Genomic DNA, 64,487 nt, shown 5'->3' with positions numbered 1-64,487 from the left:
AACGAGTTCTCAAGGTGTCCCGCCATCGTTTGTTTGAAAAATTTGATGCAGACAGGTGTATTTCACCCTACCTCCGACGCATGGCTTGTGCCTACGTCATTGTACACGCCCAGCATTTTATGTGTTTCGTGTGACGCTCTGCCACTAGGCAACTCCCCCTGAACTCGGCTTCAGGCGACACGGGTCACCCTGACACGCCAAGCGTTCACATTGCTCGACGCGGGTCGAAGGTGCAATTTGGACCCGCTAAGGTAGCGGGTCGCAGTGTGAAAGGGGCTAAAAATAATAGAGATAAACTTTACTTTTATCGCACTTAAAACTCATGTTTCCTTCCTTCCTGTTGTACAAAAATAGATTACCTTTTACTGCAACATCCCTTATAGGTTTTTAGAGGATAAGAAATAACAGGATACAAGAGTTTTTCATTTCCAACCAACCATTTTATTTTCCACATCTGCATGATTCATTCCCTCCGACAGAAGCAAGTCATCCGCCTCTGTTACGTTGTTTTGTTCTGTTCGTGATTCCAGAACAGAAATGGAAATAAAACAGATTTAACTGTTAACTATTAAAGAAACACGTAATAGTTCAAATATTAATGCCACACCTTCATAATCACAGGCACATTAACTTGCACACAATGCTAGCGTAGCCCAAGGCGATGGCCACCGGGGCTTCATGGCTCGTCAGTACACAGAATGTACTTGTAAAGTTCTTTGATCTCCTGAAAACCCTCAGATGAGTCAGATACATTCTAATATAAATCTTGCTGGCTTGTCAGTGGTGACATTTTTACAAGTCTCTGGCATGAGAATTTCCTGCAGTGTTGTGTGCGGTGCCTCGGGTGGGTGACGAACTAGCAAATGAGTCTGTAGATCTGTTGTCGCTGTAAAAGTAAAACAAGTTCAGTATCAAATCAAAAGTCTTTGTTACTAAATTATTTGTGGTTGAAATATTTCCAAAGACTGCTTATCAGAGGGTTTCTGACTTCAGTCTTCGTAAAAATAAACTTTCACTCCGATTTCTACCCAGGAATAAATGCAGACACTCCCCAAATTTCATTTACAAATATCATTTGCACCTCAACTAAATTAAGTTGAAGAAGCGTAAGAGCTGTCAGTTTCTAAACTGTCCATAACTTCGAACAAAAGTACCATTCGAATGAAGAATTGTTTTGCTTTGCCACGAATTATTTAGCCTGTTAGTAGTAGCGAGTCGTTGCCTTCTGAACCACTAGAGGGCGCTTTAGTATGAGCTTGACACAATGCTTATGTTCCTAGTGTTATGTTTGCGACATTGCTACGAAAATCCAACACAGGGTTTCTGCTGCAGTTCCAGAACAACGTGATCGAACCGCTAGTTTTTCGCAATAGCTACTTTGGAGGAGTACGAATTAGCAAGAGTAAAAAGAATTCACTCTTATGTACGGTGTGAGAACGCCACCCCACCCTGTGCTTTTACCCTTACCCAGGGCTTAATGTGGTTTTGGCTTGCCCGTGTTCCGGGACTTATTTGGGCTGATCCGGTACCTCTCATATAGAAAAAAATATTAATATTAAAAAAAAGTTTAAAAAATGGATAAAATAAAACAATAATGTTCCAAACAAATCCCGTGAATTTAATGTTGTTTATTAAGATAAAACAACGTAATTTGAAAGACTCGGAGATCTGTTGTTGATGCACTGAAAACTACTGGTCATCAAAGCCCGCTTCGCAGACAAAAACTTCCGAAATTTGCGGCATCTGGGGAGCAAGCAGCAGAGAGGAACAAAGAGTTACCTTTTCAATGCAAACGTGTCAAACAGAAGGAAAAATTGCATGACGCTTCAAAACGAGTCAGAAAAGCGAACAAAGGGCAGTTGCAGCGGTCATGCTGATGAGCAAAACCGGCTGCAGCAGCCGCTAGCCAACTTCACCGACAGCTAGCCAAGCCGGGGAAGGAGCCCGGTACCGCGGCAACAGCAGGGCAGGTTGCCCGCCAGCCTGTGCTGTGCAGTGTAGCCTAAAATAATTGTAAATTATTGTCATAACATTTATACCATGGATATTATTTTAAATTAAGGCTTGTAAGTCCCACAGCATTGTCAGTGGGCATCTGTATGTTGTTTTCAGCACCGTTTTCTGTATGCGTTCCGGGACCTGTGCCCGTCTCGTCATCCCCGTGCTGTCATATGTAATTTGTGTTCCGGCACCTTGTGATTTACAAATTAAGCACTGTCCTTACCGTTTCCTTAACCTAAAGGTTCAGTTGGGTCAGACGTCATGCTTTTTAAATGGATTGCCAGGAGATCATGTTGAAAATGAGGGTCCTGAAACTGCGCAAACTCATATTGGACTTTCTTAGTAATGTAGCAAACATTAGCTTTATATATTCCGAGGTAACAAGGGTGGAACTGGGCCAAGCTCACACTGGTGATGGGATACTCGATTCCTTTTACTGACTCGAGTCTGTATGAGTCACTCACAAAAGGGAATTGGATTTTCAAGTCACTTGAGTCACTTGAATCAGTCACCCAGAGTGTGCGCCACGGAATGTACGAACAAGTTCCAAACCACGTCCCAAATCATTGTGAAAAAGGCTAAAAATCAAGAAGTCTCCAGGCGAAACATTAATTTTTCTTTCTTTCTCTCTAAATAAATTCAAATAACCCAAACAGCCGAGTCCTGAATCGGGAGTCCTGAATCGCGAGTCCTGAATCGCGAGTCCTGAATCGCGAGTCCTGAATCGCGAGTCCTGAATCGTGCGGACCACCGAGGGAGCTGTGAGCTGGAGCAGAGCCGTTGCTTCATCCACAGAGCTAATACAGTAATTAGCTTCATACATTTACACAATTGCAGTTAGAATAAGAGTTGTAACAATTTGGCGAGATCTATCACACGATCCGTATTTCCTTTCAAAATAGCTGAAGAGGGGTTTAAATATCTGGGGGTGTTTATTACTATTCCTTCAGGGAACTCTTTCAGAAGAACTTTCAGCCGCTATTAAATAAATGCAAGTCAGACTTGTCCAGATGGGCTGCCCTCCCCCTGTCCCTTGCAGGCCGAGTTAATCTCATTAAGATGGTCATTCTTCCGAAATTTCTGTATCTTTTTCAACACATTCCAATTTGTCTTAATAAATCCTTTTTTGTTAATCCCGACCAGCCACTTAACACTTTTATTTGGCAAAATAAACCAGCCCGTATTAAAAAAAAACATTCTTCAACTTTCTAAACCCGAAGGGGGACTAGCAATGCCAAATTTTCGCCACTACTTTTGGGCCTGTAACATTAATAAACTTATATACTGGCTTCATGGCGAAGGTGCAGACACCTGTCCACCCTGGGCTCACAATGAGACATCATCCTCTTCTTTCTCCCTACATTCTACGATCTGTTCACAGCTCCCCATAAGTGCCCGTGGTGTTTCACCTAATCCGGTCGTCACCAACACAATCAAACTCTGGCTCCAGTTCAGGAAGCAGCACGGCTTACATAGGGCCTCGACTTTTGCCCCAGTTTTGAACAATCACGCATTTCTCCCATCCCGCTCTGACCCTACATTTCGTGTATGGTCAGATAAGGGCCTCAGAACACTTAACGACCTGTATGAAAACGGTGTTTTCACGTCCTTTGCATCTTTGTCAGATAAATACAACCTACCTAATAGCCACTTTTTTCGGTACCTTCAAACGAGACACTTTATTCAAAAGCAGTTCCCATATTTCCCAAACCGCCCTCCTGAAGCCGAAATAGACCAATTACTGTCTCTCGATCTGCGACAAAAGCGACTGATATCTGTCATTTATAAAAAGATTGCACTTCTGATCCCAGCCTTCACTGTGTCGCTTAAAAATGTGTGGGAAGAGGATTTGGGGGTAGACATTACTGATGTTCAGTGGAGAGACATTTTAAAATTGACTCATTCTTCGTCGATTTGTGCCAGGCACGGTTTATTACAGTGGAAGGTGTTTCACAGAGCCTATTTCACGAATGCTAAATTAGCAAAAATATATATCCAAGTCACAGTGATGCCTGTAACCGCTGTAAACAATCCCCAGCCGACCATATACAAGACCATATATAAGACGTTCACCTCATGTGTTCCTTATATGTGATCCTGCAAGGCGAAACCAGTCGCTTTGGTAAAATTTACAAAACTAAGTTATTGTGCTCACATGAACGGCCATAAACTAAGTTTCCAACGATATGTATATTGAGGCTATTGCTATCGCTAAGATAACTGCATCCAAAGTTGGCATGGTTCTCCTGTCAGGATAATGCTAGAAGAGAAGAAAATCACCTTTTTAAGCGGCGTTGACAACTGGAATGACTGCTAATGTGTTAAATCTTCACCGGGCTTAAAGGGATAGTTCGGGATATTTGACATGGATCTGTATGGCATCACCATAACCAGTGTCGTGCATTCAAACTGACTTACCCCCGACAGTGTCCTGTGAGCCGAGTTTTTGTCCAGTGTTGGTCAAGGCGAAAGTAGTGCGGCTTGTTTGCTGGGGTCAAGAAATTAGCGCGTTTTTCTTCCCAAAACAGTACGTGTGCTAAAGAGTGATTTATTTCATCACAAAAACCGAAGCCGGCAAAAGTCACTCCTCGTTATCACTTGGGCCCTATACTGTCTCTCATTGTGTATCAGTGCGCACGTCATTCTGACCGCGAGCTGTGCGCACGAGTTCACTTTGTTTACTGCTCGGGAAGATGTCTGACAACGAGAGCGACGAGGAACATATTGACTTCCGTTCAGAGCCAAGGGGGTATCTTCATGAACCCGTTTATACTGAGGAGGAAGTTTGCCAAATGGACTTAGATCGGGCAGAAAGAGAGAGGGTGGACAGAGAAGTGATGGAAACAGAAGCTGGAGCCACTGCTGGAGCTGCGATACCCAGGGTGGCCGACAAATCCTGGTGCACTTGTTTGAAGTGCGAAGTAATGCAGACAGAGGTGGAATGTTACTGCTGCCACGAGTGGGATTTAGTTATGCCCCAGATACAAAACCTTTCAATAGATGAGGATGTCGGCGGCAGCGGGACAGCTGCTGCCTGCATCACAAATAACGGTGACTTCCCTGCACTCCTGAATGCAGGCGTCTTGAGAACTTTTTTCCATGTTCCCAAGATCAACTGGAAGAGGCGTCCCAGACCAGCTGGACCCGATGGCCAGTTGTCTGCAGAGTAAGACAGTGTTGAGCACTGCCAAAGAACAGAAAGACTCGTGCGCACAGCTCGCGGTCAGAATGACGTGCGCACTGATACACAATGAGACAGTATAGGGCCCAAGTGATAACGAGGAATGACTTTTGCCGGCTTCGGTTTTTGTGATGAAATAAATCACTCTTTAGCACACGTACTATTTTGGGAAGAAAAACGCGCTAATTTCTTGACCCCAGCAAACAAGCCGGACTACTTTCGCCTTGACCAACACTGGACAAAAACTCGGCTCACAGGACACTGTCGGGGGTAAGTCAGTTTGAATGCACGACACTGGTTATGGTGATGCCATACAGATCCATGTCAAATATCCCGAACTATCCCTTTAACAGTCAAAACATGTTTTTTTTCGTGAAATTTGTTCAACCCGCCCAGTTTTCCAGTCGTTTCAGTAATATATTGTGGTCAACTGTATCAAATGCAGCACTGAGATGTAGTAAAACTAAGACTGACATTTTTCCACCGTCTGTATTCAGACATATGTTGTTAAACTCTTTGTCAGAGCAGTCTCAGTGCTGTGGTTCTGTCTAAAACCTGACTGGAAGGTGTCATAGCAGTTGTTTTGTTTTAAAAAGTAATTAAGTGGTTGAAAAACCGCTTTTTCAATGATCTTACTTCAAAATGGGAGATTTGAGATAGGCTTGTAGTTGTTCATTTGTGTCTTGTCAAGATTGTCCTTTTTCAGCAGAGGTTTGATTACAGCTTTTTTTTAGTGGCTCTGGAAACACACCCGACATTAAAGACAAGTTCACCATCAGTAACAGGTCTGACTCCTTTAATAATATTATTATTAATTTATAGCAATCTTAATGTAATAGTAAGTGGGCAATATGTGAAATCAGTTTCGAATAAAGGTGCAAGCTGCACTCCAGTGTGCCACCCTGTATTGTGTGATGTATCGAGAGTTGCATTGTGCATAATACATTTGCTGCATGTAGGTGCCAATACAGTGATGAAATTGATTAATCTTTAAGTTCTTGTCATCTGCCACTGTTGGCTAGTGCTTAAACACTGAATTTAACTACTGTGTCGTTATGGCATAAATAGTCAAGTGAACAGCTGCATTTAGTAGCCTAAATCAGTAAAAGTATCACAATGTATTTCTAACACAGGAATGGCAAATTAGCGAGCAAGAAAATGATTAAATAAATAAATAAATATGCTGCGAGTTTAACCCCCCCAAAGGTAGACCCAAAGTTACGCCCTTGCCAGGCGTAGCATTCTCCTCAAATGGAAACAGGTTTCTCCACCGACTCACAACAATTGGATACGGGAAATTTTACAATGTCTAAAGCTAGAGAAGTTAAGGTTCTCACAGAAGGGATCTTTGACAGCATTTCACAAAACTTGGGACCCACTGCTGGATTATATTAGTAATAGTCTTGATGTTACTCCTGACGATGCCGACGACGCTTCTTAACAGTTGGAAAGAGAGAATCCCCCCCCCGCCCCTTTATGTATTTATTTTCTTCTCCTGTCATTTATCCTTTTAATTATTATTATTTTTTACTTATTATTATTACTTTCTTTCTTTTCATTTTTAATTTTTCACTTATGTTGCTAAGTTAACTAACTAAGTTGTTTTCTGTGACTACATCTGACTTGGGTTGTTGGGAGGGATAGCTATGTTGGGGTTCTCTTTTTGTGCTGTTCCCTTTCTTTTTTCTTCTTTTACTTTGTACTTCATTTTAAAGCAGACGCTTCGACGCAATGGGAAAATGATGTCTTTTTTCTTTCTATACTGTCTGCAAAAACTCTATAAAGAGATTTGGAAAAAAAAAAAAAGAATAAGAGTTGTGTGGCATGTCTGCTCTTTGCAGTTAGCTGGCAGTAGCAGCGGTGAGTCGGTGAACGAGTTAATGGAGACAATGACTCATAACTCCCGAGTCAGTTAAAAGAATCTCGAGTTTTGAACGATTGACTCACAGATCGCGCATCACTAACACTGGAGCACTTTCTACTGGATCACAAGACAAAAAAACAATTCCTTTTTCATTTGAATTGGGTACTTTTGTACGAAGTTAGAAACCGTTTTTAAACCCTTGCGTTTCTTCTTAACTATTCCTTTAATTATCCTTTTTTTCCCTTTAACTTGTGGTGCAAATCTTATTTATATATGCAAATTGGGGAAGTGTCTGCAGTGGAAATTGGGTTCATGCACGTGTGTTTATTTTATTGAACAATTCTTTAACACAGCTTTATAAATCTGATTTTAAAAATGCATATTTGCTGTGTTGAGTTTTATGTATTTCGAGTTTTTTCTTTTTTTTTTTAGCGTAACTGTAGGTTTCAAAGTGTTCCTTTGGAGCAGTCCTTCATGTTCCCTTAATTATGACGTAAGAAGCCAGTAACAACTTGCTGTGAAATTCCATAGCAGGAGTTAATGTGTCAAGTGATGCTTTCTTTTCTTTAGATCCCGCCTTTATTAGATAACAGCTGCCACGACAAACTTGAAATGGAGCCAAGAAAAAGAGCAGGGCAATAACATCAAGTACAGGCCTGGATAATCAAATCCTATAGCAAAACACCATGAGAACTGCAGGTTCTTAACAGGATCTACTCGTTTATGAATCATCTCTACCAATAGTTCCTTAACAATAACAATAGATGCCAGTCTGAGCATAGAAATCCAACGCTTGGAGAGAGGACAAAGGAAACAAGAAGGCAAGGTCAGAGTTTAGCTTGCAATACAAGAGTAGTGAGACAATCTGACGAAAAGACTCCTAAAATAGTGTCCTGATGAGAAACAGATGTGAAAGCAGGAGCAGACGCCGCCTCGGACTCCCTGGAAACCTCCTCAGCCCGACCGAAGACTCAGAAACCACCGAAAAACCAACACTGTGCTTGTGACAATAAATAGAAACGCTGGTATTCTGGCATTCTGCACCCAGATCTAGTCTGAACGAGTTTGAACAAAGATGTGACAGCCACAGCGCAATGCATCGCATTTGCCCTTTAAGAGTTACGTGACCGCTTTTTATAAGGTTTCTTTAGAAGATGGCTGCAAAATGGAGCGAAATCTTGTTTTATGAGCTGTTGACATATGTTATAAGTTGGGCCCTCCTATATGAGAGGAAACATTCAAAGTTTAGTGAGAATACACAAACTATTGATGTCTTTGAGGTTGTTCTTCTTTTTACTGGCGATGTGCAGGTGAGAATATCTACAAAAACACGTATGCATGCCAGTCTTATTTGGATGTTTCCCTCCATTTAAACCATGGCTAATCCGTGTCTAAAATCATTCACTGCTCATTACAGAGTCAGTTTGCCATTTTGTAGTGTTGTTTGTATGCATAGCAAGATTTTATATATCTCATGTTATATGTTTGGTGTGGAGGAGGAAAGCAAGTAAGTAAACAAAGAAAAAAGCTGCTGCTAAGAAAATTAGCTAAAAACAAACAAGAAACCAAACTTACTCAACTGCACTGAACAAGGAAATCCAGGCAGTTTTCATCCAGAGGAATATAAACAAGCAAGAGCTCGGTGTAACTTTCTAAACTTTCTAAATCTTAAAAGATAGATTTATCTTTCAGCTGGGGTGAAAATGGATGAGGCAACAGTGTTTTCTTTCCATTTAGTTGGAACTTCTCTGTCCCTATTTAGAAATCTTACTAACGTCCCTCCAGCTAAGATCGCTGAGCCACAAATTTGGAAGAACTTCACCAACTCTGATGTTAAGAGTTAATCATGGTTTCCTCTTTCTTGTGAAAGCTCACAAAATGCCTTGTATTGAACAGCTATAGCTAAGCCGCTCTGGTTTTCAGATCCAGTGTCTGAGCTCAGAGGTAAACAAAAAGGCAAGGCCAGTTTATTTGTAGAGCACAACTCGCACACAAGGTAATTCAAAGTGCTTCACAGATACATAAAATCACAAGAAGGCAAATAAAACCCTTCCATAAAACAGTCATACATAAGAGTGCAGATAAAACACTTTCAGGTGTCATATAAACAGCCAAAAAGGCTGGCTCTAACATTTCAGAGATGTACTTTGGTGCTGGACCATGAAGACTTTTACCCGAGCAGAGCTGTTTTAAACTCTATTCTCTGAGCGACAGGAAGCCAGTGGAGAGACCTGAGCGCTGGACTAATATGGTCGTATTTCCTGGTTCTAGTCAGGACTCGAGCAGCAGCGTTCTGGGTGTACTGCAGCTGTCTTACAGCCCGTTTAGAGCCCAGTGAGCAGGCCGTTACAGCAGTCTAACCTGCTGGAGACAAACGCATGGATCAGTCTCTCTAAGTCTGGTTTAGACACTATTCCTTTGATTCTGGCAATGTTTTTTAGATGGTAAAAAGCTGCTGCTGTTACTAATTTAATGTTAAAGTTCAAGGCAAGGCAAGTTTATATGTATAGCACAATTCAACAACAAGGTGATTCAAACTTTACAGATACATTAAAACAGTAGAAATAAAAAGCATGATTTAAATTTGAAACAAAAAAGAAAGAAATTAGAACAATAGATAAAATCAGGAGTTAAAATGTGATTAAGTTTTGAAACTCAAGCTTCAGATTTGGAGCTTTATTCAAATGCAGCTGAAAATAGGTGTGTCTTCAGCCTGGACTTAAACACACTGGCCCTCATTTATCAAGCCGTCGTAGAAAGCATCGTAGATATGAGCGGAGAACTCGTCGTACGCAGAGGCTCAAGTGAGATTTACAGAACATGCGTACCACACCAATCCCATCGTAAGACCGAGCGGCTGTTGATAAATCCGGCGGCTGAAATCCATCGTAATGATCCTAACCACGCCTTCTAAAAAAGGCTGCACCTCTAGAGTTTGCGACATGGATAGACGAAAGGCGGCAAAGAAACGCTGTCAACGCTGTAAATCGCACACCGGACGAGTTATGTATTTTCCCCTACTGTGATGGTCAATAAAATGTGATAAACTCCAGATTAAATGAAATCTAAAATTGAACGATGTTTTACTTTTTCTCCAACAATAAGATCAGGAAGAAGTGGTCCGATATGAAATTTGCCACCAAAGAAGGTCGCAGAGCTCTCCAACGCAGCATGTCACAAACAGGGGGGGGGGGGGGGGGGAGCTCCGATCCAGGTTTGGATTTGAGTGCCTTGGAGGAGAGGGTGGCTGGCCTGATTGGAGCTACGTCTTTTTTCCTTGAATAACAGAATGCTTACCAAAAGTCAGAATCGCTGAATAAGTTCCTCTCTCCTCCTGAGCGCTCTTGGCTGTGCAGGCTGGTGGTAGGGATCTCTGGGTACGGGGTCCTCTGGATGTACATCTGGAAATGGCACTCCCTTTTTTTGGGCAATGTATGGAGAACCCCGCATGCAATAATAATATTGCATACCTTTTCGGGCTATATAGAAGGGTTCCCCCCGCAGCCGAGAGACAGATCCACCTGCCCTTTAGGAGCCCTAACCTCTCCACAGTGGCACGCGTGCGCGTATGCGTTCGGTGTGAGGGTGCGCGGTTGAATAATGAGCCATCACTCTTCCAATTACGGAGTTGTACTTGTTTAATTTATTTAATTTGCGTTTATGTTTATATTTATGTTGAAGTCAAATAAAACATGGGCCTTCTTTGAAGTGATAAGTCTGTAATTTTAACCTAGGGATTTGTTGCGACTCATGAGGCACGCAATAGTGACGCTGCTGTTTATGTATGCTATTGCAGTCACCGCAAGTCCAAATGGAAAAGTGAGTACACGGCTTCAGACCTGTCGTGGCGATTTCATCTTTCCTGCGCTCACGATGGATTTGATAAATGCCAACCTTTGCGCAGAAAAGAACGTACACACGACCTACGCATGTTTTTCGTCTTACGCAAGTTTGATAAATGAGGGCCACTGAGTGTTTCAGCTGATCTGAGGCTTTCTGGGAGTTTGTTCCAGACATGTGGAGCATAGAAGCTGAATGCAGCTTCTCCATGTCTGGTTCTGACTCTGGGAACTGATAGAAGACCGGATCCAGATGACCTGAGGGGTCTGGAAGTTTCATGCTGGGTCAGGAGGTCACTGATGTATTAATTCAGAGCTTTATAGACCTATAGGTCTGAGTCCAATATTACCCCGAGATTTCTAACCTGATTATTAGGTTTTAGAGAGCGAGTCTCAAGGTGACTGATGACACTTTTCTGATAAGCACCATAAAACTTACAATTAGCTTTCTGGTGTTGTTTTAAAAGACTCTTAATGATTAGCATGAGGGTAAAAGTACAGTGCAAGATGTCATTCCTCAACAGCAGAGTACATACAAATGCACAGGATGTGACTTTGCATATGATGTGATCTGTTATGATATTACTTCCACGCCTCAGGTGCAACGGAAAAACAACAAGAAGATAAGGTGTTTGTGCAAGATTCACTGGAACTATCATCGAACGTTATTTAGACTGTGGTCGGTTGGCATCAAAAAGCTAAAGAGCAGAAGATGCTGTTGAAGGATGGCGAAGCATTTTATGTTATCTATGCTCCAGCAGGTAGTGAAATGGTGTTCAGGGGACAATCCTGGTACAGACTGGCCAAACTGGTCACAGGTTGTATATTATGGACTAAAACTCTTTCCCTTTCTCTTCCACTTGTGTGGAAACTGATTATTTTCCTTTGATGTCAGCACAATTAGGCTTAAATACTGGTCTAACTTCCTAAAATGCATCTCAGACTGGAACTCAGTGAAGATTTATTTTCCCTTTGAAGGTCAGCATGACCTTTCTGCTGGAAAGTGTGGCAAAGAAATGCCATTATTATCATCACACAGGTGGTGATTCAGCAGGCTGCCTCCACCTCCTGCCAAAGTAGGAGTGGATGAAAATCTCAGGATGTTTTTAGTAATCTTTTTTCTCCGGAAAAAAGTAAACCCCCAACAGGACACTCCTTATATTATACAAATACAGCACCTTGGATACGCCTCCCACAACCAGGGATTAGCCTTTTGCAACACAATTTCCAGGCAGAGGGAGTCTCTAAGATCATTGGAAGCATTTATGTTGCAGTCACAGGCACAAAGAGAGCTGTGCACACCCAACCATCCGGTTCTCATTCTGCTGTGGAGTGACGGCACCAACGTGCTGCCCAAAAACATGTTAATCTAACCGTTTTCAAACAAACTGCGTCATCAGTGCAGAAAAATCTCTCACGAAGTGAAGTGAAAGTTCCTGCGATGAGTATGTTGTGCATCAGTATGATCTGAAACCAGGCTGTTATTTAAGCCTAGTCACTTGTTGAGAACCGGTTCCCAGTGTTTCAATTCATTGGAATTCCCTTATTGATTCCAGTGGGAGCGGATGGCGTCACCACGCACGTTGCATAGCTAACTCAAGTGTAACCGTTGTCTGGGTTGTGTTGCGTTTTTGTAAGGACCGACACCCTTTCAGCTTCAGGACTGGACTTTTATTGCCTGAATAACGAAATGGAAACTGACTGGTCAGCTCACGGTGAAGCACAGCACTCGTTCGGCACAGCATGGGCTCAATCCTCGTGTGCTGGCACTGCGCCTACATCACAGCCCATATTTAGGTGCTGAGGAGAGCCCTGCCAACCAGTGAGCGTCCATGATACACAAATAAAGGTAAATATGATTGGCAGTCACTGTGGAAGTGGAATCAACAGCCAACCCGTTACACAAGCCACACAACCCTAAGTATAATTTGTGTTGTATTTTCTTTATTTCTACAGAAGAATATTTATTTCATTATTAAAATTGTATATTTGTTTTCAAAACAAATGATTTTTTTCTGGGGAACCCCTGGCACCCCATCGAGGAGCCCTCGGCTGTGGGCCTCTTAAGACCTCACTGTTGTTGGGTTTGTAAGGTCATGACTATTGTTACTTCTAAACTAAACAAAGTTGATGTTAATCGACCTGTTTGTTGTCCTTTTTTTCCCAAATGAGAATCAATAAGGGAAACCGATAAAGAACCGAATCGTTAAGCAGAATCGGAAATGGAATTTGAATCGTAGAAATCTTATCAATTCCCATCCTTACTAGTCACTATGCACAAGCACCAGCGTTCCATCTTCCTGTACTTTTTTGTAAAAACAGTGAAGCAGAAATGCATATTAATACAGTCAATTGTAAACATTTTTTTACTGTCTTTCTTCAGATAGCTGAAAATCAACTCATTAAGACCACGTGTCACCTCACTTAAAACAGGCTGTCGCTCTGCTCTAATAAAATCCTGATTTTTGAACCGCAGCCTCATTGGACAAAATCACCATTCAAGCAACTTAAAGACAACGTCTGTGCAGCGAATTCGGCTCTCATTGCATGTATACTGGGACATAGACATTGGTCCAATTAGGCTCACAGCTACTCAGAAACAAAGCCACAGAAGGGCTCATTTCACCTAAAATATCACAGCCTTTGGAGTGAACGCTAAATAGTGTTTCTACACTTCATTGTAAAATTTCCTCGTTTTAATGCCAAAATACCTGCCATAATACTTTAAAAATGAGTGAAAACCATATTTGAAATCAGCACCAATCACATGTTTGTATACAAAGGGTTAGACTAGACTTTAGTGCATTTTGATATGACTAAACTAGCTGTTTCTGTCTGCATTTTATGGTGCATTTGATAACTGCCTCCCGTCCTACAGTGTATTAAAGGACCCCTTTAACTCTCAGACATGATGGTGTTGATTCCCTCATCTAATCCTTTGGAAGCAAGTGTGTTTCTCTTAATTTGGGGAATTTTCCTTCATCTTGTGAATGCGATCATGTGTAACGGTCTGACACAGAGCAGAGAGGTGGCAAAAAGGTTGTAAATTTCCAAGAGACAAAGAAAATGTGAATCATACAGGTTCCTGTTTTCTCCATGAGGAGAGTCATGGCACTGGAAAAATACCACACGATGCTTGTTATGTTGACCATTATACTCCATGGCTAAGATCGATAAAGTGTAAACAGCAGTAATTGCTGTTACGTTTTTTTGGATTTTTATCTTGCAAGTCCAAGCCAGCAGAAAACCTCCATTTCCAAAAACTGGCATTTCAATGCAGGATGATGGCATATGTGAACGATTAAACATAATCACTGTTCATTTTAATCTCTTATTCCTCAGAATCTGATATCTAAAAAAGATAAAGACTCACAATGAAAGGTCACACACACACACACACATACTTCAAGGAATAAACTCATAACATGTCAGTTTCTAGGTGATAAAAAGTAAATAAATCGAAAGCATCTAATATTGACATAAATAAACCCAGCAGATAGTGTTGCATCCTCATTGCACACACTGCACAATTCATTGGGCTTGAGAGACATTCAGTCCGTTCTGTTTGCTCGGAAAAGCCCTTTTTAGAACATTGCACAATCCACAGGATGATGAACGACAGCTTAAAGTACACATCAGGGGCCTCATGTACAAAGCGTGCGTACGCACAAAATAGTGGCGTACGCACCTTTTCACGTCAACGACCAGATGTATCAAGAACGAAAAGACCGTGGAAATGTGCGGTGCCTCACGGCAGCTTCAGGGCTGGCGTACGCACGTTTCTGCAGCTGTTGATTCTTTGGCGACACCTAAGGTGATTTTGGGAAACTGTTATAATAAATAAATGTGAAAACAATTTGTCCTCCGACAGTGATGTGCACATTTGAGACACATGAACAATTACTACACCCATGTGTCTCCATTTACACGATATAAAAGCAGTGCAAAGTGGTGCAATGCACACCATTAAAAACAATGGCTGCTTTAAAAGTATTAGAAGACTTTGCAAATGGTGTAATTAGAAGAGAGCGTGTGTTCACTACAACAGAGAGGATTAGCTGGCATATGATGGCGACTGACTCATTAGCCGTTTTGAGGGAAATCCTCCTGGAACTGTGCGCAGAGCTGCAGCCGGCGTTGGAGCGCAACACAGCGAGGAGCCATGCGCTGCCTGTGCTCACAGGTGATGTGCACACTGGGGTTCCAACCGGGGCATTCCAGAGGGAGCTGGCCAACCGATTGGGACTGTGCCAGCCGAGCCATGCCAGCCGTGTGGGACAGAATTATCCGCATCTCAGCCACGTATATCAAATTCCCAACAGGCCAACATTAAAGCTCAATTTGAAGCGAGAGCCGATTTTGTAATCGGAGCTATCGACTGCGCACACATTGCTATAAAAGCGCCATCACATGATGAATTTGTATGTTAACAGGAAACATTTTCATTCGATCGATGTACAGATCATATGTGATGCGTAAATGCAATTAACCAACATAGTGGCGAGGTGCCGTGGTTCAACGCACGATTCATACATTCTGAGTAACAGCATCGTTGGGAACAGATACAGGGTGGCACTGTGCGGGATGGCTGGCTTCTTGGTGAGTAACTTCATTCTTGTAATGGTCCTAATATTATTCCCGTGACGCGCATTGAGTATGTGCGCCCCCCAATTTCTATCCCGTCTTCACAGCATCATTATTATATTATATATATTAGTTGGTGGTTAAAGTTAGTTTCTTGCTGTTTTTTGCTGGTTAAACTTCAGTTTAAGATCTTTCTAACAAGCCCCTGATCGTCTCTGTAGGCAAATGTTAATAACCCCGTGCGTAAAGTGTGAAATGTCTCAATCAGCCTCGACTTTTCCCTGGTGCACTTCTGCACGTTACTGTATGAACACGTTGTTGTGAGTTACACAAAAACATGGGTATTTAGCTTGGGGGTGATCAGAGTCCCCCACATGAGCTCCCACCACCTCATGAGAGAGCAGTGTCACCCATTGTTGCGCCGACTCTCTGTTCAAACAGGGTTGGTCACCCCCCCACCCGCCTGTTTTGGCCACACTGCGGCGGTGGGCAGCCAGTCTCCGCTTCACATCCACCTTAACGTGGGACCCCTTCTTCACCTCTGCTTGTGAGACTTCTCAGACCCCCCAGCATTAACAGCCTCAGGCTCTCCCACCCACTCCTCTTGCGTTTGCTGCTTATGCCGGATGACAGCGTGCCAAAGAGTACATTTTTGCGCGCCTGCACTTCGAACAGTAGCACTTCCAATTCACTTTCAGTGTAATTTTTCTTTTTTCCCGTCTTACTCATGGTTTTTTTCTTTATTTTCTGATCGTGCAGAGAGCGGAGTCACAGGTGCAGGGCTCATTTAAATATGTTTTGCGTATTTAAGTAGGGGCGTGGACAGGGAGGAGTTGGGTGCTCCGACATGTGCGCTCAATTCCACGTTGATTGGGATGTACAAACGAAATGTGCTTGAATTAATGCGTGCGCACATATTCGTACATCCGACGTTGGAGGTCATTTTGGTTTGGCCGTACGCAATGTTTCAGTAGGAAATCCACGCAAGTCTTTGTACATGAGGCCCCAGGTCTCCTCTTGTCAAAAATCGAAAAAATGTATTCCAGAAAAGAGGCCCAAATAATGAAAATAAAACATCTCTGTTCGATCCCATCTGTAAAACCCAAGAATAATTTAGATCTTTCTGTCGGTTTAGACAACAGTCTGGAGTCTTCTTGCCGGCACAGGAGGCATGTGATACCTCAAAGTCTTCCAGAAGTTTTTCTTCTTCTGCAATTTGCTGAGTTTTTTTGTTCCAACAAAGGATTTTTTCCACTTCAGAGCACCTTGTTTCTTGTTGAGGTAGCGCAGAGACTCCGGCAGTTGTTTGTAATCCACTGGACCATCTGGTAGAATAAAGTGAAGATCATACGAAGACAAATGATTATTACAGGGATTTTGGTTTAAAAGCCATTCTAAGAGCCACTGGTTCTTGCAGCTGTTTTGATTTGATTGACATTTACAGCTAATTATTTCACTGACTGTAGCTATCAGATATAAAGTGTACACTGGTAGTCAATAAAGGCAGGAAGTAAAGTTGCATTGTGAGACCTTTTGATTAAGACTAATACTATTGTCAAGCTCACAACAGAATGCAGCTGAAAACGTACTGTAACATTTTGGCACTTCAATCTGAGATCTAGCAAGAAAGAGAGGGAAGCAACTAGCTGGCCTGTCTCATGCCCTGACCCCCAACCCTCAAAATCAACTTGTTGATTTTGTCTTTATACTTTATGGTTCAAGAATTTTGTGACAGAACCAGCCTTGCTGTTTCAACCCGACTCCAGACATTAGGTTAAGCTAAGCTAACCGACTGCTAGCTGCTACTTTAACTCAAAAATTAACTCGGTGATTTTATCAACTTGTTGATTTTTAAAACAAGTGATATAATTAGTGTTTACAGGTGGGCTTTAAAAATTCTGGTACAGTTACCACTTGACAGAACCAGTTAAGTTATTTCAACATGATTACAGTTATTGGGCTAAGCTTAGCAACTATTAGCTGCTACTTTAGCTTAAAAATCAACCTGTTGTTTTAATCAATTTGTTGATTTTGTAAACAAGTGGTATATAAAATGTGAGTTTTAAAGTTTTTGGTACAAAGATTTTGTCACAGCTTGACAGACCCAGCCTTACTGTTTCAACCGGACTCCAGTCTTTAGGTTAAGCTAAGCTAACCGACTGCTAGCTGCTACTTTAACTCAAAAATTAACTCGGTGATTTTATCAACTTGTTGATTTTTAAAACAAGTGATATAATTAGTGTTTACAGGTGGGCTTTAAAAATTCTGGTACAGTTACCACGTGACAGAACCAGTCAAGCTATTTCAACATGATTCCAGTTATTGGGCTAAGCTTAGCAACTATTAGCTGCTACTTTAGCTTAAAAATCAACCTGTTGTTTTAATCAATTTGTTGATTTTGTAAACAAGTGGTATATAAAATGTGAGTTTTAAAGTTTTTGGTACAAAGATTTTGTCACAGCTTGACAGACCCAGCCTTACTGTTTCAACCGGACTCCAGTCTTTAGGTTAAGCTAAGCTAACCGACTGCTAGCTGCTACTTTAACTCAAAAATTAACTCGGTGATTTTATCAACTTGTTGATTTTTAAAACAAGTGATATAATTAGTGTTTACAGGTGGGCTTTAAAAATTCTGGTACAGTTACCACGTGACAGAACCAGTCAAGCTATTTCAACATGATTCCAGTTATTGGGCTAAGCTTAGCAACTATTAGCTGCTACTTTAGCTTTAAAAATCAACCTGTTGTTTTCATCAATTTGTTGATTTTGTAAACAAGTTGTATATAAAATGTGAGTTATAAAGTTTTTGGCACAAAGATTTTGCACAGCTTGACAGAACCAGCCTTACTGTTTCAACCTGACTCCAGTCATTAGGTTAAGCTAAGCTAACGGCTAGCTGCTTCTTGAACTGACAGATAAGAAGGTTTCATCCATTCTCCCGCTGAACTCTGCCAGAAGGAAAAGGGGGCTTATTTCTTCACATTTCAGACAGTTCTTTGAAATATTTTCCCCAAATATGATTGCTCTGTGAACAGTGCAGTCGTCCTCCCTTTATTTCTTGCTGCTAGCAGATAACTTTCAAATAGTTTTTATGTTTTCACACACATTTCACATGAACATAACTGATTTCAGGGAAATTTCATGTGTGAATGTATTCTACTTAGGGTAATTCACTATAGCCATGGGTCTGGAATCTGTGTTGAGTATCCAAAAGACACTTGAAGTGAAGTCAAATGCAAAAGTTTCCTTTGTAAGTGTTGCTTGTCTCGTATTTTTAGGGATCACCCATTTTTTTTCAAGTTTGAACCGTGAATACCTCTGCATGGGATGTCTAAAACAAACTGTCTTTGAATAATTGGAAGCGGGACTTTCATGGGACCAGAATGTTTGTTGCTGACGCAGATGAGGGAAGACATCACTTTACAAATAGTCTCTTTAAAATCAACCAGATGCTTCATGAAAAATGAAGAAGAGTCTGTTCTCACCAATTTCTACCAGAATTACTTCAAGACCGTTCTGCATCAAAGCGTGATGAAGGCCAACTTTCTGCTCATAACACAGCTGGTTTTGCTTTTCATATGACGTTTCTGTTGTTTCCCCATTAGATGACAAGATGATTATCAGTTTGCGACACCGATCCACTGTAGCAGTAATGGCATCATGCGTAGCTGTAAGAGGTTAAAGACGAGAAACAAAAATACTTGTCAGTAAGGAGGTGAAACGCAAACCTGTTTGGAAAGCACAACATAAATTTTGAGTGAACTTTTCCTGGGAGCCATTTGTTTCAAGTTCACAAAACTGTGAAAGACTATTTCTAATCAGTAAACTTTATAACTTTCTTTTTGTAATGGCTATTCGTCCTTAGTGTCAATAATCAAAACTAAAAAATGTCCAAACCATAATAAACTAAATCAAATCAAACGGCCACTGAGACACCTAGGGAGTGAATTTACGCAGGAAAAATGAGTCCATTGTCCAGGCAAAAAATTAGGTTTCTTTAGGTTTATTGCTCCAACCAAGCAAACGAACAAAGAACAAAGGGCCTTTGCCGCCTCTCTTGCCCTGGTAAAAAACATTAGCCCTCCCAGGTGCCTGCTCACCTGTGGGTGCCTGCCCATCTAAGTAAACTCTCCCAGTGCGCCCCAGCTAACCAGTGCTTTCAAAATAAAAGCATAATTAAATACCCAAATTAACTCAAACAATACTAATCCCCAAAAGATAACTAAATAATAAGTGAGCCAAATATTACAAAATAACAAATAGCTCCTACACTTTTATCTGCAGTAATTAAACTGCAGATATTTCACCCTTTAGGCCTTTTAGGCCTTTCGGTACGGCCGCTCTGAGGATCAAAACTACAAAAATAAAAATACAATCATAACAACAACACAGAAAATATCTCAGAAAACGTTATATCTCAAAGCCCTTCCTGCTATTTAACTTAATTAAGGATTGGAGAAATAGTTGCATTTATTTGATCTTTCCTACTGTCCTTTTTTTCTCCCTTTATTACACATAGCTTTAACCATGATTTGTGCCTGTTCCTGACCTTCTCCTGGACAGTCATCCCGTCCTCTGATGTACAGGGAATAGCCATGTTTTTGCTCCAGCTCCTCAGGCAGGATCTGCAGGGCAAAGGTCGCCGCCTTATCCAGACTCAGAGTCTCAGATTGGAGGATGCTCACGTAGGCATCGTAAGACTTTCCATCTGAAGCTGCTGAGAAAACAGAATCAGAGCAAATAAAGCACCTAGTGTTATGATAACTGCACAGAGAAATACAAGTTCAAATGAAAAAAAAAAAAACACTCACTTTGTTGTTTGGAAATATATGTCATCAGTTTCCTGTGAGCTAAAATCAGGTCGATCTTGAAGAAGAAAAAGGAACCAGCTATCAACACGATAGCCATGAAGACAAAGAGGCAGGGAAACCAATTGATGTAGAGAGCACTGTAGTCCGCTGAGGAGAGGAAGCAGACAAATGCAAACCATCAAACCTCCATCTTAGCATGCGTATCAATTAGGGCTGGGCAACGATTAAAATGTTTAATCTAATTAATCTCATGATTTCCCTGATTAATCGCATTTGTACGCAAAATCCCAAAATTAAAGGTGGGGTCTGTGATGTTTTCTGGAGCATTTTTTATCATATTGTCTGAAAAACCTCCTCACGACCCCATTGCACCCACTAAAATAGAATGTTTGGAAAAAAAACTAAATCTTTTAGTCCATTGTAGAGGGTGTAGCAAGAGGAAATGTCTGACCAATAGAAGTAATGATCAGAGTTACTTCTATTGGATTCTGACACGCCAATCAACCATCAGCCCCCCTCACCCCTCACCCCTGCGCGTTCACAGACTTGTGACTCGTTCATGTGTTTTGAAGGCGTGGTTTCGAGGGGTGGGCTGAAGGGAGAGGCAAGGTTGTGTATTTTCAAAAATATAGCTTGCAGCAACCGTTTTTCCAAGATCTCAGACCCCACCTTTAATTCAAAAGTAGCGTATAGCTTTTAGCATTTAGTTTTATTTTAAATGTGCTGCCATATGAATGAAAGAGCCATAACATTTGTTGTGCAAACACACTTTTAACATCAGCATCTTTCTGTAGTTTTTATGTAGAAGCCTCGCTCCACTGTCTGTTTCCTTGAATGACTTGCTGCTATCAGTTGTGTGTTTTGCCTGTAAGTGATATTTTAGACTGGAACTACTACGGTGAGAAGACAATTCAACTTGGCTGTGTTTACAGATGACTTTGGTTCTGTCGACTCCGCCGTCTGGAAGAACTTTAAAATGAAAATGGCCGAGTAAAAGTTCCGTACCCTTCTCCAGGTTTGGTGGATTCGCCGATTACTTTCTGTTCCAGTTCCACAGCAGACAGCAACAGACTTTTACAAAATAAAGCCTGTGAGCAACAGACTTTTACAATAATAGAATAAATAATAAAACCTGCGCTAATCCGTGATAAAATATTTACCAGCGTTGAATAATTAACGAGTTAACTCGCCCAGCCCTAGGATAAATAAATCAGGAGTAAACAAGCATTGTGGTGAGACTTCCAAACATTTCTGCATTTTAAACCAAAGACGATAATACCTTCCTGCAGCCAGGCCACGCCGATCTTCTCTTCAACTGGGCTGCTGATGTGGCATTCAATGGGGACATTGAGGAACTGCGGAAGAACTCTGGAGATGGACAGAGTGGAGAGACCGAACACCTTGCTTCCATCGTGAGTGCTAAAAGACAGAAAAAAAATCCATCAATCATTGTCCTCCAGTGTCTGTTTATCTTGTTTTGTTTACAGCCCCATCTGCCTCACAACAACAGCACGACGTCAAGAAGATACTCACAATTTCCAGGTCTCATTGAGCTCCTCGTAATTTTCAAGGAAATCGGAGTCGACAGTCCAGTACATTAAAACCTCTGGATCCTCTCTGTAGCCTGTGTAGGCTAAACACTGCAGCTCCGCTCTCCTGCCTGCTCATCGATGAGAAAGAGGGACAAAGCCGCTGTCAATGGCACATTGGCCAGCAAAGATCAGAATTTTTCCGGACAAGCATTTCATTAAAATCCTCAATCATTTGAGAGATTTAAGGTTAAACTGAGCTTTGATCACAGCAGCAAAAAGGAAACGCACAGAATTCCGAGATAGAGGCAATTTCCATGAATGACATCGAGGTGGAATATAAATCTGTGCAACTACTGAGCACTGACTGAATTAAAGGGCTAGTTCGCCTCTTTTGACATGAAGCTGTATGACATCCCATATTAGCAACATCATTTATGAACATTTTCTTACCCCCTGCTGCGTCCTGTGAGCCGAGTTCCAGCCTCGTTTTGGCGTTGATGAAGGTAGTCCGGCTAGTTGGCTGGGGCTTAAAAAATAAAGCGTCTTGCTTCTCAAAACAATATGCGTTCAAAAGAGTAATACATTTGCATCACAAAATCGTCCATCCAGAAAAAGTCAGACCTCACAATCACTTGGCCCTATTTTCTCTCCCTTCGTATCACTGCCTGCTGTGTAGACCGTGCAGACCGAAGTGCAGACCGAGCAGTCCCCTGCTTCCGAGCAGCAAACACCGTAACAGGCGCGGCTGTCGGCAGGCGGCAGCAGGCAGTGATACGAAGGGAGAGAAAATAGTGCCAAGAGATTGTGAGGTCTGACTTTTTCCTGGAGAACGATTTTGTGATGCAAATGTATTACTCTTTTGAACGCATATTGTTTTGAGAAGCAAAACGCTTTATTTTTTAAACCCCAGCCAACTAGCCGGACTACCTTCGTCAACACCAAAACGAGGCTGGAACTCGGCTCACAGGACGCAGCAGGTGGTAAGTCAGATTTAATAAATGATATTGCTAATATGGGTTTCATACAGCTTCATGTCAAAAGAGGCGAACTATCCCTTTAAACTAGGGTAAATAATACGGACAGACTTGGAACAGGAAAGCCAAATAAATAAAGACAGGTCACTATAACAGGGGTTATCTGTGCTGTGTTACTTACCCACATGGACTTTGATCACGTCCTGCTGTGGGCTCACCATTTGGAGCTCTGTAAAAAGTTCTGGATCATCTAGAAACACATAAAGAGTTTAACAGAGCAGAAAACACAACGTAGGAGTGGATGCTGCTCATTTATCAACAATATCAGTGGCCTCAGATTGTTTCAGATGTGAAACTGAATCTGATGACAGTTCAGGGAACTACAGCACGTACCGTCGTTAATCGTCAGGTGGACGCTGCGTGCTGCGGTGTAGTTCCTGCCGTCCAAGCTGACATCGATCAGGCAGGTGTATTTCCCAGCATCCGTCTCCGAGGCTTCCGGGAGCCTCAGGAAGCCTTTTTCATCCAAGATCGGCTCTTTTTCACGTTGCACTGGCAGGCAGTCCTACATGCAGACACACAGTCTGAATACTGTACTTTTCACAGCGTGATGAGTCACCGTTCAAAAACTTAACACAAACCAAGCAACGGGTTTTTAAAGCAGAGTAAATAAATAAGATTTAAAAGCAGGAAACACTGAAATAGGCTCAATTAAACAAAAGGTTTAGAGTTGGTGTATGCTAAGCTAAAGTCAAGCTAATGACTTATTTTCAGTGCACGATTATTGTTGCCAATAGCTATCACGATAATATATATATTAGGATAAACGGAAAACTTTGAAGAAAAAATAGTTACAGTATAATTCATGTTTGTCTTTTTTTCTGTGGAATAAGTCTGAAAATAGGAAATAAGGAATTGTTAAAGATGGTTTTATCAGCTCAAATGAAGGCAAGTTTATTTGTATAGGTGATTCAAAGTGCTTTACAGATACATTAAAACAGTAGAAATAAAAAGCACGATTTAAATTTTAAACAAAAAAGAAAGAAATAAGATAAAATCAGTAGTTAAAATGTGATTAAGTTTTGAAACTCAAGCTTCAGATTTGGAGTTTTATTCAAACGCAGCTGAAAATAGGTGTGTCTTCAGCCTGGACTTAAACACACTGAGGCTTTCAGCTGATCTGAGGCTTTCTGGGAGTTTGTTCCAGACATGTGGAGCATAGAAGCTGAATGCAGCTTCTCCATGTCTGGTTCAACACATCATATCTGCATTATCAACATGATATTGATCATTCAGTCTTTAATAATCATCAGTAACAGTATATTTTAACCCTTACTTGCAGTTTGTGTGCTAAGTTGAAGTATTTGTTGATATATTTTTTCCTGTGAATGGTTGTTTTTTGCATTGCTTCTTGATTTTTGGAAGCAACACTGACTCAAGATTTGCACGTTATTCGTGCTTTGAACACGAGGGGGCAGTGTTGCATTTAAAAACAACAAAAAAAGCAAAACTATTTTTAGTAGTACAGTAGTATTTTTACTCCTGGAAACAAACAATTAAAACTTACCTGGGTATAAGGACTGTGTCCTCTTTTTAAACCCTATCACACAATCATACCGCCCACTTCCTTATACTGATTGTGTAACTCACAACAAGAGCCACTGCACTGCTTTTCTGTTGTTTGTTTGACAACAATCCCATCAGAGCAGTACATTTTTAGAGATAAGCTATGCTTTCTGAAGTGGGAATAAAGTAAAGTGGGAAGAAAAGGCACATAAATGCAGTGAAAACATGTGAATGTAAATACCTTCATCCATCGTACGTTCCTTGTGGTATTTAGTCTGAAGATTTCTGTCTGTTTGCATGGAAGACCTCTGCTGGTTCCTTTCGTGATGGAAATGGTCTCAGGTGCATCGGGACACGCTCCACTTGACACTGATACCCTAAACGTCATCCGTACTTCTCCAGTCTCATCCCTGAAAAGATGAAGATAAATAAACTGAAAACAATGATTCAAAACCATCTTGAGTCCATTATTCTACAGGAAGAATTAATATGTACACGCGGGAAACATTACAGACGTTTGCTAATGTTCCCAGCAGTAGATTTCCCAGCCAGCTGACCCCAAGTTCAGACTTGCAGTTGTAAAAAAACAACCCAAGAGCAACATCTCAGACTCTACAGGCCTCAGTCAGCATGTTAAAGGTTAAAGCAATACTATGTAACTTCTCAAAAAGCCAATTATGGAGCTCCCCCTACAGGCTTGGAGGTAATGTACGGTTACGACACTGTCGGCCTCTCTCTTTCTCTTCCTTGCTTCATCAGTCAACGTCTTCTTCTGTTTCTTAGGTGCCTCTGCCATGATGATCGTACTGACAATGTTGCGCTAGCTTAGCCTTATACCTGGGAGCGTGAGAGGGGTCTATTTGTTTTTGCGGTAGGTGTGCCAGAAAGCAAGTCGAAGTACTTCTGCTCAGCTCCCAGGCCGGTCCAGCAAAGTTACAGAGCGCAGTTATTCCAACTCAGACCCCCGAAGGGCATAGGAGACAGGCCAATCGTAATATTAAAACTCATTCTAGCCGCACAATTTTTTTCAAACTGTTATTTTAAGGTAGAAATGTTACATAGTATTGCTTTAAAGGTCATGACAGCACAGTTAGAAACAGACTGAAAAAGTATGGCATGTTTGGAAGGGCTGCAGGAGAAAGCCTCTTCTTTCTAAAAAGAACATGGCAGCACAGCTTAGGTTTGCAAAGCTGCATCTGAACAAACCACAAGACTTCTGGAACAATGTCCTCTGGACAGACCAGACCAAAGTGGAGATGTTTGCTCATAATGCACAGCAGCACGTTTGGAGGAAACCAAACACAGCATATCAGCACAAACACCTCACACCAGCTGTCAAGCACGGTGGTGGAGGGCTGATGATCTGGGCTGGTTGTGCAGCCACAGGACCTGGGCACCTCGCAGTCACTGAGTCCACCATGAACTCCTCTGGATACCAAAGTGTTCTAGAGTCAGATGTGAGGCCGTAAAGCTGGGCTGAAACTGGCTCATATCAACAGTTTGGTCATCTCTTTGGAAAAAAATTCCTCTAAAGCGGGCAGTGCTCAAGTTTGTGGGGCTTGAAATACACAAAGTACATCCCTATGAAAACTGTCAAGCACAACAAAGCTGTTCAAAATGAAGTCGTGTTTGAAAGGAGTTTATTTAAACTTTACTTTGAGAGCATTTTAGAGGATTATGTGCAGTGTTGTTTTTCTACCTTTTCTCACAGGTATAGGTTCCATCATGCGACATCTGCACAGGAAGAAACCACAACAACCCGTCTCTGACTTCTAATCCAGCGGGCAGGCCTGCGTCCGCTTTGCTCCACAACACTTTGGCGTGATCGTCAGCAGAGTGGCATCTCAGCAGAAACAAGTGGCCGGCACTCACATAGTAGGTGTCTGTCTCCCCTCTGTGGTCTGGGGAGGAAGTGCAGAGGGCATTTATTGCTGGGTAACAGGGGTATAGTCTGATTAACAAAGCAGTATAATACACTTATAGTACTTTCAGTTGAACTGAATAATCAGATGTTTATGAGATCTGTTGTATATGAATGCTGCATCCTCAGGCTTTTAATTTTACATTCATGTAACGGTGCATTAATTTATGATGGGCAAAATACAGAGAATGCAAATTTTTGTTTTAAAAAAAAGATAGAAACAGATAGAATCATGGCCTTGAATAGCTATTTTTGTATTTTGGTGGGGTTAATTGTTTACAGTTTATAGTAATTGTAGTATTTGGAAACAAAGTGATCTCACAAATACTACAAAAGGATGCAAAATTGAAGAAAAACTAAAGAACTATGCAGAAATGACAGAATTCACACACACAAAAAAACACTGCAAGATGTAAAATGAGCAGAGATGAGCAAAAACTAACACAAAACAGCCAGTATGACACAAAATGACCTCAAAGTGTCTCAGAATGGCGATGAAGAGATGTTAAATGACCAAACTCTGAGAAAAATGACCAAAATTATATTAACCAAAATTAGCAACATGATACAAAAAGACCTAAAAAATTTAGTAAATAGCTTCAAAGAGATGCGGCCAAAATTGAGAAAAGTGACAAAAATTATATTTAAAAAAATGGCCTGAAAGAGATGCAAAATCACAAACATTATGCACAAGTCATAGGGAGACGCAAGATGAATACAAGACAGAAAAGCTCCAAAAGAGGGCACGAAATGTAGGACAAGCCCAGGTGCAAAACCACAAAAACTGGGTCACAAAACAAACACAAACAGAGATAAACCGCCTAATTAGTGCAACAAACAGGACTCCTAATGACCATAAAGTGAGAAGAATTCATGTGCAAAGCAGCCGAGGTGGCTGAGGCTTAATTTATGGTGTTTATCTATTGAAAAGTCGGTAATCATTAGTTTCCCCACTCTACAGCTTCTTGGGCAAAACACTGAATAAATATGTTCATCAATATCTGGGAGCATTTACCGCACAAGTTGAAAATACTTGGGTGTGGGTGACTTGCAGTGTAAAAATTTAGTTGATTGGTAAGGGGCCGCCCTCAGGGGCCTCTCACATGTCTGTGTAATTTCAGTTGGCGGGCTAATGGTGGCTTTACAAGTTAATTGAGTTGGTAGGAAAAAGCTAGGTACGGCAGTGAACATGAGTGATTAATGAAAAGAAGACCAAAAAAAAAAAACACAGTAAAAGACAGTAAAAACACCGAAAATAATGCTTAAAGACGTTGTTTTCAGATGTTCCTGGCGGTTGGAAATAACCGACGCCCGTTGGGCTAAAGCTGGAGTTTTGCTAGCAAACTAACTGCTTCAACAATGGACTCATGAACAGTTACTGTAAAGTTTGAAGGGAGCTGCTGAAAGAAAACCATGTCAAGCCAAGATGGGCCGTGGGTTTTAGTAAGAAGATGGAAGCCTGTGCAAAGTGGATGGAAAAGAACAAGGTACGTTACTGCTAACACCTGTTTATTTGTATTGTTTGCTGGCAATCACCGGGCAGGGCTATGCGGGTATGACTCCCATCGGTGTTAACACTACTGAGTTTTAAAATAAATTGTTATTTTTGTCATGCATTAAGATCAAGCTTTATCGTGCACCATTTCTACGTGCAAAATTGCATGAAGTTGAAGTATATTTTGGGCTTTTTTTCCTCACCTTCCCCCCCTAATTAGCTGTTTTTTGTTACCAAAAATTAAAAATATATTATAGGTCATGCAAGGAAGACACTGCTGTGCATAAAGGAAGTTGCAAAGTCTTGAATTTAGTGAGTAAATCCTGTAATTTCAGACAGGTGCTGCATATTGATGAAGCGTCCTCTTCATTCATGCATTGTTGCTTTCTTAATATTCTTTGCACTAAACATTTAGACGTCTCTGTCTCCTGAAGACAAACAGTATTTTATTAAAGAGTAGACTGGTTGCATAGCCCACAGCTAAGAGCAGCCAGCTGTGGCCTTCAGGCAGACTTGGGTAAGACTTTAAATCTTTATTTTTAATAATGTTGACATTTTTATGTGCTTCGTGACAGATACCTGGTTTGGATTTACATTTGTGGTATTGTGGCCTGGCTTCTCGGTCTTATTTTTCCTGAATTGCACAATATTTAATGTCACGTACACAAGTTCCTTTATCAGTCAGGAGGAGCCCTGTTTAGTGCTTACTATCACAGATATGGATCTATTCTGTAAAAGCACGTACTGCACTCAGATAAAAGAGTTTCATTACATCATTTGTCGCCATTAGTAAAACAGCTGAGTCAATCTGAGCTAAAAATAAGCAACCAAACTGAATTGTTAGCCTTTATTTTCTTCTTCAACCATTTTTCCAGCCATCACCTCCCCTACCTGCACATATCTGTACGTGATAGATTAAAAAAAGGTGATTTCAATAGCGTAAGGCTTCATTCTACTCATGGTTATTTCAGAACCACATATATTTCATGACTTATACAAGGAAAGTTGATAAAATGTTTCTCACTTTCAGTGGAAGTACCATAAAATTGTACCATAAATTTACCTTAAAATTTTAGTTTCATAAATTTCTCTTACTGTGAAACGCATAGAAAACTCTTCCTCTAACGTGCAGTTGACTAGCGTCTCTGCTCTAAATGAATCTTTTTCCGTCTTTAGCATCGTTTCGTGACTTAACAGGCTTCCTGGAGACCCAAACATCAAAAGTCTGACTGTAAATGTTTGCTGTTTGACCTGTTTAATGAGCAAGGCAGGAAGAGTGGGGGATGGGGGGGGACCCACTGATCTAACAACAATTTTAGACCAACGACGGGTGCAATGCAAGTAACCTTCTTTTTGCCTCAGTCTTCATCTTTGCAATGTGGTTAAAGCTGAGGAGGGGGGGGGGGGAGAGAGAAAGGTGGCGTTTCCTTTTGGAAAGTGTGTGTGGGAGATCAAATGGCCTAATTATGATGATGGAAGGTAGATGCTGTATTGAAATGTTGTGTTAACAGAAACATCAGACATCAGTGAAAGGCTGCGTTGATGCAACTGTGAGTGGGCAAATTTCCCCCACACAAATGTCTCAAAAGGAGTAATTTAAGTTATTGCAGCTACAAGCTGTTGAGTCACGGGATGCACTTAACTTTCTACACTATACTTCTGGATTTTGGCATAGTTTTTTGCGAAATAACTACACAGTCTTAACATTTTGTCTTGTTTATCTCGGGTTGGGTCAACCTAGTTTTGCTCTTGGTTATGTCCTGATTGTTTATTTATGTTTCTCTCCTAAGTTAGATGTATTTAGGATGTATTTTGGCGCTACGTATCCCCTCCTCGCTTAATTTGAAAACAGTATTTGGAGCGTGAGCAGGTTTCTCCTGTACCCGTGAAACTGGTTTGAGCAGCAAAAACAAACGTGCTTCCAGTTTCAGTTTGTCAGTTAACAAATAAGATAAGATTACGTCTCCTTCACATATTGCAAATCTATCTTTTTAATCTTTGTGGCTTTAACATTCACCTTTTGAGTAATCCTCCTCTTTGCCCTGCATTGGTTTAAAAAACGTCTTTTCCAACCCGTGGACGGTCGAGTTTATAGTTTGACTGGAGGAAGACAGAAGCTGAGAACGCTCAAACTTCTATAAGTCAGCATTTACTGCCAATCGCCAACTCAGCAATTCTTCTTTTCCCTTGAAGCTGCTCTTTGTCGCCGGAGCTTGTGGACAGAAATGATTTCGTGGACAGAAATGATTTCCAGAACAGAAGCTTTTCTTGGTCAGTACTCACCTTGTGGGGCAGCTGACGTTAGAAACAGCAGTGCAGTCAGCAAGGAGACCCAATCTGAGGCTGCCATCGCTCTCGCCTGCAGGAGTGAAGAGGTTACATTTCATTAAAGTCCCTTTCGTGCTCATGTTCTCGGCCAAACCGCCTCTCCGCAATAACTAAGTTTTCTTGACACATTTTCTGACAGATCATTCAGACAACTTCCCTAACTTAAGGGAAGTGAGAGATGCCGTTTTCACAGCTGACACAAGGAAGTCGGGGCAGAAACACTCCCATTAAAAGTCCCAGGAAGTTCCACCACTTGGCTTTTATACACAAAAGGTCAGCCTGGAGCTTTCTCCCTGTTGGCACGTCAGTGTGAGACATTGTTAATCATCCTCGAAGTTTCGGTTTCAGGTTTTTCAGCCCTGTGGTGTGAATGTACTCAGGTATTTACGTTATATCCTGGGGAAAATCGGCTCATTCTGCTGAATTTAAACGTAATCTGGAAATATCTGCAGCATTCATTCTGGACTTCTTATACTTCCTTATAAAATGCCTGGGAGATCATCAGGTGAGTGTTTGTGAACGCAGCGGGAAACGTGTCACTGCTTCATACTCGTCTTGTGGACCTGTTTTGTCCTCGCTGTTGTGGATACATTTATATACATTTAAAGTATAAAATCATGGAGCTTGATAGCTATCAGTTGTTTTTGGATGTCTGTCTCCTTTTTAAGGTTTTTAAAAGAATTAGCACCTCCACCATTACAGGATTTCATAAAGACAAAATCCTCGAGATCAAACACCAGAGCACAGACTAGAGGAGACTGTGATGTACAGTGGCGCAGGACTAAATTTGGCCAAATGGTGGTGTCCATCAGAGGAACACAGTCTTGGAACACACTGCCAACTCATGTTAGAAAGTGTGACAACTTTAAAAAGACCCTTAAACAGTGGTTGAAAACGTCCCAGACCTGCGCTCATGGTCAACCCCTCCATCTTTTCCATTTTGTGTATGAACTCTTAACTTTGATGTGAATTAGTGTTTGTTTTTTAAATTTTTTATGTCAGATTTCTGCATGTTATATCCATTTGTCATGGTGTATTGTCTGTATGTTTTTTTTTATTTTTTTTTTATGAAACCTGCCTTGGGACAACGGATGAAATTTAGCAACTGTGCTAATTCTGGCATATTTACATTGATGCTCTGCTGATAAGTTGATTAATATGCATTGTCCTAATCAAATAAATAAATATGAATGCGATATTGATTTTGATGCAAAAACTGATGAGAAATCTCTGATATAGAGGGCCTGTCTCCAGCTGATTGTGTAACGGCATCAATGGGGGGAAAAAGTCTAGACCAAATAGTTCACACGTTCTCCAGAACATCTCAGAGGTTTACGTTTGAAAACGACTACTGACGGGTGGAATGAGTAACGCCACGTTACAGTGAGATATGCTGGAATCCAGACCATTCACAGACCCCACATGACAACAGCATTTAACTTACAATATCTGCGGGAAGCCAGCCCAATCTACAAAGACTCCACCTCACAACCAACACGTCCCAAAACATATTTTTCTAATACATTATTTTAATACTCTTCAAGACACCCTCAGATGTTCTTTGTCCACATCCTGACGGGTTAAAGCTCTTTTGGCAGCATGAGGGGGACCTAATCAATAGGGGTGGGTGAAAAAAATCGATTCATGGACATATCGCGATTTTTATATATTTTTTTTATTTTTATGGGATGATTTTAAAAATCGATTTTCCTCCCCTGAATCAATTATATTACGTCATATCCGTATCCAGAAAAACTTCATTAATTCATTACATTAAGTTATGTTAAGACTAGCCCACATTTGTGCTGTGTGGACATTTCAATTAATTTTGTAACTGTAAAAAATGCTGTACATGTTAAGTACCTCTTTTTGTCTCGAATTGAAATAAATGTCAGCTGCTGGAATAGAATAGAATGGAAAAATACTTTATTCATCCCCCAATGGGGGAAATTCAAATTAGTCAAGTAGCTCAAAAAATATATAAATATTCACAATGATTGTATATTAACAACAACAATAATAATACCAATTCTTGTAAAAATACTACTACTAACTAATGATAATGATAAATGACTAAATGAAAAAATAAAATGGAATGACTGACACAGACTGATGTGCATTGCTTATGGGAACAACATTCATTCTAGAAGTGTATGATTCAACTTGTTTGTTTTTTAAGGAGGAAGAAAATTGCAATTACTGATTTATATCAAATCACAATACTTATAGAATCGCAATTATCAAGAATTGTGATGCAATCGAATCGTGACCAAAGCATATCGTCCCACCCCTACTAATCAATAACAGCTGAATCATAATGTTATGGCTGATCGCTGCCCGACACATAAATGTCCAAAAATTTTCTCATTTTGACCCATTCTTGGCTAAATGGCAATGAAACTATTCTTACTTGATTGTAATTTTACTGAGTAAGCCTTTTAGTTTCACTCCTGAATGGTCCATAATCAAAGCAGTCCTCTCCTTAAAGTGTGATAGAGATTCAGATGTTTTACCATGCATTCCTCTTTAATTTCACCATGCTGAACATAGTTAACTCACCATGAACTGATGCATACAGTTCTCATAAACGAGCAGCTATTGGAAAAAGCAGACTCAAAGTGTAATGTAGTTTTTTTTTACTTACCAAGTTGGATGTGGAGCCTTGTAGTTGTTGCACTGAAGTTATGAGCTGCTGGGTTTTCCCTCCTCTGGTATTTCACAGTGCGCCACTAAACCCTACGTGACGTTTCCACTCACTAAAAAACCAAAAAGAACACCACCTACTCTGTCATACAGGCGCGGATGATTCAACAGCTAACTAAGGTGTTGCGTTAAAAACGCGCCACCTGACCACATACAGTGCAGCAAAAGGTTTTCTCTACAAATATCCACCAGAGAGAGAAAGTCTTGTCAGCTTCTTCTGAAGCGTGATTTATGCCATGAAACTCGCCAAATAGTTTAATGTTGTGAAATGGTAAAAAAATTAATTTTAAGAAATTCTTAAATCTGCAGAGCCAGCCGTATGAACACTGTTTATTTATATAGCGCCAAATCCCAGCAAATGTCCTCTCAAGGCACCGCAATGATACAGTCCAGTTCATTGTAAACATAATTCAATCAAATCCAATTAATTTAATTCAAAATTAGTTGAATTTATACATACAAAACCAATTAAAAAACGATTTCTTAGCTAAGGAAACCAACAGATTGCCAATAATTTTATATATAATAATTTAATATTTAAGCCTGAATCGTACAGCCCTAATATCAGTTCATGTTGCTCAAGTTTTTGCATTTTCAATTGGAAATGTTGGTCATTGAATATTCCATTTATCAGCACTTCTCAGGGCTTTGTTATCGAGGCTGTATCTAATAAATATTTTCTGATTACAATTGATGATTCTTTATATTTTGTGCCTCATATTCAGACAGCAACTAGTCCAAAAACTTGAGCTGAAATTAGATTTTTGTTTTCAGAATGGAATCCTTAAAGGGATAGTTCGGGATATTTGACATGGATCTGTATGGCATCACCATAACCAGTGTCGTGCATTCAAACTGACTTACCCCCGACAGTGTCCTGTGAGCCGAGTTTTTGTCCAGTGTTGGTCAAGGCGAAAGTAGTGCGGCTTGTTTGCTGGGGTCAAGAAATTAGCGCGTTTTTCTTCCCAAAACAGTACGTGTGCTAAAGAGTGATTTATTTCATCACAAAAACCGAAGCCGGCAAAAGTCACTCCTCGTTATCACTTGGGCCCTATACTGTCTCTCATTGTGTATCAGTGCGCACGTCATTCTGACCGCGAGCTGTGCGCACGAGTTCACTTTGTTTACTGCTCGGGAAGATGTCTGACAACGAGAGCGACGAGGAACATATTGACTTCCGTTCAGAGCCAAGGGGGTATCTTCATGAACCCGTTTATACTGAGGAGGAAGTTTGCCAAATGGACTTAGATCGGGCAGAAAGAGAGAGGGTGGACAGAGAAGTGATGGAAACAGAAGCTGGAGCCACTGCTGGAGCTGCGATACCCAGGGTGGCCGACAAATCCTGGTGCACTTGTTTGAAGTGCGAAGTAATGCAGACAGAGGTGGAATGTTACTGCTGCCACGAGTGGGATTTAGTTATGCCCCAGATACAAAACCTTTCAATAGATGAGGATGTCGGCGGCAGCGGGACAGCTGCTGCCTGCATCACAAATAACGGTGACTTCCCTGCACTCCTGAATGCAGGCGTCTTGAGAACTTTTTTCCATGTTCCCAAGATCAACTGGAAGAGGCGTCCCAGACCAGCTGGACCCGATGGCCAGTTGTCTGCAGAGTAAGACAGTGTTGAGCACTGCCAAAGAACAGAAAGACTCGTGCGCACAGCTCGCGGTCAGAATGACGTGCGCACTGATACACAATGAGACAGTATAGGGCCCAAGTGATAACGAGGAATGACTTTTGCCGGCTTCGGTTTTTGTGATGAAATAAATCACTCTTTAGCACACGTACTATTTTGGGAAGAAAAACGCGCTAATTTCTTGACCCCAGCAAACAAGCCGGACTACTTTCGCCTTGACCAACACTGGACAAAAACTCGGCTCACAGGACACTGTCGGGGGTAAGTCAGTTTGAATGCACGACACTGGTTATGGTGATGCCATACAGATCCATGTCAAATATCCCGAACTATCCCTTTAAAGCTGCCGTCGGCAACTTTTTTTTTTAGTCATATTACCTGAACTGTCATGGGATTCTGGAAGTAGATTATTAAATAGGCTGTTTAGGAAAAATCCCAAAATCTGTAGCTCCCTCTGAAGCAGAGGTCTTCAACAGGGGGTCCAAGACCCCCAGGGGGTCCGCGGAGGTACTGCAGGGGGGTCGCAAAATCTTAGGTTGATTAGACGATTTTTAACATTTATTTTTTTATTATTTTTTTTTTATTTCAAACAGTTTTTTCTCAAATTGTGTGCAAACGTGTGCCATCCACAGATGCTTTGTCCCATCTACATGCATGTTTAAAGTTAAAATCTGTTGATTATTTGAATAGCTCAGTGTTGTATGCAAGATGTTTGTTTATAAATGGCAGTGGCACGGCCACCCTGTACCTTGCACATGTTTAAAATAAAAACATGAATATATTAACCTGTGTATTATTTGAATAGCTTAGTATTGAATGTACAATAACAGAGTAGCTATGTTTATACACGGCACTAGGCCCCTTTAAATATAAAACACAATTGTATGCCATGTAAATAGTAGGGGGGTCCCTGCTCCAACTCTCCATCAGTTTGGGGGTCCCTGGCCTGAAAAACGTTGAAGACCCCTGCTCTAAAGCCTGTAATCGTGCTTGCAAAAATCGAGCACTCCCGGCTGTTTTTAACCAATCACGTTAGGTTTATTATTGATCTATTATCTGAGCAGAACAGTCACCAACCACGCCTTCCATGCTGAGCGTGAGTCTGCCCCCAGCTTGTGTGCGCGCACACTGGTGTGAACTCACGTGCACAACCTCGTCCACAGAGGGGGAGGGATCTGAAAGTTGAATCAGTTCGAACTTTCCGACTTTAGACTCGGAATTTTGAAAACCTGCCGACGGCAGCTTTAAAGATTTCACACCTTTAAGGTGCAAAGGTGGCTTGTAGCTGCTACTTTCATGTTTGTGCTGGATTGTGGTTATGTTGTTCACATGCGTACGTGCTTCTTCGTGGCGTTTACCTGCATTAAGAACAGTCTATGATGGGACCGGTTGGTTGGTCCATCTTTGCTCATGTTGGCTGGTCTGATTGGTTTACACCAATGGTGTAAATCATTGGTATGTTCTTATTCGCAATGTTTTTCTTGTTCTGCTTCCTTCTTATTTGTAGGCCGACATTTTTCTGATGAGCTCAGGAAGTCATTTCCTTTGTACTTGTCTGTTTCCAGAGAGACCTTAACTCCATACATCCTGGAAAAAGTTAACTCGATTTGGTTCATTCTTGGCTGATTGTTTGGGTTAAATGCATCTTACTTTAATTAATTGGTGAAAATTGTAGCAATATAATGTAGGATAAAGACAGATAAAATATTTCAAAGGTTTCTTTTATTTTAAGGTTTCTTTTCTTTATTGAGAAAATAGTTGAGCTTTATACAATAAATACCACCACAGTATGTAAAATATACCTCAGACAATTTGTTTCGGATGACCAATAGTTGGTTTGGCAGCTTTTGGATGCTGAAAATTCAAAGAAAACACAAAATATCTACATATTTCTAATCAAAATAATCACAACGTTATACGTGTTTCCACGCATATTTTCGACATGTTGTTGCTTTTATAAATAACATAAATTTACACATTTTTCAAAAATGGATAAAAAATTCACAGCTTTCATACTAACAATTTATAGAACATTTAAAAATGTGAATACTCATATATACACACATGTGTGTATATATATATATATGAAAATTGTCTTTACATCATCATTTACATAAACACAGACAAACTGGAAAGTCCAGACTTTGTGAGGACGTGCAGATAAGTTGTCAGCCACAGTATCTTCTTCCTTTTTTTTCTTGATCAGTTACTTTGATTTCAATAGACATTGTATAGATCAGAAATGTGCATCTGGAGTTGCAAACAAACTCGAAATGTGCCTTTTTAGGGAGCATTTCTAATGTGCCTGTTCTGTAGCCTTTAGTGGGAGTGTGTCCCGAGCCTCTTCTGGTGACAGCGATCTACTTCTGAATTGTCTCGTGTGAGCGGTTTCACTACAGTACACATCTGCATTGGAAGCCACATGCTGTCTGGATCAGAATCTGAGACACTCATAACTTCATCGTAAATTCAGCAAGGCAGTTTTCTCTGGATACACCGTCCTCTTGCCCCTGACGGGCATGTGATACCTCATTTCCTTCCAGAACCTGGAGGAAGGAGAAAGAGATGATGACGGCTGCGAGTCCTTTTGTCCTCGTTCCTCATCCTCTCCGCTCTTTGTGCATGTCCTCCATCTTTGCCTTGAAGTCCTGAAGTTTTTCCACCAACATACAGCACCTTGTTTCTTCCTCAGGTGACGCACCGACTCTGGGAAAAGAGCCAGTTGAGCTGGGGTGATTTCCTCCAGCTCGACCAGAACCACCTATAAAGAAAACATGAACACGAGTCAGATAAACCTTGCAAGCGTTAGCTCTCATTTTCTTGCTCGTCTCTGAACTAAATGGAGCGTTATTTCACGTTCAGCTGGCAGTCATCAAGTCTTACGAGGATATTTTCATAGAACTAACGGGGGAGGAGTTGTGACTGAGCCATCGGCAAGATGTTACAGCCAATGAGGGGGCAAGAGACGGGGTCAGGTGACAGGACGGGGTGAAACCAGGAAAAGGAAAATAACAAACAAGCGGAGCACATGACGGAGAGCCCAGTGAATGAACTTCAGTCTGTATTGTGTGTGTGATCATTCAGTTCAATTTAAAAGGCTCCATTATGTTTCAGATGCATAATTCATAATTATTTATTTAATTTAAAAAAGTGAAAATGTGCTTAGTATAAATAGTTATGATTTCTGACAACCTTTAAGATAGATTTTTGACTTTCTTTATGTTTAGTTTTAAGCTTTTCATCTGAAGTTTCAATACTATTAAGATCTAGATGTTTGGTGCAGACTTGTTGTATTTAAAAAGGAAAAACCCGGCTCTTTCAGTGCTTTTGGGAAATACCTTGAGAGATCCCTCCAGCAGTGCTCTGTGCATAGCTGCCACACATTCCAGCTGTTGCCTGGTGTCTGTGTAGACGTTACCACTTCCATCCAGACTCATGCTGCTGTCTCTGTTGCTTTCGATTTTGTCGCTGCCGTCACTGTTCTTAGAAATGTTGTTGTTGTTGCTGCCGGTGCTGCTAGTGTGTCTCTTGCTGGTAAAAGTGGAGGCGTTGTAGAGCAGAAGGAAGCGGCGACTGGCTTCAATGTTCTCCTCCACTGAGTCTACCATGGCTGCAGGAAGAAACAAAGAATTATTCTTATTTTTTAACAAAAAAACTATTAAAAATGTACAGGCAATGCGAGGACAAACTTGATACGCTGCATGATGCGATGGCACGTGGAGGCGCCTTTTAATTGTTCTTGGTATGACATTACTACATCATTATGGAGAAATGTTGGCACACTGTTTGCAACCTCATTTTCACCTCTCAACCACCGTGGTTATCACTTGGTGAGAGCTGTTAGTGCTGATTTACTGCGATTGCTTTTCAGCCACCGGTGCTGCTGTGAAAAAATGCAAAACATCTCCAGTTTGGGCTCCTATGTTCCAAGGGCTTTCTCCTGCAACCCTTCCAAACTAGTCTTAGTCTTTTTCTAATTGTGCTGACATGAACTTTAACATGCTAACTGAGGCCTGTAGAGTCTGAGATGTAGCTCTTGGGGTGAACTTGCTGGGACGTCCACCCCTGGGAAGATTGACAGCTGCCTTGAATGTTTTCTACTAAATGGTTTGGAAATGGCCCTATAAAACTTAAAACAACCTCTGCTTTTATATCAATTAATCGAGTGTATTTAATCAGCAGCACTCGGCTGCTACTTGCACTCCTAATTCATATGGAAGAAGTAAGTCAAAGATGTCAAGTAAAGAGTAGAAAATGAAGTGAAATGATATATGCATAAAGGCTCAGTGGCTCCTGAGTGGTAGGTTTGACCCTGAATTCAGGGCAAAATTATACCACAGTGTAAACCACGTGATGTATTGTAGGTTACCTACCCTGCCCGGCAAGGCAGTCCCGGCCCGCTATGAAAAGTTTGTAGTCGCAGGTCTTTTCCAACACTTGTGGAAGGGTGTGCAGGGCAAACTTCTCCACCTCCTCACTGAATCCCAGCGCATAGGGCTGTGGGTATGCCACATAGGCATCGTATAGCTTTCCGTCCAAATCTGACACAGAGAAAAGCTCATTAAGAACGTGTTTTTTTTTTTTTTTTTTTTTTTTTTTTTTAATACAATCTAGACAAGACAACAAGATTATAGATTATGATTTTCATAGGTAAAGGGATGGTTTACTCAAGCAAACTAACCACCCAGAGATGGGGAGAGAGACCTGGAGTCTTTCCCCATGTCGTCTGGATTTTTAGTCTTTAAAGCTTTCTGAGGACTTGATACCAAAGGGCTTTCAGCAAAATGTCAATGTAATGCCAAAATGTAATGTCAGAAACTGTGCAGGCACCGCTGTGGTTAGTTAGTTTCCTTTGTTTGCCCTCACCGTTGACGCATGTGGTTAGGTGTGAGGTGGAGCTTAACATCCTGTGAGTTGCACTAAAAAAAAAAAGTATCTTAAGACTTTACGGTGAAGCATTAAGGTGAGATTTTTCCATTACGGAGCGTTTGGTGAGTGGACATTTCACACTACTGTTCCCTACAGTTATGTGAAGGATTACCTTTATTTTTGTAGAAGACTGGAAAAGCTCTCCTGACCCACAGCACAATGTCAATCCTAAAAGTGTAGTAGATGGTCACGCTGATGACAAAGAGAACCGTCATGATTCCGAAAACTGATCCAATGGGAGCCATGGGGTTTGGATCTGTAGGGATGAACAACACGCATAGGGGAATTGCATTTCCACCATAAATTTGAGCTTACATTGACATCCGGACTGATTGGTGGCCATGTCATTGTGTTCATGTCTTTGTTGAAGAAAAGTCTGAACATATTTTGCCCTGAGTGTAATTGTATTTGGCCCAGATTTCTACTAGAGCTGGTCCGCCAGTAGACGGCACATGCACAGCCATTTCCAAAATGCTCTGCTGGTGCGTTGGTGGCCACCAGGACCCACAAGCGCCCCCCCTATTGGTTAGCGACCTCATGCTAAGTCGCATCGGGCCACCCCTCCCAAAAATAGCAAAATGAAAGGTAGAAAACAGGAGCTTTCCATACCCGCTTCATCCAATTTATCTATCTAGTTTTTATGGATGAATAAATACATTATGTAGTAAGTTGCAACAGATTTTTACAAAAATGAGTAAAACTTTATTACCTGCTGGTAGCAAAGTAAAATATCCCTCAGGAATGCCTCGGGAACTGTGCGCTCGACAGGTGTAGTTGAGGTTGAAATCCTCCGCCTTCAGTTCAGAGATGGTCAGCGACCGTTCCAACCACATGCCTTTTTTTGTGCTGTTAGCGTTTTCGCTCCATGAACTGTTGAGAAAGATGAATGGTAATGGAGTAAAATATGATTCCTGGTTAGAGCAGCAGTCTGTAAAGCACACGCAAAAAAATGCACATGCCAACAAATATAAGGAAAGGTAAAGGTGCTGACCCTTGTTCTGATGTGTAGATGCGTTCGGATGGATCCATATTGTAGATGAATTGACCTTTGACCCACCAGCAGACATCAACAAATGGCATCCCAATACCCGGTACAAAGACAAGGCACTTCTTGGTAAAATTGGACCCTAAATGCATAAACAAATCAACTTTAGTTTTCTGATGAAACATGTTTGTCAACCCGCGACACTCCCATAAGGGTGCTGCTGAAATGGAAACTGTGCTATCTGGGACAGTACATACTTTTATTTTGTCTGATTGATTAGTTTTAGCTATAAACAACAGCACAATCTGTCTGAGAATATGTTAAAGCCAACTCTTACCTATCTCTGCCTTGATGGTGACATTTGCTGGTTTATGCACTTGTGGAACGTAATTGTACTCGTCTGAAAAGACAAACATTAAAAACATTAACTGAGGTGGAAGTTCACCAAGCACAGATATATGCTGCATATTTTTAAAACTGTGTTCAGGTCGATCTTCAGACTGTGGTTTATATTTTGTAAACCCTTTGGGGTCCCCCCCAGAGACACTCGCACTATAAAGATTAGAAAAATTTATATTTTTTTCCACTTTCAAAGCTTAAATATTTTAATCAGCTTCAGCCCTGATCAGAGCTAAAAAGTTTTCATTAATTTTCTTGATATTTTTTTACAATTTTAATGCCATTCTTGTCATAATAGCACCCCTTATTTTAACGAGAAAAGGGCCAGGTGGTTGTATCAAAGCATGTAATTTCTGTTGCCATGCTGCCGACTAGTGGTTAAATATGTAATTTAATGAAAAATGTCAACCCAAAGGCTCAGATTGAGAAGGTAGTCACACCTTATGTGATGCCTAAATAAGACCATATACAAAAAAATGTGGTTTGGATGTCCATCAGTGGGGACCCTTTTGGTCCGATGTGTGAAGTGTAACTTTTAAACTCTGAAGGTGCCATTAGAAGTGAGGCTGCAGTTTTTAACCTTGATCCAAACCATTAACTTTTGGAAAAATCTCACTATGTTACCATCCACACTTGCAAGAAATATTGACAATTAAAGATTAAAAAGTGTCTAAAAGGACCCAGTTGTGTCCTAGGGTCCAGAGGAAAAAAAAACTGAAATGAAATAATGATTTTTATCCAGAATAGAATTAGAAAGTGGGTTCTTTTTGGAACGGGCACAAAATAAGTGAAAATGATTGGCTACCTGTGAGCCACAGTTTGTCCAGTCTGGATCGGAGTGATTATAAATCTACAAAGAATTCCATTCAAGTGCTCTCAAAGAGGTTAAATTTGTGCTTTTTCCATTGAGATTCACAATATCTAATATTTACAGGCTGTTTTGTCTCTTGAAGATGATTCTAATCTTGAATACTTTTGATCCAGAATCTGCCTTCTAGGGATTCATGTGACCTTCTTTTGTGAAAGTAGATGTGTGATGACATGCATGAAAGAACGTTGATTGGCCCAGTTCTTGAACTTCTTCTTCTTTTACTTAACTTTTTATCCTCAAAATCGAGCTTGAGCTGGGACGCCCTTTGATAAGTTCTGTTTGTTTCAACTTTGTTTTGTAGCTAAAGCCACAGCAGCAGTAAAGGTTTCCCACTTGAGCTGACGTGTAAATGTACTTTATTTATACAGCCCTTTACAGACAATCATTACGATGTAGTGCTTTACAGTAGGTAATAAATAAAGAGAAGAAGAAGTAAATAAATAAATAAAAGAACAGTGAAAGCAATAAAATACAACAAAATCGAATAAGTAAAGTGTCATCATACTACTGGGTATTAAAAGCCATCCTAAATCCATCCATCCATCCATTTTATATACCGCTGAATCCATCGGTCGGGTCGCGGGGGGGCTGGAGCCTATCCCAGCGGTCAATGGGCGAGAGGCGGGGTACACCCTGGACAGGCCGCCAGTCCATCAGAGGGCGCCATCCTAAATAAGTAGGTTTTTAGCCTAGATCTGAAGAGGCCCAGGTCAGAAATAAGACGCAGCTGGACGGGGGGCTTATTCCAGAGCCTGGGGGCAGCTTTGGGAAAAGGCTCGCTCACCCCAGGGTTTGTATTCTGACCTGGGCACTTCCAGCAGAAACTGATCTGTTGACCTCAGAGCTCTACCAGGACTGTTAAAAGCTCAGATAAATACGACGGGGCGAGGCCGTTAAGAGCTTTAAAAACAAATATTAAAAGTTTAAAATCAATTCTATTAAGGACAGAAAGCCAGTGGAGGGAGTTAAGAGCAGGAGTGATGTGCACACGTCTGTTGGTGTTGGTTAAAGACGGGCAGCAGCGTTCTGCACCAGCTGAAGGCGCCTGAGAGAAGACTGGGAGACGCCGACATAAAGTGCATTGCAATAGTCCTGATTCAAATTTATCCCATTCATTAAATTGTTTGCCACTACGTTCAGTTAGAGGAGTCTGGAATGAAGAATGGCATTTTTATTGACTCAAAACTAAATATTGTGGCCCAACAGTTGAAAGATAACGACCACAAATGCCGTTTGTTAAGTCACCGTTTTGCACGAGTCACATTTAATATGCTAAAAAGAAAGATTGAGAGCTTGAGTTAAGATTAAGATCAGATTTATTGTCATGTAGAAACGGGGAAATACAGAAAGTGACTCCTATGCATTTAACCCATCCAGGTTGGCACCCGTTGAAGTTCCCACTCTCGATATGTGTGCAGCTTATTGTGATGATGCCGTTAATGTGTGAAGCCCATCTGTTCTAACCTCTGACTGTTGCTTCGATGGTCTCTGACACAGATCCCGCTACGCCACCAAGGATGAATGTCAGGGTGCAGGTATAGTCGCCACTGTTTTCAAATCCCACCTTCTTAACCGTCAGTTTGGTCCTTTCCCTGTAGCTATAAATGTCCGTTTCATCCGTTTCAACAAAGATGGGGTCACAGCCCTAGATTGGGAAACATGGAAGTTAATGTTGTTCTGATTCCTCTAAATAAGAAAATAATCGGCTTCTAATGGTTAGAGGAGGTGGTTATATAACCACGAATAAACTTTGTGGTATAGGCTCATACATGGTATGGCTCAGAATGTGGGATAACTCACTTTGTACCACTTGGTGGTGGATGTGATGTTGTAGCTGTCCAGTTTATCGATGTAATCCTGCAGAGGGCAGCTCAGGGTCTCCCATGCTTCGTTGGTGAGTGTTTGAAAGGCTTTCCGTGGCCTTCCACACTCTCCAGCAGCTGGCAGTTCCACCACCAGCTTAGTGGACTGCATGTAGCACCGAGAAGGAGTTCTGTAAGGACACAAAATGCAATAAGTCATCAAGCACAACGTGGCCGTGGCACATGTCCAGCTCTAGGGGTGTGCAAAATAATCGTCATGACGATGCATCGCGATTCTAATTTTCGCGATCTACTGCATCGATTCTGCAATTGATGCATTTTGCTGCAAGGGATGTTTGCAATATTTATTTTATTTTTTTATAGTTTTATAAAGCCTATGCACTTTTTTTTGTCTGTACTGATCATCCCTATTTTGTTATTTTAAGTTTTATAAATCCTATGCACTTTTTGTGATGAGTGTGTCCAGTAATATTTGTTTTAATGGCAATGCCTCCAAAAGTTGTTTCAATAAATACAGTTATGAATTGATTTGCTTTGAGTTATGTATCAATTGAAGACACTATCCAGATCATACACAGCCAGTCAGCCACTGGTAATGGCTGTATTTTTTTTTAAGTACTGTATGTTCAGTGAAAATATCGCAATGCATCGCAATAATTCAAGTATCGTGATAGTATCGCATCGTGGCATGTGAATCGGGAATCGAATCGTGACTTCTTTGCCACTACCCACCCCTATCCAGCTCTACAGGTCATTCATATGTTTTTGTGTATAAAGTTTGTATATTTCTCTCCTTTTACTCTACATTACGCATTACATTTAGCTTCTCTCTGGGCAGAAAACTACATGATCTAATTCGCACAGTGATGTAGCCCAAAGCTTTGTTTTTCATCACAGAAAGCAACAGCAGTGGGGGTAAACCTGGCTAGATTTGGGCACTGTAGTGGTATTAAGGAGTTGTTGTTGTTTTTTTTAAATCAGACATGGCAAAAAAATTAAAAATCCCTAAAAATCAATGTTGTTGCTGATCATTGACATATCCCAGACCATAATTAACCCCGCTCAACAATTCCACTTTGCATTCTATATATTGAAAATATAGCAGTTTTTGTGGGGTTTTTTTGTTGTTTTTTTTACAGAAATTGGCGTTTACATCATATAAACCAGTATTTAAAGGGTTAAATTTTTGAATATCATTGAAAACTTGGTAGTTATGATCAGAACTGAAGTGGAATAAAAGATCTATGAAAAAAAAGCAGAAAAAAATATTAACATATGTTTTCAAGTTGTTTTAAAAATGTCCCCTTTCAGAAATTAAAGGAGAACTCCGGGGCATTTGAAGCGCGTTTCCATTGCTAGAGGTTGTCAAATACTGATAGGACACAAACAGGTGCAAATCTGCGCTCCCTGTGTGGAGATCGCGCTGTTCGCACAGCGTGTCATGCGAGGCTAATACGTGGTGGCTAGGGGCAAGCGCTAACCCTTCCACGTAAAACAACAACTTGCACACTGCAGAAACGTCACACCACTTTATAAACCATCCGACAATAAAGTCACAAGCCTTACCATCAAAACCATATGCATGGTTCTCACATTACTGGCATGGGGACGTTACAAAACAACTTTATAAACGGCATGTAACTCACCAGCTGGTTGTAGGCTCGCGCATGTGAAAGCCCAAAAGAGTCAATGGACGATAATCCCATATACAAAACAATTAATCTTCTCTAGAAAAACTGTGTTCAAGTATTTAAAACATTACAACAATACATGCCCAGTAATATTGTTGTAATGTTTTAAATACTTGAACGCAGTTTTTCTAGAGAAGATTAATTGTTTTGTATATGGGATTATTCTCCATCGACTCTTCTGGGCTTTCACATGCGCGAGCGTACAACCAGCCGGTGAGTTACATGCTGTTTATAAAGTTGTTTTGTAACGTCCCCATGCCAGTAACGTGAGAACCATGCATATGGTTTTGATGGTAAGGCTTGTGACTTTATTGTCGGATGGTTTATAAAGTGGTGTGACGTTTCTGCAGTGTGCAAGTTGTTGTTTTACGTGGAAGGGTTAGCGCTTGCCCCTAGCCACCACGTATTAGCCTCGCATTTAGCCTTAGCCTAGCGAACAGCGCGATCTCCACACAGGGAGTGCAGATTTGCACCTGTCTGTGTCCTACTGTCAGTATTTGACAACCTCTAGCAATGGGATTGCGCTTCAAATGCCCCAGAGTTCTCCTTTAAGTTGTGTTTTAAATCAGGTATGGGGGTTAAGAGTGTTTTAGAAACCTGTAGCTTACGATGCAGCTTATTTTAGTTGGGTTGGAAAGACTGACTTTAAGCACAGAGTATTTTCAGTTCAGATCCAAACAAACCATAATTTTATACAGCTCCTCCTAGCTCTGCCATATGTTTTCCATCAACTTTACTTTATCAGTTAACATTTAGTCCACATCTAGATGCATTGAAGGATCAGTTTACACCTTCCCCACCTCTACTATCCCACATGTTGTAAAGCAAAGCCAAACCACTGGACTGAGATTAAATTAGTCTAAATTATTTCAGCTTTTTGATTTGTCCCAACAGAAATATTTAAATAAAACCGTGTTATGCCTTTTATAAGTCTGAATAATCTGAAGTTGTGTGATCTATAGTTTTTGATCTACTGTTGATGGCGTCTTGTTGAACTTAATTGAAAGTCCCAAAGAAATATTACATTTTATTTTGTGTTACAACATTAGATGACTTAAAAGCATTTTTAAAAGCATTTTTCTTCTTTTAAACAAAAAACAAATGACTCAGTTTTTCTCTTTTTTGGTCCATCTCACCCCTAAAACTGTAGTGAAATTGTGTTTGAGTTTAATTTAGAAAGGTTACTTTTATTATGCTGTCGTACAGGGGTGTTGTAGTGTTTGACTACACTGGCCCTTCATAGTTGGAACCCTAAAAACCTTACCTTAAAGCATTGATAATTAACCGTTTTGCATACAAACCCTGCTGTTTTCATCAGGAACGGCCTTAATACAAACTTCTAATGCAAACTTTGCTGGTTACCTTTCTAAAATGTACGTTTCTTACCTCAGTACGGTCACATACTCTCCAGCATCGGCCAGCGTTATGTTAAGGAACCACAGGGTCTCTTTGAGCACCAGGATTTGGCTGGAGCTGTTGCTGATCTCTTGTCCCGTCTTGTACCATGTGATGTTGTACGGGATGGTTCTGAAGTCGAAGACCTCCAGAGAGACCAGGGTGCTGTTCAGCATGGCCACGTCCCCAGGAACGGAGAAAACCCTTTCAAACTGGAGCCTGTAGTTGGTACAGTTCTCTGCAACGCACACGTCAAAGCAGAGCGGGGATTTTCTGCATCAGTTCAGTGCCGATGGAGCTCCAGAATTCAACTTTAAAAGCACTTTAGAACAAATAATCTCAGCTTTCTGTTTCACAGAAGATTTAATTTGAACTAGAAAGAAACAGCAGTGAGAATGCTTATGAGCTTAATGGGGATAGCTGACCATGCTAAAATGCTGAAAATAATTCAATTTTAGCAGTAAAAACTGTTGCTGAGGTATTGGTTGAAGGAATTTTGTGATTTTTTTTTTTTTTTTTTTTGTGTACTACCAAACTTAACTTGAGAGGTTGATCTCGGTTCACGGCTCATAGCTGAAATTCTGTAAATGTGAGCTCTTTAGTAGTTACATTGGCTGAAAGAGGACAAATTTTCCTACATCTTAAGGTATAATTTGTTTCTCTAAGTTAAACTGTATGAAAGTTAGAGGAATTTGTTTGAAAAATTTTAAACTTATCAGCACGCACTCAATTGTGTGCTCATTCATAAAAGTCAAGAAGGAGCAAAATGTTCATGACATTTTTCTTCCAAGGATTTTTATCTGTGCTCAATGAATAAAGCTCAAATTTGTCAGGATATACATATTTTTAAGAAATTTTTCATTGTCGTCTCAGTTCCTTAAATTAGCCTAAAATGGCTGAACTACTAACCCGACACGTCTGTTCCCAACAACAAAAAATGGCCCATTAATAGTCGTTAAAGATGCCACTTTCGACATCCACATTTATCTTAACGTCAACTTTTATATTTGACCACCAGATGGCGCTGCTTTTTTCTATTCAAAGCATTATGAAAAATGTGACTTTTTACTGTTTTCTGCAAGTGAAAATGAATGAAAATCAATGTTGCTGCTGATCATTGATCCATCTCAGGGCCTAATAATAATAATAAATAAAAAAAACTCCTTTTAAATGTTTTATGGAAATTATTATTATTATTATTAAGTTTTATTTGATAAACATGTAAGCACACTGGCTTTTAAAGAGTTATAATCCCCAAAATATAATTCATATTTGATATTTATGAATGAGTCATAACTAAATATTGTGTTAATTTCTTTGTTGAAGAAAAGTTTGAACATATTTTGCTCTGATGCATCCTGACAAATGAGTTGGCGTTATAATCCTCAAAAATTAATTAATATTTGATATGTACGTTTCAAACTGAAGTAGCTTTAAAAGATTGAGTCATTTAAAATGGTATTTTGTAATATTTTTACAGCAGTTTCTGCCATTGGGGACAAATGCGTTGGGGTATCCAAGGACGTCTTAAGGGCTAATCCAATTTTTCCAAGAATAACAGAAAATCTATGCGACTCAAATAGTTTGTCGATGAGACATTTTAAAGTCTCTACAGTTTCAGGTTTGCCCAGAAGAGGGCGCTCAAATCCTTTTCCATGACTGGAGGCTGCTGCTACTTTGACAGTTAGTGGGAGCAGAAGCATATGAAATGTAAAACTAACCTAAACGCTTCTAAAAAAAGTAATTTTTTTTTTTTTGTATGAAGGAGAAAGAAAGTGTGTCTCAGCTCACCCATGTTCACGAATCCCGAACAGATCCTTGGAAGCCAGAGGAGAAACAGAAGCCTTCCCAGTGCTGGACTTAGGCCCATGGCTAAAAAACACAACCACACACAGCATTTAGAAATGTACCAGAAGCCACGAGGAAAAAACACGACTGGAGAAAAACCGCTCGCCGCATGGGGGATGATTTCTGCCCCTTTACCAAACAACCTTAAAGCCAAACACTGGTGTACCTCTGCTTATTTCCCCCCCCCCCCCCCCCCTCCTCCTCGTGACATTCCTGCCTCTACGGCCAAAGATGACTCGCCCTCGCTCATATTTGAGGAGTCACTGTAGTAACCTCAGCACGGCTCTTGCGTCATGCTTTGAAACTTGAAGGACATCCATTATTCCCAAACACTGTGCAACATCTGAGCATTCCTACTCAGGCTTGCCTGTAAATTGTCTATAGATGAAAACTTTAACCCCACAGGGAGGAAAACTGGTTTCCTTTCTGTACAAACTGTACCGACTGTACAGTTTGTTGTGTTTTGAGTCAGAGGAAACCTCCTGTGGTGTGTCATTTAGCTATATTAATGGGATCCATAGACTGGGAGCTCACTATATTAATGTCATGTGTGAATATCAGCATTTGTTTACATCAACTCTCTTTTATTACTCCCAACAATTCAGCCCATTGCTGCTGGTAAACATCTTGCCTTTGACTCTAAAAATTGTAAGTATGTTAAAGCACATCTGTTAATTCTGATAACTTAGAGCACCATCATCATATAAGAGCATTTAAAACGGCTTAAAACACATAATACACAAGCATTCGTTCACAATGCTGCACTGAAGTGTCACGAATCTGTTGAACTCTGGTACTTTTGGGACTCTAGCTAAAATGCTGCATGGCTGTATTTATGATCAGGCTTTTTACGCACCTACTGTGTTAGCGGTTGTGGTTTAAAGTCGCCTTTTTCCCCTCTTTGTTAAAGAGGCCAGCCGGTATAACTTCTCTGTAGCTGGTAAAACCAGACGTGTTGGTCCATTGAAAGTAAGTCTTGCACAGTTAGAGTTTGTTTCTTTATTCAAAGTCTCAAAGCTGAAACACTGAGAACCTCCCTACTTATTTTTAGTAGTCAGATAAGATAAGGTAAGAGGTTAAAGGTTTAACAGTTTGATGCCGTCAGTTTCAGAGCCTTCGTGTATGTTTGATAGAAAAAAGTGAGTTCTGCCCGTTTTCTGTTGCCTCAGCCGCAGCGTCCTCATCGAAATATCCTGAGTGGCAGTTGCGTACTTCCACATTGCAAACCCAGATATTTTGTACATCGTTGTTAGGGTTTATGTCTCATTTCTGTTTCTAACGATGAATTCTGGTGACAGAAAGTCATTTGTAACATCCTAATGTTTGGAGTTGTGAACATTTTTAATGTTGAAGGTAAACGCAGAGTAAAAGAAGAGTGCTTCATGTTTCCTACGGGAACATTTCAGAGTTACAACAGCTATCACATAAATGATGTGAAGCTTAATTCCTTTTAAAGTCAGTCAGGCACAGATTTAGTTGTTGGCCTGATGTAACAAAGCAGTGACGGTGCTTTTGGTTTTGGGGCAGCATTGCATGTAGGGCTGAGCAATTTTATCGATACTGCGATATATTTCCCGATAAAGTATCTTTTTTTTTTTTTTAGCTGCGAGTATCGATATTTTTAAATTTATTATTATTAAAATGTATTTATTTAATTTTTTTATTTAATTTTATTTTTTAAAAGCAAACTTTATTGAAAAGTCAGATGTTCCAATTAGTGAAAACACAGAACATTAAGGTAATACAATACAATGCCACAGGGTCACATTATACTAAACAGTGATATATTAGTTCATAAAAATGTTGTATAAAGTGCAGTTCAGTCCTATCAGCGGCGATTCCTGTCAAATCACACTGTCCCTTTTTTTCCTCCCAGAAAATGATGTAATCGTATCGTGAGATTAGTGTATCGCTACAGCCCTACTTGCATGTTTGAGTAGAGATGCTGGCCTGTTATTGTGGTTGGGTCTCACATGCTGGGAGTTTTGTGACCTGACTACAACGGTTATATGTTGCTTTATAGTTCAGCCACAGATGTTACATTTCGAATATGGAGGAAACGCACATGTCGCAACTACACAAAGTCCTTTAACGTCTTTTAAATCAAAGCATAGTGAGGGCATTGTCAGTAAATGATAAGCTACAGATGAGGGCAAAGAGATGGTTTAACCTGTCAAATGTTTACATTTCCTGTTTCCAGACCTTTCAGAGGTTGAGGAAATTAAAGGTTTTAGTGGACAGCTTAATGAAAAGGAACGAGTTAAACAAGCAAGGTGAGAGTCCCAGTTTAATATCAGTTGGTCGTGTGGAAAAAAAAAAAATAAGAAAGACAATCCAAGCTCAAAGTATAGCGAAATAAAAGGTTATTTAAAGGTACATTTGGGGATATTTTAAGTGAGAGACATGAAAAACTGAAGGCTGCGGTTCAGGTGAAAATCAAACAGATGCTTTAACAAGAAAGCAGTAGCAACAAGATGAGTGGAAATGCTGCGGAGAGAGCAGAGCGAACAGGGGAAAAATATCTGCACCACAGTACCCACAACTCTCCAATGAGCTCCAGTGAAGCTGCACAGATGGAAACAAACATGTAAATGAAGGTGGGTAAGCAGAGCTTCAGTCAGTGCAGGTGCTGTGCTGTAGCTGCTGTGGTTTTCACACATCTTTGGCTTTTTAAAACTTTCACAAGAACACATCTTTCTGCCTTTTTTTCCCACACAGGCTCTTATCTCTGACACACGTCATATAAGTACTTAAATTTGATCCAGAATGTTGTGTTCAGACATTTCAATGACAGACAGAAGGCTGCGCAGCACTTTGATGACTGTAATGAGGTTAAAAATGTTCTCTGGAGTCAAAAAGATGAGGAATAAATGCACCAAAAAGGCCTATTTATAGCAATATTCTTTCACTGCTTAATAGTTCCACAAAATACACTCAGTTGAGGTGTTTTCACCGATCGATTTTGGTCTGGAGGAGCATACGCTTAAATTCTGACACATTTTTTTCCCCAGTTGCCTGTCCAGTAAACAAGAAGGAATAAAGAAGTGGGTACACTGGGAAATAAAAGGGTATATGGTACTCTAAACTGGAAAACGAGAGTTTGAGCATTTAGAGGTGTTCATGCGGGAGTTTCATTTGACACCAGTTTTATTAGACGTGTAACTTTGAAACTTCATACAGAGAGTTCACTCGGCTTGCTCAGGCTCAGCAGAAACTGGAGGAAACTTTGAAGAAATAAGAGATGTTTCCATGTTACGCTGATTGAATTCATCGCTTTGGATGACCAGCCCGTTGCTGTGGTTGAAAACCTGCCGTTTTGTCGCCTTTTGGAGCCCCGCTACGCCCTACCTGCTCCACTTTTACGTATCCAGCACAGCAAATTAAGGTGCAGCCTGAACAAATGTTGTTTTAACAGTTATTATCTAAAAACTGCGTTCTCAGGGCTCTAAACGTGCGACCTATTTTCTCAATGGTGCGACTAAAAAAAAATCTGAGGTTGCACAGGTACAACCACCCGTTCGAGGAAAAGAAAAAAAAAAAAAGTATACGTGACTGAAAGTCTCCCTGTGGTTCAACAACAGACACACATTAGACCCATATCGTGGTCTAAACCAATCAGCGATAGTGAAGGACGGGACCCCCCTCTGATTTGCCCGTGTATCCTGTAGTCAGACAGAGAGGTGATGAACCTCGGCCCGTCAGATAAACAGTGGATGTAGGTGAGAAGATGAAAAGAACGATTGACAACTTTTTCGTTAAGTTAAAGGCGGGGTAGGGGTTCTTTTTCTGGAGCATTTTTTTTTACAAATTGCTTGAAATACTCTTCACACCCTCATTGCAACCAATTAATTAAAAGTTTTGACACAAAAATGAAAAGTTTTAGTGGCCTCTAGAACGTACAATCTAGGAAAAACAGTATCCAATCATTGTGAACGGTGCGTTCACAATGATTGGATTCTGATGCCGTCTATCAAACTGCAATCTGCTCCTCCCTCCCCCTCCTCCCCCCTGTGCGCGTACCCTGCTCCGTGAACGAATTACACGTCCAGAAGCTTGGCAGGAAGCTAAACTAGAGCCAGCTTGGCTAGCACCTAGCATTATTAAACGTATAGTTATCATATACTCAATACTAAATACGGCAACGATCGATGCTTGCTGTCAGAACAGCGCTCGTGCACCTTCGTGCACGTTCATGTACTCTAGAGGCGTGGCTTCGGGGGGAAAGTGGAGAAAAGGGTTGGAACTTTTTACCTGTGTATTTTCAAAATGCAGCTTCGCTGGACTCAAAATCCAGGATCTGCTACCCTACCTTTAAGGCCTGATACGTCCGAAAATAACCACAACCAATGCTCTGACACGGAGCCATGAACCTCCCACGTTATGTCATGCCCTGGTCCGGAGCTAGCATCAGATAATGAGCCACATACCATCGACTCCGAGCCAGAACCAACTGAAATTAAAAGGGGTAAAGTGTATACATTTCTTTTTTATACAATTTTATTTTTTACTTTGTCATGATATGTGTCCAGTCTGAACAAAGCCCAGTCATTACAATAAACTCCAACACAGACTGGAGAACAAAAAACAATAAACAAAAACAAGTTTCTTCCTTTCTCCACATCACAACATTTTTCTCTCCACACGTTCCTCCCCACACACTCACACGTGTGCCCCCCCCATCCCCACCCCATACACACCAATACCACACACACACACTCATACGACAAACACAGACCCCACCCCCCCCCCCCCCCCCCACACACACACACAAAGTGTATACATTTCTAAGAGAGTGGCTTGACCAGTTTCCCTGGCTGAGATGCAGTAAAGCCGATAACATAACGCACTGCATTTACTGTAAAGTGTGGCAATAGTGCATTTGTGACTGGTTCTAATACATTTCGAATTGAAACGCTGAAAAAGCACAACGCATCTATGAAACACATTACCTGCTCAGTGTCCCCTCCCCCCGCTGCCTTTCAGCGGCAGGCAGCAGCAAACAGAGATGATAATCAAGTTTAACGTTGCCTACCATATTGCAAAAGTTTCCTTCACTAAGTGAGAAAAATGGCTTGAACATAAACCCGACGTACAGCAATGTCGCGTGCGCGCAATTTATAGGAGTCATCGCAGATGCATTGAAAAAAAAAAAGTGACTGCAATGGAGGATAGTCCATAAGACATTGAGCCATGAGATGTTCAGTTTGAAGCCTTAAAACACTTGCAATTTTAATTTAGATTTTCTTTTTATTTAATTTATCTTGAGATGTTTTAAGTTTAAATTTCAGGCCAGTGAGGCACTTTAAGCACCACCACTTTTTCAGTAAGTTTCAGTAGTTAGTAAGTTAAGTTCAGTAAGTTTGTAGAATAGTGCTTCAAATAAAGAACTTTATTTTGACCAGATTGCTAGTTAATAGACATATATGGACAGCCATTTTAAAATAAACAAATAAAAAAGTGAACCTGTAAAACTGCGGTGTTAAATGCAATGCGTTTGAAAATTTGGGTGCACCTAACTTTAGTGCTGGTGCACCTAAGAAAAAGAGTTGGGGCGCACCAGTGCAAAAAGTTAGTCTAGAGCCTGGTTCTTAGATTCTAAGAAGTGCAGAAAAAGCCAGAAGTGGAGCAGCTTTCTTGATGTCCTGTCTAAGGAATATTCTTGCAACGCTTGTTGTCGCTTTACAAGCTGCAGGACGAGCAGTCTGTTGTTTTAAAGATATTTTCCGGGCACAGTAGGGGGCATGACAGGATGATTGGTTAGGTCACACTGATTTCATCTCCTCTGTCTGGCTGTGGTTAAGTGATCCAGAGGCCTGGAAGGCCTGAGCCTGCATAGTTTTACTCTGAGACAGGCTCGGGCAGAGAGGAGCGTGGGAAGAGCTGAGGCGGTTCAGCGGGTCACGGTACAGGCAGATATCCGGCAGCAATGCATGGAAAATCAGATGAACAGAGACGGCTGAGTCATACGGGAGGTTAAGTGGTTTTCCTTTAGATGGCTTGGAGGAATCCGATGGTTGTGCAATGATTTGAGCGTTGATTAGGTTCATGTTCTAACTGCCTGAATGGCAGCAGGTGGTGCGAGGAGTCACAGGCTGATGGTGATGTCATTATAAACGTGTCTGGGAAGAGGAGACACTGGAAAATTAGTTTAATGTTTACTGAAGCATTAACTCAGTGGCTAGTTATCGTCTCCTCTCTGCTTGTAAACTATTCAGCTGTACTTCTTCTCCTCCTCCTCTCCTTTCCCTTCTCTTCCTCCTCTTCCCTTTTTCTATTCCTCCTCCCTTCTTCTTCTCCTCCTCCTCTTTTTCTCCTGTTTTTCTTCTCCTCCTCCATTCTTCTTCTCCTCCTCCCCCTTTATTCTCCTCCTCCCTTTTTCTTCTCCTCCTCCTCCTTTTTCTTCCTCCTCTCTTTTTCTCCCCTCATCCCTTCTTCTTCTCCTCCTCCCTTTTTCTATTCCTCCTCCCTTCTTCTCCTCCTCCTCCCCTTTTCTATTCCTCCTCCCTTCTTCTCCTCCTCCTCCCCTTTTCTATTCCTCCTCCCTTCTTCTTCTCCTCCTCTTTTTCTCCTGTTTTTCTTCTCCTCCATTCTTCTTCTCCTCCTCTCCCTTTTTCTTCTCCTCCTCCTTTTTCTTCCTCCTCTCTTTTTCTCCCCTCATCCCTTCTTCTCCTCCTCCTCCCTTTTTCTCCTCCCCTCCTCCTCCTCCTCCCTTTTTCTACTCCCCTCATCCCTTCTTCTTCTCCTCCTCCTCCCTTTTTCTACTCCCCTCCTCCCTTCTTCTCCTCCTCCCTTTTTCTACTCCCCTCCTCCTTTCTTTTTCTCCTCCTCCTTGTTTCCAAAAGTCACGCCACGTGCTGTAAACTCGGTTGTTTTAGGGAATGCTTGCTGGACAGAAACAGCGCACCTACTGTTGGGAAACTGTCCTCAGTAACTGAGCTAAATTATGCAATGTTTCATTTCACTGCACTAAACTGAGTGTTTACTGCTGTTTGCATTCAGTTAAGTGGTGGTTGGGTGTGTTGTCCTACAGATCTGTTCAGTCATGCGAACTTTGTCCATCTGTTTGTGAGACAGCAGTTGCAACAGACTGAAGAGCGATCATAGGTCCAAGGTCCTAACAACACGAACATCTAGGGAACAGATAAGTGCTCGGTAAACATGTGGCGTCAAGGCTTTAACGTCAGCTCAATGTTTACGCTTAAAATCTTTGAAATAATCAATACATAATACTCTTTCTAGTGTGACAAGAGTGAAAGATACAAACCACAAAAGTTACTGTCGAGTCATCCAGATTAAAGATAAATAGAGCAGTGATTTGGTTGGAACTGTGAGTGTCGAATGCAACCCAGAGAGCAACAAACCTGATGTGAGTCAGCACTGAAAGGGGCCGTGAATGATGATTCACTGAGGCAGCAGCAAAATGTCCTTTCAGCTAATGTGCTCACAATGTGTGCAAGCAGAACTAAACGTTTCAGGAGGGAAAATGTGACAAAACCAAAGTTGCTCTCCGTTTACTTCATAGTTGAGTAAAAAACTTAACGTAAAATAATTCGCTTTTAAACGCTCTCGGACGCATTTTAACCCGTGCAATGCTTTTTGTCTTCTTTTCGTTGTTTTTCCTCATATTTTTCATGTCCTTCAGCCTTAATTGGATCATTTATTACGCTGAAGTTCAGCCAAGCAAAAGCTTAAGAAATGATTTAACGGTCTTACAGGCCGAGAAGGAGAAGGATGGCGGCGGTTAAGAAGAGGTCACCGTCCGTCACTTAAGGGCAGATTTTCCCAGAGTGACTGAAAAAATGCTGAGCAAAGCGAAAAGCTTTTCTTCTTTTCAAGGGGAAGTGGATGTTTTTTAGATGTAACAATAGAGAATTGAAACCCTTGATGCAGCCTCTCAGCATGCAACACAAGTAACGACTTGCTCAAATGTGTGACGCACCCCGCATGAGGGTGCGCAACCCAGCCCACAAACCTGTCAGTCGAACTGTGATGTTATTCTTAGAAGATCTTAGAAAAGACTTGAAGTATGAAAGCCTTTTGGATGGAATAAACGATATGTGTAACCAATGAGAGGCATGATTATACTGTTAAAATCCGGATGAATGAGGTTTATGGCACAGGTCCCTCACAAAAAAGCGTCACAGGTTGATGCGCTCTGAGTAATTGGAGTTATGTTACGTAAACAGCGGTGTAAACAGCGGTGTAAACAGCGGTGTAGTTTCTAAGGACACCCTGATATCTTCCGTTTAAGGCGAGACACTACAGGGGAATAGGGTAATATTTTAAAATAATAGATATCACCATGAAACTTCCTCAGTTGATTACTTATACAAGTATGGAAAAGTTTTAGAAATTTGTATGTTTAATTATGCAAATTAGGCATTATCTCATTAAATATGCGTACATTTGCATATATTTCTGGAAGCTAGATCAGAACATATGATAAAGCCAGGTGCAAAATTCTTTTTTCATTTTGTGTGTAAACAAAATGAAAAGAAAATTACAGAGGGATTTCAGGATATCTGCTTTCATTTCCTAGGAAATCAAAATATACTGTCCATAGCCTAAAAAACATAGATTTTCGACATATTTTTTTATTATAATGTCACATAAATCAGGCCAGGAATGATTTATCAACAAATCCTTCTGTAAATATCTTCATAATACTGCTAAATGTATAACTGGAAAGTTTGGTGTTAGCAGGTGCTCCATAGTCTGAGATATTGATACTGGAAAAATACAAAAAAATTATTTTGAGAAAACAGCATTTAAAGTTCTAAATAGGGTAATTCAATACATTTTTTTTTAGAAACAATTGCTTAAAAACAGAATAAATGCTCAGGCCCTTATTAATACTAATATTGAATAAAATAATCTTTTTATTAAAGAATACAAGCTCAATACAATGAAAGATCGCATATCAGAAGAAGATTCTATTGTTCTTTTGAACTAAAACAAGAGCCCACCCCCCCATGTGTTTTTGTCCAGGCAGGTCCACCTGCCCATTTCTTACTCCTGACACGAATACATCCACCCAGCTGTATGTGGCCGAATGCTTTGGTTTTGACTTCTGCTTGTTTAAAAAGTCCATGTTGATCCACTAAACTGTTTTATTTTTAATCTGTCTGAGAAAGATGAAGTTTTACGGGTGGTTGGATGGCTCTGACCTGCCGACCCGCTCCGGGACAAAAGTGTTGTGGGAAACTTCTCATAAAAATGACATTTCAGCTCTTAAGCGAGGAGATGACAAAAACCACCCAAACTGTTGGAACGGCCTTCCACGACTAATTAGTGTGATTGCAGTAAATGGGATCGACCGTTTGAATGAAAGACATTTGGTCTGTGGGAGGTTATCAGAATAAGTGACTCATTTTGCACTGAAAGTGGAAGACGAGGGGATGTGCACGAGAATATGTGTTAAACTGGAGAATGGGGACCGTACAGTAATTAGTGCGAGGTGAAATCGAGTCTCATTTGCTTCTCACGAAGATGTTTTCCTGCTTTGGTTTTGTGGTGAGATGGTTTTGAGGCACGAATATTTCCCCTGGGGCTTTTTTTTGTTTTTTTTTTTTCTTTTTTTTTTTATGTAAATAAAACTGTTTGACTTCTGGTCTGAGTAATACAATTAAATTAAACATTTTCCATAATATATAAAGTAGTGAAAGAGTCTGACAACGATCAGTCAATAATGTGAGTTCAGATAGCAAATACAGGGTTTTCCCCCTCTGTGTTTGATATCGGACGCTTTCACACATTCGCCATCCCACTCGCAGGTTTTTAATTACCTAAAGCCACATGTAGGGCTTTGATTTAATCTCTGTCACACGTGTGCACGCCGGAGCGCTCGCTACTGTCACCAGCTTGATTTAGCAACTTTCGCACGTTTTTGCAAAAAGCTTGAGAGCAAACTGAAATGCCTGTTTTCCTCCTGCTGCTTCGAGCACAGAGAGGGAAACCTTGTATCGCTGCAATGGGACCGTGAAAATAAAGTGGCAGAATGAACACTTTGTCATTTCAGTGCTTGTTTCTAGTTAAAACGAGCACCCACTGGTGGTCTACCATACAGAGGATGCTTTGATTTAGTTTCAGTCCTCCACTAACTCATGCATATGCACCATTTCGTCACCCAGGACTACTGAATATTAAAAGTAAATCTAATTAAACACTCTTATAGATACAGAATCTTAAAGTCGATGTCGGTAAAAAGACGAGCAGAGAGAAAAAAACGCCGTTTTAGATGCTGTGTAATGATTTACCTGCCCTGTTTTCTTCTCTGAAGGTATCAGTGAAACAACATTAATGTTGGTAATCTAACGGTAGCGTAAACGGAAAAGCTTCTTCTTTGTGGTTAAAATTACAACCCACTTCTCTAAAAAGCCGGGCAGGCATCTCAAAGCTTTAATGGTGTAACGATCTACGAATCCTCGACTGGCAGCGTTGTTTAAAATCAAACGTATCTTGACTCACCTCAGAGAAAGGGACCTCGGAGGCACCAAACAGACCGAGGAAGGATGAGGGAGAGTTTATACTGCACGACAGGGCTAAGAGAGGAAACCTCACCTCTGACTTATGTGTGCAGACTGGAGTCTCTCCACCATTCAGCTCAGCCAATTATTTCTCAACACTTCTGTCCCACCTTCGTGAGATAGAAACGCACACAACACAAAGAGTAGGAAGACTCTGTTTGGATTGGTGCCTCTGCTGTCTGTTCCCCTTCCTTTGCATGTGTACATGCTGTTAAAACATTAGCAGTACCTTTCCCTAACCAAATAATGGACTGTTTCCTTCACTAAAAATAACCCGTCAACCAAAAATAAGTGACCATGAATGCTGTTTGATGACTCCCAACATAAGCAAACGGCTGCTGCTCCTGCTGTTTATTGGAAAAATAAGCTTCTACAGAGAATGAGACTTAGAATTAAATTAAAAATTAGACTTTTTCATAAAGAATAGGAGTTTATTCTGATGTTATGAGCCGAAACGGGCTTGTAAATACGAGAGAAAAAGAGTTTAAGCTCATTATTTTCTAAATGTAATCGTCAGCTGATCTTTGAGGTTAGTGACAAACCATTTGATAAAAGCATTTGCAGCTTTCATTCCTTTCAACAACTCCCTGTACTGGCAAAGCTCCAAGAAAGATTTGTTCCTTTTTACTACAATCTGAGTCATAAGAATTGAGTGCCTGCCAATACGGCAGCAACTCGGTGATGATTAAGATGATTAAAGTCAAAGCCATGTATATTCTTGATGCCTCAATAGTTCTGCAATGCAGTAAGTAAAACAACCTTTGTTACTTAAGTAGTTTTCTTTTCATCATTTGTTTAAAATAAGCAGTGTAACTATATTTGTATTCGTCTCCTTCCCATTTGATTCCCTGCTTTGCTGCATGAACATCCAACTCTGCGTGCTTTTGAACGATGACATTGGACAAACTACTAAAGAATCGGGAGTTATGTGAAGTCAGTAGCTGTCACTGTGGGTAAATGCCTCATTGGTGGTAGGATCGAGTTCAAATAGCTGATCTAATGTTGGGAGAGTTTTCTTACTTAAACCAGCCCTTTATGTTCTGTAGAACATGGGCTTTATGGACATATGGATCAGACCATTTTGACTCTTGAATATAGTTAAATAATGTGTATGCTTATTCATTTGCTCACATTTCAGTTTTGGAAAACGTTAGTTTGAGTAGGTGGTGGCAAATCAGTGTCAAAAGTAGTTGGCAAAAGTCAACGAAACTCGTATTCTCAACCATGGCAATGATTTTAGTCATCATTTCTGCCTCTTCTCTTCAAAGTGTTCCTCTGGTGCGTGTTAGGGAATGAAGTCGGCATCTGATTCGGTAGTTGAGGTGAAAGAAACTGCTCTGCTCTGCTATAAATGTGAAGCCAACTTTAGTGTCATGCTTCAAAGAAGCTGTAGGGCCTATTTCTGCCTGTATGGAGGTAACATGTTTATGTACGTTTACGAAGCTCCAATGCAGAGAGTCTGCAGACAAATATGTTTGGGCTGAGTTAGCTGAGTGAACTTGTATTTGGCCAATTGTTTTAAATTACGATGTCTAATCAAAATGGTCGCATTCTCTTGCAAAATCCTTGAAATTCAGACACTCGTAGTTGTTTGTCTCTCGTTTTCCACTGAGATCCAGTACATGAGATCGGATATGGACATCCCTAACAGGTAAAAGGTGAAGAGCTAGAGTCCCAATAACCAATGTAATGGAATATAATGATGATAATAGAGTATTACTTGAGCAGCATGTTTCTTAGTGATTATCAAAAGTGTTTTACAAGTAGGGATAAAGTGAGTTAGGTCAGATGGATGAAACGTAGAGCTAAAACGATTCCTCGAATAACTCTATAACAAAAAAATCCTCGATGCAGACGAATTGCTTTGATGCCTTGTTTAATTCAAACCAATCTTTTCTGGTCAGTGGTCGCCTTGTTTCACACGAACGGTTATTACTGTCGCACAACGTGTAGCAGCTCGATTTGATGGAGGAAAAGGACAAAAGACAATTTTAAAGTTTGGGTTCATTTTAAAGAAAGGAAGAGAAAATACTGCACAGTGTGTCCATTGTAAAAGCAAATTAGCTTAGCATGATAGCACAACTTCAGTGCTACAGCAACATTTCACGTTGGCATTTTAATTGAAATCAGTAGGCTTGTTAGCTGAGAAGGACGCTAACAGAACAGAAGGAAGCTATAGACACTTTCATTTTTGTTCTGTATTTTTCCAAAAAAAAAAAGCAACCAATAGTGGCTAATTTCTGTTGGAATGTCACCAAAATTACCCCCATGAATGTGCCTCTGTCCATAAGAACAGCTTCAACCCATAAGCATGTTGTATCTATAAAATCAGAGACTGCTGGTTAAGGTGTCGTGTTAACTGCTGTTATTTCACTCTCCGTTTCTGTTTCACTGTGTTGTCTAATAGCAGACAATAACAAAGGAAATAAGAAGCTATATGAAAGCAGAGACAGGAGAGAAGCTATATAGATACCCAGAGTTCTATTGTAAGGTTTTTTTGGGTCGTATAGCCCAGCAATTACTGTGGCTATGCTTAAGTTAGTTCAGTGTAAATTTTGATCTTTTAAGTAGTCCAATTAATCAATGGAATAATCAGTAGAATACCTGAATAATCGTTTGCTACAGCCCTAATAAAGGGTATGATAAATGTATCCAAAGGCTTTCTCAAAGAGTGGAGTTTTAAGGAGGGACATTGAAGGTAGCTACTTGGTTTACCTGACTTCAGTGGGCAAAAATGATCCATCAGATGGAGGCTCTAAGGTAAAAGAGCCTTTGTCACAAACCGTGATCTGAGTATAGTTAGTAGGGCTGGGTATAGTTAAAAAGACTGAGATGTGTAGGGGACGAGGCCATTTAAGGCTTTAAAGGCGAGCAGTAAGATTTTAACATTGATGCAAACTCTAACTGATGTGTTGATGTCTTTTTACTCCTTTTAATGAGCCTGGCTAATACCAGAGTATAGTGAATACATAGTGAAGAATTGACAAAAGTTTACAGAAATTATCAGAGTTTTGAAACTGAAAAGATATTATGATGATGTATAGAATATTGCTCCTCTCGGTGACATTGATTGAAGGACTGCCAAGATTAGAACGAACCTGCAATTTATCATCTTTGAATTTAGGGACATTTTTTTAGCCACCCAGGATTTTATGTCCGAGAAGACGAGCTATGAGATTATCAGGGCTGCTGCAATCTGTAAATTTCATTGGCATGTACAGCTGAGTGTGAACAAGACGGTCAACAAATGGCTCGTAGATATAGAGCTGAAGGGGGCCACAGACGAAGCCCTGTGGTGTGCCTAGGTCTTCTTTGATCTTTTTCAGTCATTGCTGGAAGCATGATTGACTTATACTGATCACTATTTTCAGCAAAAAAAATCTGTGATAATTATTAGATTAAAAGATAAGGTGGTATCATGATTTCTATCCTTTTAAGTCGTTGATTTAAGGGGGTTATGAATTAAGATTTATGGAATTGTGGGCGGGACAGAGATGGCCCGGGTCCCCGGCTGGATAGAGGAATTCCCAGCAGACAAAGACAGGCTTTCAGTTATGAATCAGTTATGAATCATCTACAAAAGTTAACCTTTTTGTTACCACAAACGAGCAGTGAGACATAACCTAGGAAATGCTTTGCACTCTTTTCTCTGTTGTATAGCAAAAACGTTTTGACTGCGTTTTTTTTTTTTTTTTAATTTTCTCAACTTCCTTTCCTTTTGACTGTGCAGACAGTTGACGTTGGCAGATGATTAATTCACATGTGCTTCTGAGAGATAATTCTGATGCATATTGATGTGAATAATTGTCTCTTTCAACCCTAAATTGAGTACATGTATTTTCAGACTTATGTTATTAATTGAATTGGGGTTGGATGCTGGTACTTGGTGTTGTATATTGGACTAATATCTGTGTTTCAGCTATATCTATAATGCAATTTAATCTGTATATTTGATTGTTCTGCCACCTTTTCTATATATTTTAGAAGCTAAATACTTTTTAAGGAATATATGATAACTTTGATAACTGGACACCACATTTGTGTCATCTTTCCGTAGCATTGGTACAAGAGGCTGAATCATGTTCTCCACTATGTTGTACTGCGCTGAGATCCTGTTTTGGTCATTACTCAGTAGGTTATGATGCGCATGTATTTGTTGGTACACGCATGAGGATTGTTAACTGTCAGCCAAGAAATTTTGAAGAAACAAATGATTCAGGTTTCAAAATGCAGAATATTGCAGCGATTTGTTGAGGAACAATAAACCCTTTACCTGATGAGACTTATGAGTGTTAATGGGTGAAAATGAACATGTACTGAATGCAATGAGTAGAACATTTCTGTAGTTTTACTTTTGGGTAATATTTTCACTTGAATGTTTTTGACAAAGTTGTGTTAAAGAGGGGAAAAATCATGTTTTTGAGAAAGTTTTTTTTCCAGTTTTACACCTGGAAAATAATGTCGGGTTTCTATTTTGAACTGAACACCATGCAGATGTGATGCCCCATACAGCTGCTAGTTTAACCCACCGACTAGTTAATGTTTAAAGCTGACAACTCACCAGCCTGGTGTTATGCTAGTCCCTCTGTCAGGACAGTCGCCTCCTCAGGTCACATAGAAGTCCAGTGACAACATCTTTTTTTTAAAAAGAAGAAAAAAAAAAGCAAATCTAAGCAGAGACGTGTGCTTCCCTGCTCTGACTTCCTCTTCTGCCGAGACTCAAGCACATGTTGCAATTTCCTTTTCAGGAATCTTTTGAAAGCCAGCAGATGTAGAAATCTGTTGAGCAATATTTGGGAGGAGAGCAGCCTTGATCCTGCTGTTCACACAGAAATTACTGCACTCCTACTGAACAGCACCATTTAAGTCGAGCATTTTTTTTGCTATGAACAGTATAATCCGTGTCACACCCTGCGCTGCCAGTCGAATTTTTTCCAGCAGCTTTAAATCCTGTTTTCCAACCTGTCTTCCATACATCTGGTTTATATTACAGCCAAGGTGCGACCTCTCGTGGCAGCTCAGAGGAACTGCACTTACACTCATGCTTAAACAGCTTTATCCAACTTTGTGGTGCCACCGTGTGTGCTGTAGAGTAAACAAGAACATTTTTAGTGCTCTTAGAGAACAGCTTTTTCTAAGATTCTACATGTTCTCCATTTATCTCAGCGGTGCTTCTTTGGTTGAACGTTGAGTTTGGGTATAAACTACGATTTCTGTGAGAAAGGACGCAGTTTTTAATCTGGATTTATGTTAACCTCTGTTGAGATTAGTGCTAAATAGGGCTGTGTCTTTTTCACACTAAACTTTGTGGTCTCTCTGTAGTCTTTGTTGTGTCTTTGTAGTCTTTGTGGTCTCTTTGTAGTGTCTTTGTTGTGTCTTCGTAGTCTTTGTAGTCTCTTTGTGGTCTCTTTGTTGCGTCTTTGTAGTCTCTTTGTGGTCTCTTTGTGGTCTCTTTGTGGCATCTTTGTAGTCTCTTTGTGGCGTCTTTGTGGTCTCTTTGTGGCATCTTTGTGGTCTCTTTGTAGTCTCTTTGTGGTCTCTTTGTGGTCTCTTTGTGGTCTCTTTGTAGTCTCTTTGTAGTCTCT

The 64,487-nt window shown here is 40.6% G+C and overlaps 2 protein-coding genes across 5 annotated transcripts; both read right to left on the bottom strand.

Annotated features, from left to right (window-relative positions):
• Positions 1-15,488: 15,488 nt before the first annotated feature.
• il1rl2 (interleukin 1 receptor-like 2) lies at positions 15,489-32,801 on the bottom strand. 2 transcript variants are annotated; one of them, XM_075480033.1, is made up of 12 exons: positions 32,741-32,801; positions 30,052-30,127; positions 26,052-26,253; positions 24,594-24,762; positions 23,180-23,351; positions 22,968-23,036; positions 21,814-21,940; positions 21,560-21,699; positions 20,281-20,427; positions 20,019-20,186; positions 18,955-19,137; positions 15,489-16,794 (listed from the first exon to the last, which is right to left on the bottom strand). In XM_075480033.1, exons 2-12 carry the CDS (start codon positions 30,116-30,118, stop codon positions 16,601-16,603), a joined length of 1,638 nt encoding a protein of 545 aa, XP_075336148.1. In that variant the 5' UTR covers positions 30,119-30,127; positions 32,741-32,801; the 3' UTR covers positions 15,489-16,600. The 2 variants fall into 2 exon arrangements, with proteins under 2 accessions (XP_075336148.1, XP_075336149.1); XM_075480034.1 differs by lacking the exon at positions 32,741-32,801 and having other exon boundaries at positions 20,019-20,183; positions 30,052-30,401.
• A 3,358-nt stretch (positions 32,802-36,159) lies between these two features.
• Positions 36,160-63,776, bottom strand: LOC142396859 (interleukin-1 receptor type 1-like). 3 transcript variants are annotated; one of them, XM_075480029.1, is made up of 12 exons: positions 63,464-63,776; positions 48,320-48,400; positions 46,520-46,766; positions 43,420-43,612; positions 43,084-43,264; positions 40,687-40,749; positions 40,356-40,491; positions 40,074-40,234; positions 39,477-39,620; positions 38,809-38,976; positions 37,774-38,045; positions 36,160-37,196 (listed from the first exon to the last, which is right to left on the bottom strand). In XM_075480029.1, exons 2-12 carry the CDS (start codon positions 48,396-48,398, stop codon positions 36,894-36,896), a joined length of 1,947 nt encoding a protein of 648 aa, XP_075336144.1. In that variant the 5' UTR covers positions 48,399-48,400; positions 63,464-63,776; the 3' UTR covers positions 36,160-36,893. The 3 variants fall into 3 exon arrangements, with proteins under 3 accessions (XP_075336144.1, XP_075336146.1, XP_075336145.1); XM_075480031.1 differs by lacking the exon at positions 63,464-63,776 and adding an exon at positions 58,937-58,956; XM_075480030.1 differs by lacking the exon at positions 63,464-63,776 and adding an exon at positions 58,844-58,930.
• Positions 63,777-64,487: the final 711 nt, after the last annotated feature.

The sequence above is a fragment of the Odontesthes bonariensis genome, chromosome 12 (genome assembly GCF_027942865.1).
Source record: "Odontesthes bonariensis isolate fOdoBon6 chromosome 12, fOdoBon6.hap1, whole genome shotgun sequence".
Lineage (NCBI taxonomy): Eukaryota > Metazoa > Chordata > Actinopteri > Atheriniformes > Atherinopsidae > Odontesthes > Odontesthes bonariensis.
Note: the sequence above shows the minus strand (reverse complement) of the source record. Positions and strands in the feature narration are given on the sequence as shown.

What these genes read in the sequence shown, in the direction of transcription:
- il1rl2 (XM_075480033.1), bottom strand. Translation starts at nt 30,118, where the DNA reads ATGGCAGCCTCAGATTGGGTCTCCTTGCTGACTGCACTGCTGTTTCTA. An exon ending in AACGTCAGCTGCCCCACAAG is followed by an intron (nt 26,254 to 30,051) that starts GTGAGTACTGAC and finishes CTTCCTCCCCAG; the next exon opens with ACCACAGAGGGGAGACAGAC. An exon ending in CGTGGCCTGGCTGCAGGAAG is followed by an intron (nt 20,428 to 21,559) that starts GTATTATCGTCT and finishes TCCTCTCCTCAG; the next exon opens with CGGACTACAGTGCTCTCTAC.
- LOC142396859 (XM_075480029.1), bottom strand. Translation starts at nt 48,398, where the DNA reads ATGGGCCTAAGTCCAGCACTGGGAAGGCTTCTGTTTCTCCTCTGGCTT. An exon ending in GAGTATGTGACCGTACTGAG is followed by an intron (nt 43,613 to 46,519) that starts GTAAGAAACGTA and finishes GTGTCCTTACAG; the next exon opens with AACTCCTTCTCGGTGCTACA. An exon ending in TGCTGGAGGGATCTCTCAAG is followed by an intron (nt 37,197 to 37,773) that starts GTATTTCCCAAA and finishes TTTTCTTTATAG; the next exon opens with GTGGTTCTGGTCGAGCTGGA.